Consider the following 72,089-nt stretch of genomic DNA (forward strand, 5'->3'; position numbering starts at 1 on the left):
CTGAGCCTGAAAAGCATTTCCAACCCCACTTACAAGTGAAACTTGCTAAAATGTGCCTAGCTGCTCTTCACTGAAAAGCTTGTTTCTGCATACATTTTTGGCATACGTTTGCTCCTGCTGGGTCAGCCGAGCAGCAAATTTCTACTTAACCACCTGCGATCATGAGAGAGATCAGGGCTGCATCTTTTGAGCCCAGTACTGAGCCTGAAAAGCATTTCCAACCCCACTTACAAGTGAAACTTGCCAAAATGTGCCTGGCCGCTCTTCACTGAAAAGCTTGTTTCTGCATACATTTTTGGCATACGTTTGCTCCTGCTGGGTCAGCCGAGCAGCGAATTTCTACTTAACCACCTGCTATCATGAGAGACATCAGGGCTGCATCTTTTGAGCCCAGTACTGGGCCTGAAAAGCATTTCCAACCCCACTTACAAGTGAAACTTGCTAAAATGTGCCTAGCTGCTCTTCACTGAAAAGCTTGTTTCTGCATACATTTTTGGCATACGTTTGCTCCTGCTGGGTCAGCCGAGCAGCGAATTTCTACTTAACCACCTGCATCATGAGAGACACCAGGGCTGCATCTTTTGAGCCTGAAAAGCATTTCCAACCCCACTTACAAGTGAAACTTGCTAAAATGTGCCTGGCTGCTCTTCACTGAAAAGCTTGTTTCTGCATACATTTTTGGCATACGTTTGCTCCTGCTGCATCAGCAGAGCAGCGAATTTCTACTTAACCACCTGCTATCATGAGAGACATCAGGGCTGCATCTTTTGAGCCCAGTACTGAGCCTGAAAAGCATTTCCAACCCCACTTACAAGTGAAACTTGCTAAAATGTGCCTCTCTGCTCTTCAGTGAAAAGCTTGGTTCTGCGTACATTTTTAGCATACGTTTGCTCCTGCTGGGTCAGCCGAGCAGCAAATTTCTACTTAACCACCTGCTATCATGAGAGACATTAGGGCTGCATCTTTTGAGCCCAGTACTGAGCCTGAAAAGCATTTCCAACCCCACTTACAAGTGAAACTTGCTAAAATATGCCTGGCTGCTCTTCACTGAAAAGCTTGGTTCTGCACACATTTTTAGCATACGTTTGCTCCTGTTGGGTCAGCCGAGCAGCAAATTTCTACTTAACCACCTGCTATCATGAGAGACATCAGGGCTGCATCTTTTGAGCCCAGTACTGAGCCTGAAAAGCATTTCTAACCCCACTTACAAGTGAAACTTGCTAAAATGTGCCTGGCTGCTCTTCACTGAAAAGCTTGGTTCTGCATACATTTTTAGCATACGTTTGCTCCTGCTGGGTCAACCGAGCAGCGAATTTCTACTTAACCACCTGCTATCATGAGAGACATCAGGGCTGCATCTTTTGATGCCAGTACTGAGCCTGAAAAGCATTTCCAACCCCACTTACAAGTGAAACTTGCTAAAATGTGCCTAGCTGCTCTTCACTGAAAAGCTTGTTTCTGCATACATTTTTGGCATACGTTTGCTCCTGCTGGGTCAGCCGAGCAGCAAATTTCTACTTAACCACCTGCGATCATGAGAGAGATCAGGGCTGCATCTTTTGAGCCCAGTACTGAGCCGGAAAAGCATTTCCAACCCCACTTACAAGTGAAACTTGCTAAAAATGTGCCTGGCTGCTCTTCACTGAAAAGCTTGTTTCTGCATACATTTTTGGCATACGTTTGCTCCTGCTGGGTCAGCCGAGCAGCGAATTTCTACTTAACCACCTGCTATCATGAGAGACATCAGGGCTGCATCTTTTGAGCCCAGTACTGGGCCTGAAAAGCATTTCCAACCCCACTTACAAGTGAAACTTGCTAAAATGTGCCTAGCTGCTCTTCACTGAAAAGCTTGTTTCTGCATAAATTTTTGGCATACGTTTGCTCCTGCTGGGTCAGCCGAGCAGCGAATTTCTACTTAACCACCTGCATCATGAGAGACACCAGGGCTGCATCTTTTGAGCCTGAAAAGCATTTCCAACCCCACTTACAAGTGAAACTTGCTAAAATGTGCCTGGCTGCTCTTCACTGAAAAGCTTGTTTCTGCTTACATTTTTGGCATACGTTTGCTCCTGCTGCATCAGCAGAGCAGCGAATTTCTACTTAACCACCTGCTATCATGAGAGACATCAGGGCTGCATCTTTTGAGCCCAGTACTGAGCCTGAAAAGCATTTCCAACCCCACTTACAAGTGAAACTTGCTAAAATGTGCCTCTCTGCTCTTCACTGAAAAGCTTGGTTCTGCGTACATTTTTAGCATACGTTTGCTCCTGCTGGGTCAGCCGAGCAGCAAATTTCTACTTAACCACCTGCTATCATGAGAGACATCAGGGCTGCATCTTTTGAGCCCAGTACTGAGCCTGAAAAGCATTTCCAACCCCACTTACAAGTGAAACTTGCTAAAATATGCCTGGCTGCTCTTCACTGAAAAGCTTGGTTCTGCACACATTTTTAGCATACGTTTGCTCCTGTTGGGTCAGCCGAGCAGCAAATTTCTACTTAACCACCTGCTATCATGAGAGACATCAGGGCTGCATCTTTTGAGCCCAGTACTGAGCCTGAAAAGCATTTCTAACCCCACTTACAAGTGAAACTTGCTAAAATGTGCCTGGCTGCTCTTCACTGAAAAGCTTGGTTCTGCATACATTTTTAGCATACGTTTGCTCCTGCTGGGTCAACCGAGCAGCGAATTTCTACTTAACCACCTGCTATCATGAGAGACATCAGGGCTGCATCTTTTGAGCCCAGTACTGAGCCTGAAAAGCATTTCCAACCCCACTTACAAGTGAAACTTGCTAAAATGTGCCTGGCTGCTCTTCACTGAAAAGCTTGTTTCTGCATACATTTTTGGCATACGTTTGGCTCCTGCTGCGTCAGCAGAGCAGCGAATTTCTACTTAACCACCTGCTATCATGAGAGACATCAGGGCTGCATCTTTTGAGCCCAGTACTGAGCCTGAAAAGCATTTCCAACCCCACTTACAAGTGAAACTTGCTAAAATATGCCTGGCTGCTCTTCCCTGAAAAGCTTGGTTCTGCATACATTTTTAGCATACGTTTGCTCCTGCTGGGTCTGCCGAGCAGCACATTTCTTCTTAACCACCTGCTATCATGAGAGACATCAGGGCTGCATCTTTTGAGCCCAGTACTGCGCCTGAAAAGCTTTTCCAACCCCACTTACAGTGAAACTTGCTAAAATGTGCCTGGCTGGTCTTCACTGAAAAGCTTGGTTCTGCATACATTTTTAGCATATGTTTGCTCCTGCTCGGCCAGCCGAGCAGCGAATTTCTACTTAACCACCTGCTATCATGAGAGACATCAGGGCTGCATCTTTTGAGCCCAGTACTGAGCCTGAAAAGCGTTTCCAACCCCACTTACAAGTGAAACTTGCTAAAATGTGCCTGGCTGCTCTTCACTGAAAAGCTTGGTTCTGCATACATTTTTAGCATAGTTTGCTCCTGCTGGGTCAGCCGAGCAGCACATTTCTACTCAACCACCTGCTATCATGAGAGACATCAGGGCTGCATCTTTTGAGCCCAGTACTGAGCCTGAAAAGCGTTTCCAACCCCACTTACAAGTGAAACTTGCTCAAATGTGCCTGGCTGATCTTCACTGAAAAGCTTGGTTATGCATACATTTTTAGCATACGTTTGCTCCTGCTGGGTCAGCCGAGCAGCAAATTTCTACTGAACCACCTGCTATCATGAGAGAGATCATCAGGCATGCATCTTTTGAGCCCAGTACTGAGCCTGAAAAGCCTTTCCAACCCCACTTACAAGTGAAACTTGCTAAAATGTGCCTGGCTGCTCTTCACTGAAAAGCTTGGTTCTGCACACATTTTTAGCATATGTTTGCTCCTGCTGGGTCAGCCGAGCAGCACATTTCTACTTAACCACCTGCTATCATGAGAGACATCAGGGCTGCATCTTCTGATGCCAGTACTGAGCCTGAAAAGGATTTCCAACCCCACTTACAAGTGAAACTTGCTAAAATGTGCCTAGCTGCTCTTCACTGAAAAGCTTGTTTCCGCATACATTTTTGGCATACGTTTGCTCCTGCTGGGTCAGCCGAGCAGCAAATTTCTACTTAACCACCTGCTATCATAAGAGACATCAGGGCTGCATCTTTTGATGCCAGTACTGAGCCTGAAAAGCATTTCCAACCCCACTTACAAGTGAAACTTGCTAGAATGTGCCTAGCTGCTCTTCACTGAAAAGCTTGTTTCTGCATACATTTTTGGCATACGTTTGCTCCTGCTGGGTCAGCCGAGCAGCAAATTTCTACTTAACCACCTGCGATCATGAGAGAGATCAGGGCTGCATCTTTTGAGCCCAGTACTGAGCCTGAAAAGCATTTCCAACCCCACTTACAAGTGAAACTTGCTAAAATGTGCCTGGCTGCTCTTCACTGAAAAGCTTGTTTCTGCATACATTTTTGGCATACGTTTGCTCCTGCTGGGTCAGCCGAGCAGCGAATTTCTTTAACCACCTACTATCATGAGAGACATCAGGGCTGCATCTTTTGAGCCCAGTACTGAGCCTGAAAAGCATTTCCAACCCCACTTACAAGTGAAACTTGCTAAAATGTGCCTAGCTGCTCTTCACTGAAAAGCTTGTTTCTGCATACATTTTTGGCATACGTTTGCTCCTGCTGGGTGAGCCGAGCAGCGAATTTCTACTTAACCACCTGCTATCATGAGAGACATCAGGGCTGCATCTTTTGAGCCCAGTACTGAGCCTGAAAAGCATTTCCAACCCCACTTACAAGTGAAACTTGCTAAAATGTGCCTCTCTGCTCTTCACTGAAAAGCTGGGTTCTGCGTACATTTTTAGCATACGTTTGCTCCTGCTGGGTCAGCCGAGCAGCAAATTTCTACTTAATCACCTGCTATCATGAGAGACATCAGGGCTGCATCTTTTGAGCCCAGTACTGAGCCTGAAAAGCATTTCCAACCCCACTTACAAGTGAAACTTGCTAAAATATGCCTGGCTGCTCTTCACTGAAAAGCTTGGTTCTGCACACATTATTAGCATACGTTTGCTCCTGCTGGGTCAGCCGAGCAGCAAATTTCTACAACCACCTGCTATCATGAGAGACATCAGGGCTGCATCTTTTGAGCCCAGTACTGAGCCTGAAAAGCATTTCTAACCCCACTTACAAGTGAAACTTGCTAAAATGTGCCTGGCTGCTCTTCACTGAAAAGCTTGGTTCTGCATACATTTTTAGCATACGTTTGCTCCTGCTGGGTCAGCGGAGCAGCGAATTTCTACTTAACCACCTGCTATCATGAGAGACATCAGGGCTGCATCTTTTGAGCCCAGTACTGAGCCTGAAAAGCATTTCCAACCCCATTTACAAGTGAAACTTGCTAAAATGTGCCTGGCTGCTCTTCACTGAAAAGCTTGGTTCTGCATACATTTTTAGCATACGTTTGCTCCTGCTGGGTCAGCCGAGCAGCGAATTTCTACTTAACCACCTGCTATCATGAGAGACATCAGGGCTGCATCTTTTGAGCCCAGTACTGAGCCTGAAAAGCATTTCCAACCCCACTTACAAGTGAAACTTGCTAAAATGTGCCTGGCTGCTCTTCACTGAAAAGCTTGTTTCTGCAAAAAGAATTTGGCATACGTTTGGCTCCTGCTGCGTCAGCAGAGCAGCGAATTTCTACTTAACCACCTGCTATCATGAGAGACATCAGGGCTGCATCTTTTGAGCCCAGTACTGAGCCTGAAAAGCATTTCCAAACCCACTTACAAGTGAAACTTGATAAAATATGCCTGGCTGCTCTTCACTGAAAAGTTTGGTTCTGCATACATTTTTAGCATACGTTTGCTCCTGCTGGGTCTGCCGAGCAGCACATTTCTTCTTAACCACCTGCTATCATGAGAGACATCAGGGCTGCATCTTTTGAGCCCAGTACTGCGCCTGAAAAGCTTTTCCAACCCCACTTACAGTGAAACTTGCTAAAATGTGCCTGGCTGCTCTTCACTGAAAAGCTTGGTTCTGCATACATTTTTAGCATATGTTTGCTCCTGCTGGGCCAGCCGAGCAGCGAATTTCTACTTAACCACCTGCTATCATGAGAGACATCAGGGCTGCATCTTTTGAGCCCAGTACTGAGCCTGAAAAGCGTTTCCAACCCCACTTACAAGTGAAACTTGCTAAAATGTGCCTGGCTGCTCTTCACTGAAAAGCTTGGTTCTGCATACATTTTTAGCATAGTTTGCTCCTGCTGGGTCAGCCGAGCAGCGAATTTCTTTAACCACCTACTATCATGAGAGACATCAGGGCTGCATCTTTTGAGCCCAGTACTGAGCCTGAAAAGCATTTCCAACCCCACTTACAAGTGAAACTTGCTAAAATGTGCCTAGCTGCTCTTCACTGAAAAGCTTGTTTCTGCATACATTTTTGGCATACGTTTGCTCCTGCTGGGTCAGCCGAGCAGCGAATTTCTACTTAACCACCTGCATCATGAGAGACATCAGGGCTGCATCTTTTGAGCCTGAAAAGCATTTCCAACCCCACTTACAAGTGAAACTTGCTAAAATGTGCCTGGCTGCTCTTCACTGAAAAGCTTGTTTCTGCATACATTTTTGGCATACGTTTGCTCCTGCTGCATCAGCAGAGCAGCGAATTTCTACTTAACCACCTGCTATCATGAGAGACATCAGGGCTGCATCTTTTGAGCACAGTACTGAGCCTGAAAAGCATTTCCAACCCCACTTACAAGTGAAACTTGCTAAAATGTGCCTCTCTGCTCTTCACTGAAAAGCTTGGTTCTGCGTACATTTTTAGCATACGTTTGCTCCTGCTGGGTCAGCCGAGCAGCAAATTTCTACTTAACCACCTGCTATCATGAGAGACATCAGGGCTGCATCTTTTGAGCCCAGTACTGAGCCTGAAAAGCATTTCCAACCCCACTTACAAGTGAAACTTGCTAAAATATGCCTGGCTGCTCTTCACTGAAAAGCTTGGTTCTGCACACATTTTTAGCATACGTTTGCTCCTGCTGGGTCAGCCGAGCAGCAAATTTCTACAACCACCTGCTATCATGAGAGACATCAGGGCTGCATCTTTTGAGCCCAGTACTGAGCCTGAAAAGCATTTCTAACCCCACTTACAAGTGAAACTTGCTAAAATGTGCCTGGCTGCTCTTCACTGAAAAGCTTGGTTCTGCATACATTTTTAGCATACGTTTGCTCCTGCTGGGTCAGCGGAGCAGCGAATTTCTACTTAACCACCTGCTATCATGAGAGACATCATGGCTGCATCTTTTGAGCCCAGTACTGAGCCTGAAAAGCATTTCCAACCCCATTTACAAGTGAAACTTGCTAAAATGTGCCTGGCTGCTCTTCACTGAAAAGCTTGGTTCTGCATACATTTTTAGCATACGTTTGCTCCTGCTGGGTCAGCCGAGCAGCGAATTTCTACTTAACCACCTGCTATCATGAGAGACATCAGGGCTGCATCTTTTGAGCCCAGTACTGAGCCTGAAAAGCATTTCCAACCCCACTTACAAGTGAAACTTGCTAAAATGTGCCTGGCTGCTCTTCACTGAAAAGCTTGTTTCTGCAAAAAAAAATTGGCATACGTTTGGCTCCTGCTGCGTCAGCAGAGCAGCGAATTTCTACTTAACCACCTGCTATCATGAGAGACATCAGGGCTGCATCTTTTGAGCCCAGTACTGCGCCTGAAAAGCTTTTCCAACCCCACTTACAGTGAAACTTGCTAAAATGTGCCTGGCTGCTCTTCACTGAAAAGCTTGGTTCTGCATACATTTTTAGCATATGTTTGCTCCTGCTGGGCCAGCCGAGCAGCGAATTTCTACTTAACCACCTGCTATCATGAGAGACATCAGGGCTGCATCTTTTGAGCCCAGTACTGAGCCTGAAAAGCGTTTCCAACCCCACTTACAAGTGAAACTTGCTAAAATGTGCCTGGCTGCTCTTCACTGAAAAGCTTGGTTCTGCATACATTTATAGCATAGTTTGCTCCTGCTGGGTCAGCCGAGCAGCACATTTCTACTTAACCACCTGCTATCATGAGAGACATCAGGGCTGCATCTTTTGAGCCCAGTACTGAGCCTGAAAAGCGTTTCCAACCCCACTTACAAGTGAAACTTGCTCAAATGTGCCTGGCTGCTCTTCACTAAAAAGCTTGGTTCTGCATACATTTTTAGCATACGTTTGCTCCTGCTGGGTCAGCCGAGCAGCAAATTTCTACTTAACCACCTGCTATCATGAGAGAGATCATCAGGGCTGCATCGTTTGAGCCCAGTACTGAGCCTGAAAAGCCTTTCCAACCCCACTTACAAGTAAAACTTGCTAAAATGTGCCTGGCTGCTCTTAACTGAAAAGCTTGGTTTTGCACACATTTTTAGCATACGTTTGCTCCTGCTGGGTCAGCCGAGCAGCACATTTCTACTTAACCACCTGCTATCATGAGAGACATCAGGGCTGCATCTTCTGATGCCAGTACTGAGCCTGAAAAGGATTTCCAACCCGACTTACAAGTGAAACTTGCTAAAATGTGCCTAGCTGCTCTTCACTGAAAAGCTTGTTTCCGCATACATTTTTGGCATACGTTTGCTCCTGCTGGGTCAGCCGAGAAGCAAATTTCTACTTAACCACCTGCGATCATGAGAGAGATCAGGGCTGCATCTTTTGAGCCCAGTACTGAGCCTGAAAAGCATTTCCAACCCCACTTACAAGTGAAACTTGCTAAAATGTGCCTGGCTGCTCTTCACTGAAAAGCTTGTTTCTGTATACATTTTTGGCATACGTTTGCTCCTGCTGGGTCAGCCGAGCAGCGAATTTCTTTAACCACCTACTATCATGAGAGACATCAGGGCTGCATCTTTTGAGCCCAGTACTGAGCCTGAAAAGCATTTCCAACCCCACTTACAAGTGAAACTTGCTAAAATGTGCCTAGCTGCTCTTCACTGAAAAGCTTGTTTCTGCATACATTTTTGGCATACGTTTGCTCCTGCTGGGTCAGCCGAGCAGCGAATTTCTACTTAACCACCTGCATCATGAGAGACATCAGGGCTGCATCTTTTGAGCCTGAAAAGCATTTCCAACCCCACTTACAAGTGAAACTTGCTAAAATGTGCCTGGCTGCTCTTCACTGAAAAGCTTGTTTCTGCATACATTTTTGGCATACGTTTGCTCCTGCTGCATCAGCAGAGCAGCAAATTTCTACTTAACCACCTGCTATCATGAGACATCAGGGCTGCATCTTTTGAGCCCAGTACTGAGCCTGAAAAGCGTTTCCAACCCCACTTACAAGTGAAACTTGCTAAAATGTGCCTGGCTGCTCTTCACTGAAAAGCTTGGTTCTGCACACATTTTTAGCATACGTTTGCTCCTGCTGGGTCAGCCGAGCAGCAAATTTCTACTTAACCACCTGCTATCATGAGAGACATCAGGGCTGCATCTTTTGAGCCCAGTACTGAGCCTGAAAAGCGTTTCCAACCCCACTTACAAGTGAAACTTGCTAAAATGTGCCTGGCTGCTCTTCACTGAAAAGTTTGGTTCTGCATACATTTTTAGCATACGTTTGCTCCTGCTGGGTCTGCCGAGCAGCACATTTCTTCTTAACCACCTGCTATCATGAGAGACATCAGGGCTGCATCTTTTGAGCCCAGTACTGCACCTGAAAAGCTTTTCCAACCCCACTTACAGTGAAACTTGCTAAAATGTGCCTGGCTGCCCTTCACTGAAAAGCTTGGTTCTGCATACATTTTTAGCATATGTTTGCTCCTGCTGGGCCAGCCGAGCAGCGAATTTCTACTTAACCACCTGCTATCATGAGAGACATCAGGGCTGCATCTTTTGAGCCCAGTACTGAGCCTGAAAAGCGTTTCCAACCCCACTTACAAGTGAAACTTGCTAAAATGTGCCTGGCTGCTCTTCACTGAAAAGCTTGGTTCTGCATACATTTTTAGCATAGTTTGCTCCTGCTGGGTCAGCCGAGCAGCGAATTTCTTTAACCACCTACTATCATGAGAGACATCAGGGCTGCATCTTTTGAGCCCAGTACTGAGCCTGAAAAGCATTTCCAACCCCACTTACAAGTGAAACTTGCTAAAATGTGCCTAGCTGCTCTTCACTGAAAAGCTTGTTTCTGCATACATTTTTGGCATACGTTTGCTCCTGCTGGGTCAGCCGAGCAGCGAATTTCTACTTAACCACCTGCATCATGAGAGACATCAGGGCTGCATCTTTTGAGCCTGAAAAGCATTTCCAACCCCACTTACAAGTGAAACTTGCTAAAATGTGCCTGGCTGCTCTTCACTGAAAAGCTTGTTTCTGCATACATTTTTGGCATACGTTTGCTCCTGCTGCATCAGCAGAGCAGCGAATTTCTACTTAACCACCTGCTATCATGAGAGACATCAGGGCTGCATCTTTTGAGCCCAGTACTGAGCCTGAAAAGCATTTCCAACCCCACTTACAAGTGAAAGTTGCTAAAATGTGCCTCTCTGCTCTTCACTGAAAAGCTTGGTTCTGCGTACATTTTTAGCATACGTTTGCTCCTGCTGGGTCAGCCGAGCAGCAAATTTCTACTTAACCACCTGCTATCATGAGAGACATCAGGGCTGCATCTTTTGAGCCCAGTACTGAGCCTGAAAAGCATTTCCAACCCCACTTACAAGTGAAACTTGCTAAAATATGCCTGGCTGCTCTTCACTGAAAAGCTTGGTTCTGCACACATTTTTAGCATACGTTTGCTCCTGCTGGGTCAGCCGAGCAGCACATTTCTACAACCACCTGCTATCATGAGAGACATCAGGGCTGCATCTTTTGAGCCCAGTACTGAGCCTGAAAAGCATTTCTAACCCCACTTACAAGTGAAACTTGCTAAAATGTGCCTGGCTGCTCTTCACTGAAAAGCTTGGTTCTGCATACATTTTTAGCATACGTTTGCTCCTGCTGGGTCAGCGGAGCAGCGAATTTCTACTTAACCACCTGCTATCATGAGAGACATCATGGCTGCATCTTTTGAGCCCAGTACTGAGCCTGAAAAGCATTTCCAACCCCATTTACAAGTGAAACTTGCTAAAATGTGCCTGGCTGCTCTTCACTGAAAAGCTTGGTTCTGCATACATTTTTAGCATACGTTTGCTCCTGCTGGGTCAGCCGAGCAGCTAATTTCTACTTAACCACCTGCTATCATGAGAGACATCAGGGCTGCATCTTTTGAGCCCAGTACTGAGCCTGAAAAGCATTTCCAACCCCACTTACAAGTGAAACTTGCTAAAATGTGCCTGGCTGCTCTTCACTGAAAAGCTTGTTTCTGCAAAAAAAAATTGGCATACGTTTGGCTCCTGCTGCGTCAGCAGAGCAGCGAATTTCTACTTAACCACCTGCTATCATGAGAGACATCAGGGCTGCATCGTTTGAGCCCAGTACTGAGCCTGAAAAGCATTTCCAACCCCACTTACAAGTGAAACTTGATAAAATATGCCTGGCTGCTCTTCACTGAAAAGTTTGGTTCTGCATACATTTTTAGCATACGTTTGCTCCTGCTGGGTCTGCCGAGCAGCACATTTCTTCTTAACCACCTGCTATCATGAGAGACATCAGGGCTGCATCTTTTGAGCCCAGTACTGCGCCTGAAAAGCTTTTCCAACCCCACTTACAGTGAAACTTGCTAAAATGTGCCTGGCTGCTCTTCACTGAAAAGCTTGGTTCTGCATACATTTTTAGCATATGTTTGCTCCTGCTGGGCCAGCCGAGCAGCGAATTTCTACTTAACCACCTGCTATCATGAGAGACATCAGGGCTGCATCTTTTGAGCCCAGTACTGAGCCTGAAAAGCGTTTCCAACCCCACTTACAAGTGAAACTTGCTAAAATGTGCCTGGCTGCTCTTAACTGAAAAGCTTGGTTTTGCACACATTTTTAGCATACGTTTGCTTCTGCTGGGTCAGCCGAGCAGCACATTTCTACTTAACCACCTGCTATCATGAGAGACATCAGGGCTGCATCTTCTGATGCCAGTACTGAGCCTGAAAAGGATTTCCAACCCCACTTACAAGTGAAACTTGCTAAAATGTGCCTAGCTGCTCTTCACTGAAAAGCTTGTTTTCGCATACATTTTTGGCATACGTTTGCTCCTGCTGGGTCAGCCGAGCAGCAAATTTCTACTTAACCACCTGCGATCATGAGAGAGATCAGGGCTGCATCTTTTGAGCCCAGTACTGAGCCTGAAAAGCATTTCCAACCCCACTTACAAGTGAAACTTGCTAAAATGTGCCTGGCTGCTCTTCACTGAAAAGCTTGGTTCTGCACACATTTTTAGCATACGTTTGCTCCTGCTGGGTCAGCCGAGCAGCACATTTCTACAACCACCTGCTATCATGAGAGACATCAGGGCTGCATCTTTTGAGCCCAGTACTGAGCCTGAAAAGCATTTCTAACCCCACTTACAAGTGAAACTTGCTAAAATGTGCCTGGCTGCTCTTCACTGAAAAGCTTGGTTCTGCATACATTTTTAGCATACGTTTGCTCCTGCTGGGTCAGCGGAGCAGCGAATTTCTACTTAACCACCTGCTATCATGAGAGACATCATGGCTGCATCTTTTGAGCCCAGTACTGAGCCTGAAAAGCATTTCCAACCCCATTTACAAGTGAAACTTGCTAAAATGTGCCTGGCTGCTCTTCACTGAAAAGCTTGGTTCTGCATACATTTTTAGCATACGTTTGCTCCTGCTGGGTCAGCCGAGCAGCGAATTTCTACTTAACCACCTGCTATCATGAGAGACATCAGGGCTGCATCTTTTGAGCCCAGTACTGAGCCTGAAAAGCATTTACAACCCCACTTACAAGTGAAACTTGCTAAAATGTGCCTGGCTGCTCTTCACTGAAAAGCTTGTTTCTGCAAAAAAAAATTGGCATACGTTTGGCTCCTGCTGCGTCAGCAGAGCAGCGAATTTCTACTTAACCACCTGCTATCATGAGAGACATCAGGGCTGCATCTTTTGAGCCCAGTACTGAGCCTGAAAAGCATTTCCAACCCCACTTACAAGTGAAACTTGATAAAATATGCCTGGCTGCTCTTCACTGAAAAGTTTGGTTCTGCATACATTTTTAGCATACGTTTGCTCCTGCTGGGTCTGCCGAGCAGCACATTTCTTCTTAACCACCTGCTATCATGAGAGACATCAGGGCTGCATCTTTTGAGCCCAGTACTGCGCCTGAAAAGCTTTTCCAACCCCACTTACAGTGAAACTTGCTAAAATGTGCCTGGCTGCTCTTCACTGAAAAGCTTGGTTCTGCATACATTTTTAGCATATGTTTGCTCCTGCTGGGCCAGCCGAGCAGCGAATTTCTACTTAACCACCTGCTATCATGAGAGACATCAGGGCTGCATCTTTTGAGCCCAGTACTGAGCCTGAAAAGCGTTTCCAACCCCACTTACAAGTGAAACTTGCTAAAATGTGCCTGGCTGCTCTTAACTGAAAAGCTTGGTTTTGCACACATTTTTAGCAAACGTTTGCTCCTGCTGGGTCAGCCGAGCAGCACATTTCTACTTAACCACCTGCTATCATGAGAGACATCAGGGCTGCATCTTCTGATGCCAGTACTGAGCCTGAAAAGCATTTCCAACCCCACTTACAAGTGAAACTTGCTAAAATGTGCCTGGCTGCTCTTCACTGAAAAGCTTGTTTCTGTATACATTTTTGGCATACGTTTGCTCCTGCTGGGTCAGCCGAGCAGCGAATTTCTTTAACCACCTACTATCATGAGAGACATCAGGGCTGCATCTTTTGAGCCCAGTACTGAGCCTGAAAAGCATTTCCAACCCCACTTACAAGTGAAACTTGCTAAAATGTGCCTAGCTGCTCTTCACTGAAAAGCTTGTTTCTGCATACATTTTTGGCATACGTTTGCTCCTGCTGGGTCAGCCGAGCAACGAATTTCTACTTAACCACCTGCATCATGAGAGACATCAGGGCTGCATCTTTTGAGCCTGAAAAGCATTTCCAACCCCACTTACAAGTGAAACTTGCTAAAATGTGCCTGGCTGCTCTTCACTGAAAAGCTTGTTTCTGCATACATTTTTGGCATACGTTTGCTCCTGCTGCATCAGCAGAGCAGCAAATTTCTACTTAACCACCTGCTATCATGAGACATCAGGGCTGCATCTTTTGAGCCCAGTACTGAGCCTGAAAAGCGTTTCCAACCCCACTTACAAGTGAAACTTGCTAAAATGTGCCTGGCTGCTCTTCACTGAAAAGCTTGGTTCTGCACACATTTTTAGCATACGTTTGCTCCTGCTGGGTCAGCTGAGCAGCAAATTTCTACTTAACCACCTGCTATCATGAGAGACATCAGGGCTGCATCTTTTGAGCCCAGTACTGAGCCTGAAAAGCGTTTCCAACCCCACTTACAAGTGAAACTTGCTAAAATGTGCCTGGCTGCTCTTCACTGAAAAGTTTGGTTCTGCATACATTTTTAGCATACGTTTGCTCCTGCTGGGTCTGCCGAGCAGCACATTTCTTCTTAACCACCTGCTATCATGAGAGACATCAGGGCTGCATCTTTTGAGCCCAGTACTGCACCTGAAAAGCTTTTCCAACCTCACTTACAGTGAAACTTGCTAAAATGTGCCTGGCTGCTCTTCACTGAAAAGCTTGGTTCTGCATACATTTTTAGCATATGTTTGCTCCTGCTGGGCCAGCCGAGCAGCGAATTTCTACTTAACCACCTGCTATCATGAGAGACATCAGGGCTGCATCTTTTGAGCCCAGTACTGAGCCTGAAAAGCGTTTCCAACCCCACTTACAAGTGAAACTTGCTAAAATGTGCCTGGCTGCTCTTCACTGAAAAGCTTGGTTCTGCATACATTTTTAGCATAGTTTGCTCCTGCTGGGTCAGCCGAGCAGCGAATTTCTTTAACCACCTACTATCATGAGAGACATCAGGGCTGCATCTTTTGAGCCCAGTACTGAGCCTGAAAAGCATTTCCAACCCCACTTACAAGTGAAACTTGCTAAAATGTGCCTAGCTGCTCTTCACTGAAAAGCTTGTTTCTGCATACATTTTTGGCATACGTTTGCTCCTGCTGGGTCAGCCGAGCAGCAAATTTCTACTTAACCACCTGCATCATGAGAGACATCAGGGCTGCATCTTTTGAGCCTGAAAAGCATTTCCAACCCCACTTACAAGTGAAACTTGCTAAAATGTGCCTGGCTGCTCTTCACTGAAAAGCTTGTTTCTGCATACATTTTTGGCATACGTTTGCTCCTGCTGCATCAGCAGAGCAGCGAATTTCTACTTAACCACCTGCTATCATGAGAGACATCAGGGCTGCATCTTTTGAGCCCAGTACTGAGCCTGAAAAGCATTTCCAACCCCACTTACAAGTGAAACTTGCTAAAATGTGCCTCTCTGCTCTTCACTGAAAAGCTTGGTTCTGCGTACATTTTTAGCATACGTTTGCTCCTGCTGGGTCAGCCGAGCAGCAAATTTCTACTTAACCACCTGCTATCATGAGAGACATCAGGGCTGCATCTTTTGAGCCCAGTACTGAGCCTGAAAAGCATTTCCAACCCCACTTACAAGTGAAACTTGCTAAAATATGCCTGGCTGCTCTTCACTGAAAAGCTTGGTTCTGCACACATTTTTAGCATACGTCTGCTCCTGCTGGGTCAGCCGAGCAGCACATTTCTACAACCACCTGCTATCATGAGAGACATCAGGGCTGCATCTTTTGAGCCCAGTACTGAGCCTGAAAAGCATTTCTAACCCCACTTACAAGTGAAACTTGCTAAAATGTGCCTGGCTGCTCTTCACTGAAAAGCTTGGTTCTGCATACATTTTTAGCATACGTTTGCTCCTGCTGGGTCAGCGGAGCAGCGAATTTCTACTTAACCACCTGCTATCATGAGAGACATCATGGCTGCATCTTTTGAGCCCAGTACTGAGCCTGAAAAGCATTTCCAACCCCATTTACAAGTGAAACTTGCTAAAATGTGCCTGGCTGCTCTTCACTGAAAAGCTTGGTTCTGCATACATTTTTAGCATACGTTTGCTCCTGCTGGGTCAGCCGAGCAGCGAATTTCTACTTAACCACCTGCTATCATGAGAGACATCAGGGCTGCATCTTTTGAGCCCAGTACTGAGCCTGAAAAGCATTTCCAACCCCACTTACAAGTGAAACTTGCTAAAATGTGCCTGGCTGCTCTTCACTGAAAAGCTTGTTTCTGCAAAAAAAACATTGGCATACGTTTGGCTCCTGCTGCGTCAGCAGAGCAGCGAATTTCTACTTAACCACCTGCTATCATGAGAGACATCAGGGCTGCATCTTTTGAGCCCAGTACTGAGCCTGAAAAGCATTTCCAACCCCACTTACAAGTGAAACTTGATAAAATATGCCTGGCTGCTCTTCACTGAAAAGTTTGGTTCTGCATACATTTTTAGCATACGTTTGCTCCTGCTGGGTCTGCCGAGCAGCACATTTCTTCTTAACCACCTGCTATCATGAGAGACATCAGGGCTGCATCTTTTGAGCCCAGTACTGCGCCTGAAAAGCTTTTCCAACCCCACTTACAGTGAAACTTGCTAAAATGTGCCTGGCTGCTCTTCACTGAAAAGCTTGGTTCTGCATACATTTTTAGCATATGTTTGCTCCTGCTGGGCCAGCCGAGCAGCGAATTTCTACTTAACCACCTGCTATCATGAGAGACATCAGGGCTGCATCTTTTGAGCCCAGTACTGAGCCTGAAAAGCGTTTCCAACCCCACTTACAAGTGAAACTTGCTAAAATGTGCCTGGCTGCTCTTCACTGAAAAGCTTGGTTCTGCATACATTTTTAGCATAGTTTGCTCCTGCTGGGTCAGCCGAGCAGCACATTTCTACTTAACCACCTGCTATCATGAGAGACATCAGGGCTGCATCTTTTGAGCCCAGTACTGAGCCTGAAAAGCGTTTCCAACCCCACTTACAAGTGAAACTTGCTCAAATGTGCCTGGCTGCTCTTCACTAAAAAGCTTGGTTCTGCATACATTTTTAGCATACGTTTGCTCCTGCTGGGTCAGCCGAGCAGCAAATTTCTACTTAACCACCTGCTATCATGAGAGAGATCATCAGGGCTGCATCGTTTGAGCCCAGTACTGAGCCTGAAAAGCCTTTCCAACCCCACTTACAAGTAAAACTTGCTAAAATGTGCCTGGCTGCTCTTCACTGAAAAGCTTGGTTTTGCACACATTTTTAGCATACGTTTGCTCCTGCTGGGTCGGCCGAGCAGCACATTTCTACTTAACCACCTGCTATCATGAGAGACATCAGGGCTGCATCTTCTGATGCCAGTACTGAGCCTGAAAAGGATTTCCAACCCCACTTACAAGTGAAACTTGCTAAAATGTGCCTAGCTGCTCTTCACTGAAAAGCTTGTTTCCGCATACATTTTTGGCATACGTTTGCTCCTGCTGGGTCAGCCGAGCAGCAAATTTCTACTTAACCACCTGCGATCATGAGAGAGATCAGGGCTGCATCTTTTGAGCCCAGTACTGAGCCTGAAAAGCATTTCCAACCCCACTTACAAGTGAAACTTGCTAAAATGTGCCTGGCTGCTCTTCACTGAAAAGCTTGTTTCTGTATACATTTTTGGCATACGTTTGCTCCTGCTGGGTCAGCCGAGCAGCGAATTTCTTTAACCACCTACTATCATGAGAGACATCAGGGCTGCATCTTTTGAGCCCAGTACTGAGCCTGAAAAGCATTTCCAACCCCACTTACAAGTGAAACTTGCTAAAATGTGCCTAGCTGCTCTTCACTGAAAAGCTTGTTTCTGCATACATTTTTGGCATACGTTTGCTCCTGCTGGGTCAGCCGAGCAACGAATTTCTACTTAACCACCTGCATCATGAGAGACATCAGGGCTGCATCTTTTGAGCCTGAAAAGCATTTCCAACCCCACTTACAAGTGAAACTTGCTAAATTGTGCCTGGCTGCTCTTCACTGAAAAGCTTGTTTCTGCATACATTTTTGGCATATGTTTGCTCCTGCTGCATCAGCAGAGCAGCAAATTTCTACTTAACCACCTGCTATCATGAGACATCAGGGCTGCATCTTTTGAGCCCAGTACTGAGCCTGAAAAGCGTTTCCAACCCCACTTACAAGTGAAACTTGCTAAAATGTGCCTGGCTGCTCTTCACTGAAAAGCTTGGTTCTGCACACATTTTTAGCATACGTTTGCTCCTGCTGGGTCAGCCGAGCAGCAAATTTCTACTTAACCACCTGCTATCATGAGAGACATCAGGGCAGCATGTTTTGAGCCCAGTACTGAGCCTGAAAAGCATTTCCAACCCCACTTACAAGTGAAACTTGCTAAAATGTGCCTGGCTGCTCTTCACTGAAAAGCTTGTTTCTGCATACATTTTTGGCATACGTTTGCTCCTGCTGCGTCAGCAGAGCAGCGAATTTCTACTTAACCACCTGCTATCATGAGACATCAGGGCTGCATCTTTTGAGCCCAGTACTGAGCCTGAAAAGCGTTTCCAACCCCACTTACAAGTGAAACTTGCTAAAATGTGCCTCTCTGCTCTTCACTGAAAAGCTTGGTTCTGCATACATTTTTAGCATACGTTTGCTCCTGCTGGGTCAGCCGAGCAGCAAATTTCTACTTAACCGCCTGCTATCATGAGAGACATCAGGGCTGCATCTTTTGAGCCCAGTACTGAGCCTGAAAAGCGTTTCCAACCCCACTTACAAGTGAAACTTGCTAAAATGTGCCTCTCTGCTCTTCACTGAAAAGCTTGGTTCTGCGTACATTTTTAGCATACGTTTGCTCCTGCTGGGTCAGCCGAGCAGCAAATTTCTACTTAACCACCTGCTATCATGAGAGACATCAGGGCTGCATCTTTTGAGCCCAGTACTGAGCCTGAAAAGCATTTCCAACCCCACTTACAAGTGAAACTTGCTAAAATATGCCTGGCTGCTCTTCACTGAAAAGCTTGGTTCTGCACACATTTTTAGCATACGTCTGCTCCTGCTGGGTCAGCCGAGCAGCACATTTCTACAACCACCTGCTATCATGAGAGACATCAGGGCTGCATCTTTTGAGCCCAGTACTGAGCCTGAAAAGCATTTCTAACCCCACTTACAAGTGAAACTTGCTAAAATGTGCCTGGCTGCTCTTCACTGAAAAGCTTGGTTCTGCATACATTTTTAGCATACGTTTGCTCCTGCTGGGTCAGCGGAGCAGCGAATTTCTACTTAACCACCTGCTATCATGAGAGACATCATGGCTGCATCTTTTGAGCCCAGTACTGAGCCTGAAAAGCATTTCCAACCCCATTTACAAGTGAAACTTGCTAAAATGTGCCTGGCTGCTCTTCACTGAAAAGCTTGGTTCTGCATACATTTTTAGCATACGTTTGCTCCTGCTGGGTCAGCCGAGCAGCGAATTTCTACTTAACCACCTGCTATCATGAGAGACATCAGGGCTGCATCTTTTGAGCCCAGTACTGAGCCTGAAAAGCATTTCCAACCCCACTTACAAGTGAAACTTGCTAAAATGTGCCTGGCTGCTCTTCACTGAAAAGCTTGTTTCTGCAAAAAAAAATTGGCATACGTTTGGCTCCTGCTGCGTCAGCAGAGCAGCGAATTTCTACTTAACCACCTGCTATCATGAGAGACATCAGGGCTGCATCTTTTGAGCCCAGTACTGAGCCTGAAAAGCATTTCCAACCCCACTTACAAGTGAAACTTGATAAAATATGCCTGGCTGCTCTTCACTGAAAAGTTTGGTTCTGCATACATTTTTAGCATACGTTTGCTCCTGCTGGGTCTGCCGAGCAGCACATTTCTTCTTAACCACCTGCTATCATGAGAGACATCAGGGCTGCATCTTTTGAGCCCAGTACTGCGCCTGAAAAGCTTTTCCAACCCCACTTACAGTGAAACTTGCTAAAATGTGCCTGGCTGCTCTTCACTGAAAAGCTTGGTTCTGCATACATTTTTAGCATATGTTTGCTCCTGCTGGGCCAGCCGAGCAGCGAATTTCTACTTAACCACCTGCTATCATGAGAGACATCAGGGCTGCATCTTTTGAGCCCAGTACTGAGCCTGAAAAGCGTTTCCAACCCCACTTACAAGTGAAACTTGCTAAAATGTGCCTGGCTGCTCTTCACTGAAAAGCTTGGTTCTGCATACATTTTTAGCATAGTTTGCTCCTGCTGGGTCAGCCGAGCAGCACATTTCTACTTAACCACCTGCTATCATGAGAGACATCAGGGCTGCATCTTTTGAGCCCAGTACTGAGCCTGAAAAGCGTTTCCAACCCCACTTACAAGTGAAACTTGCTCAAATGTGCCTGGCTGCTCTTCACTAAAAAGCTTGGTTCTGCATACATTTTTAGCATACGTTTGCTCCTGCTGGGTCAGCCGAGCAGCAAATTTCTACTTAACCACCTGCTATCATGAGAGAGATCATCAGGGCTGCATCGTTTGAGCCCAGTACTGAGCCTGAAAAGCCTTTCCAACCCCACTTACAAGTAAAACTTGCTAAAATGTGCCTGGCTGCTCTTCACTGAAAAGCTTGGTTTTGCACACATTTTTAGCATACGTTTGCTCCTGCTGGGTCGGCCGAGCAGCACATTTCTACTTAACCACCTGCTATCATGAGAGACATCAGGGCTGCATCTTCTGATGCCAGTACTGAGCCTGAAAAGGATTTCCAACCCCACTTACAAGTGAAACTTGCTAAAATGTGCCTAGCTGCTCTTCACTGAAAAGCTTGTTTCCGCATACATTTTTGGCATACGTTTGCTCCTGCTGGGTCAGCCGAGCAGCAAATTTCTACTTAACCACCTGCGATCATGAGAGAGATCAGGGCTGCATCTTTTGAGCCCAGTACTGAGCCTGAAAAGCATTTCCAACCCCACTTACAAGTGAAACTTGCTAAAATGTGCCTGGCTGCTCTTCACTGAAAAGCTTGTTTCTGCATACATTTTTGGCATACGTTTGCTCCTGCTGGGTCAGCCGAGCAGCGAATTTCTTTAACCACCTACTATCATGAGAGACATCAGGGCTGCATCTTTTGAGCCCAGTACTGAGCCTGAAAAGCATTTCCAACCCCACTTACAAGTGAAACTTGCTAAAATGTGCCTAGCTGCTCTTCACTGAAAAGCTTGTTTCTGCATACATTTTTGGCATACGTTTGCTCCTGCTGGGTCAGCCGAGCAGCGAATTTCTACTTAACCACCTGCATCATGAGAGACATCAGGGCTGCATCTTTTGAGCCTGAAAAGCATTTCCAACCCCACTTACAAGTGAAACTTGCTAAATTGTGCCTGGCTGCTCTTCACTGAAAAGCTTGTTTCTGCATACATTTTTGGCATATGTTTGCTCCTGCTGCATCAGCAGAGCAGCAAATTTCTACTTAACCACCTGCTATCATGAGACATCAGGGCTGCATCTTTTGAGCCCAGTACTGAGCCTGAAAAGCGTTTCCAACCCCACTTACAAGTGAAACTTGCTAAAATGTGCCTGGCTGCTCTTCACTGAAAAGCTTGGTTCTGCACACATTTTTAGCATACGTTTGCTCCTGCTGGGTCAGCCGAGCAGCAAATTTCTACTTAACCACCTGCTATCATGAGAGACATCAGGGCAGCATGTTTTGAGCCCAGTACTGAGCCTGAAAAGCATTTCCAACCCCACTTACAAGTGAAACTTGCTAAAATGTGCCTGGCTGCTCTTCACTGAAAAGCTTGGTTCTGCATACATTTTTAGCATACGTTTGCTCCTGCTGGGTCAGCCGAGCAGCAAATTTCTACTTAACCACCTGCTATCATGGGAGACATCAGGGCTGCATCTTTTGAGGCCAGTACTAAGCCTGAAAAGCATTTCCAACCCCACTTACAAGTGAAACTTGCTAAAATGTGCCTAGCTGCTCTTCACTGAAAAGCTTGTTTCTGCATACATTTTTGGCATACGTTTGCTCCTGCTGGGTCAGCCGAGCAGCAAATTTCTACTTAACCACCTGCTATCATGAGAGACATCAGGGCTGCATCTTTTGAGCCCAGTACTGAGCCTGAAAAGCATTTCCAACCCCACTTACAAGTGAAACTTGATAAAATGTGCCTCTCTGCTCTTCACTGAAAAGCTTGGTTCTGCATAAATTTTTAGCATACGTTTGCTCCTGCTGGGTCAGCCGAGCAGCAAATTTCTACTTATTCACCTGCTATCATGAGAGACATCAGGGCTGCATCTTTTGAGCCCAGTACTGAGCCCGAAAAGCATTTCCAACCCCACTTAGAAGTGAAACTTGCTAAAATATGCCTGGCTGCTCTTCACTGAAAAGCTTGGTTCTGCATACATTTTTAGCATACGTTTGCTCCTGCTGGGTCAGCCGAGCAGCAAATTTCTACTTAACCACCTGCTATCATGAGAGACATCAGGGCTGCATCTTTTGAGGCCAGTACTAAGCCTGAAAAGCATTTCCAACCCCACTTACAAGTGAAACTTGCTAAAATGTGCCTAGCTGCTCTTCACTGAAAAGCTTGTTTCTGCATACATTTTTGGCATACGTTTGCTCCTGCTGGGTCAGCTGAGCAGCGGATTTCTACTTAACCACCTGCTATCATGAGAGACAGCAGGGCTGCATCTTTTGAGCCCAGTACTGAGCCTGAAATGCGTTTCCAACCCCACTTACAAGTGAAACTTGCTAAAATGTGCCTGGCTGTTCTTCACTGAAAAGCTTGGTTCTGCATACATTTTTAGCATACGTTTGCTCCTGCTGGGTCAGCCGAGCAGCGAATTTCTACTTAACCACCTGCATCATGAGAGACATCAGGGCTGCATCTTTTGAGCCCAGTACTGAGCCTGAAAAGAATTTCCAACCCCACTTACAAGTGAAACTTGCTAAAATGTGCCTGGCTGCTCTTCACTGAAAAGCTTGTTTCTGCATACATTTTTGGCATACGTTTGCTCCTGCTGCGTCAGCAGAGCAGCGAATTTCTACTTAACCACCTGCTATCATGAGAGACATCAGGGCTGCATCTTTTGAGCCCAGTACTGAGCCTGAAAAGCATTTCCAACCCCACTTACAAGTGAAACTTGCCAAAATGTGCCTCTCTGCTCTTCACTGAAAAGCTGATTCTGCGTACATTTTTGGCATAGGTTTGCTCCTGCTGGGTCAGCTGAGCAGCAAATTTCGACTTAACCACCTGCTATCATGAGATACAGCAGGGCTGCATCTTTTGAGGCCAGTACTGAACCTGAAAAGCGTTTCCAACCCCACTTACAAGTGAAACTTGCTAAAATGTGCCTGGCTGCTCTTCACTGAAAAGCTTGGTTCTGCACACATTTTTAGCATACGTTTGCTCCTGCTGGGTCAGCCGAGCAGCGAATTTCTACTTAACCACCTGCTATCATGAGAGACATCAGGGCTGCATCTTTTGAGCCCAGTACTGAGCCTGAAAAGCGTTTCCAACCCCACTTACAAGTGAAACTTGCTAAAATGTGCCTGGCTGCTCTTCACTGAAAAGCTTGGTTCTGCATACATTTTTAGCATACGTTTGCTCCTGCTGGGTCAGCCGAGCAGCACATTTCTACTTAACCACCTGCTATCATGAGAGACATCAGGGCTGCATCTTTTGAGCCCAGTACTGAGCCTGAAAAGCGTTTCCAACCCCACTTACAAGTGAAACTTGCTAAACTGTGCCTCTCTGCTCTTCACTGAAAAGCTTGGTTCTGCATACATTTTTAGCATACGTTTGTTCCTGCTGGGTCAGCCGAGCAGCACATTTCTACTTAACCACCTGCTATCATGAGAGACATCAGGGCTGCATCTTTTGAGCCTAGTAGTGAGCCTGAAAAGCATTTCCAACCCCACTTACAAGTGAAACTTGCTAAAATGTGCCTGGCTGCTCTTCACTGAAAAGTTTGTTTCTGCATAAATTTTTAGCATACGTTTGCTCCTGCTGGGTCAGCCGAGCAGCAAATTTCTACTTAACCACCTGCTATCATGAGAGACATCAGGGCTGCATCTTTTGAGCCCAGTACTGAGCCTGAAAAGCGTTTCCAACCCCACTTACAAGTGAAACTTGCTAAAATGTGCCTCTCTGCTCTTCACTGAAAAGCTCATTCTGCGTACATTTTTGGCATGGGTTTGCTCCTGCTGGGTCAGCCGAGCAGCACATTTCTACTTAACCACCTGCTATCATGAGAGACATCAGGGCTGCATGTTTTGAGCCCAGTACTGAGCCTGAAAAGCATTTCCAACCCCACTTACAAGTAAAACTTGCTAAAATGTGCCTGGCTGCTCTTCACTGAAAAGCTTGTTTCTGCATTCATTTTTGGCATACGTTTGCTCCTGCTGCGTCAGCAGAGCAGCGAATTTCTACTTAACCACCTGCTATCATGAGACATCAGGGCTGCATCTTTTGAGCCCAGTACTGAGCCTGAAAAGCGTTTCCAACCCCACTTACAAGTGAAACTTGCTAAAATGTGCCTCTCTGCTCTTCACTGAAAAGCTCATTCTGCGTACATTTTTGGCATGGGTTTGCTCCTGCTGGGTCAGCCGAGCAGCAAATTTCTACTTAACCACCTGCTATCATGAGAGACATCAGGGCTGCATGTTTTGAGCCCAGTACTGAGCCTGAAAAGCATTTCCAACCCCACTTACAAGTGAAACTTGCTAAAATGTGCCTGGCTGCTCTTCACTGAAAAGCTTGTTTCTGCATACATTTTTGGCATACGTTTGCTCCTGCTGCGTCAGCAGAGCAGCAAATTTCTACTTAACCACCTGCTATCATGAGAGACATCAGGGCTGCATCTTTTGAGCCCAGTACTGAGCCTGAAAAGCGTTTCCAACCCCACTTACAAGTGAAACTTGCCAAAATGTGCCTCTCTGCTCTTCACTGAAAAGCTGATTCTGCGTACATTTTTGGCATAGGTTTGCTCCTGCTGGGTCAGCTGAGCAGCAAATTTTGACTTAACCACCTGCTATCATGAGATACAGCAGGGCTGCATCTTTTGAGGCCAGTACTGAACCTGAAAAGCGTTTCCAACCCCACTTACAAGTGAAACTTGCTAAAATGTGCCTGGCTGCTCTTCACTGAAAAGCTTGGTTCTGCACACATTTTTAGCATACGTTTGCTCCTGCTGGGTCAGCCGAGCAGCGAATTTCTACTTAACCACCTGCTATCATGAGAGACATCAGGGCTGCATCTTTTGAGCCTGAAAAGCGTTTCCAACCCCACTTACAAGTGAAACTTGCTAAAATGTGCCTCTCTGCTCTTCACTGAAAAGCTCATTCTGCGTACATTTTTGGCATGGGTTTGCTCCTGCTGGGTCAGCCGAGCAGCAAATTTCTACTTAACCACCTGCTATCATGAGAGACATCAGGGCTGCATGTTTTGAGCCCAGTACTGAGCCTGAAAAGCATTTCCAACCCCACTTACAAGTGAAACTTGCTAAAATGTGCCTGGCTGCTCTTCACTGAAAAGCTTGTTTCTGCATACATTTTTGGCATACGTTTGCTCCTGCTGCGTCAGCAGAGCAGCGAATTTCTACTTAACCACCTGCTATCATGAGACATCAGGGCTGCATCTTTTGAGCCCAGTACTGAGCCTGAAAAGCGTTTCCAACCCCACTTACAAGTGAAACTTGCTAAAATGTGCCTGGCTGCTCTTCACTGAAAAGCTTGGTTCTGCACACATTTTTAGCATACGTTTGCTCCAGCTGGGTCAGCCGAGCTGCGAATTTCTACTTAACCACCTGCTATCATGAGAGACATCAGGGCTGCATCTTTTGAGCCCAGTACTGAGCCTGAAAAGCGTTTCCAACCCCACTTACAAGTGAAACTTGCTAAAATGTGCCTGGCTGCTCTTCACTGAAAAGCTTGGTTCTGCATACATTTTTAGCATACGTTTGCTCCTGCTGGGTCAGCCGAGCAGCGAATTTCTACTTAACCACCTGCTATCATGAGAGACATCAGGGCTGCATCTTTTGAGCCCAGTACTGAGCCTGAAAAGCGTTTCCAACCCCACTTACAAGTGAAACTTGCTAAAATGTGCCTCTCTGCTCTTCACTGAAAAGCTAATTCTGTGTACATTTTTGGCATGGGTTTGCTCCTGCTGGGTCAGCCGAGCAGCAAATTTCTACTTAACCAACTGCTATCATGAGAGACATCAGGGCTGCATCTTTTGAGCCCAGTACTGAGCCTGAAAAGCGTTTCCAACCCCACTTACAAGTGAAACTTGCTAAAATGTGCCTCTCTGCTCTTCACTGAAAAGCTCATTCTGCGTACATTTTTGGCATGGGTTTGCTCCTGCTGGGTCAGCCGAGCAGCAAATTTCTACTTAACCACCTGCTATCATGAGAGACATCAGGGCTGCATCTTTTGAGCCCAGCACTGAGCCTGAAAAGCATTTCCAACCCCACTTACAAGTGAAACTTGCTAAAATGTGCCTAGCTGCTCTTCACTGAAAAGCTTGTTTCTGCATACATTTTTGGCATACGTTTGCTCCTGCTGGGTCAGCCGAGCAGCGAATTTCTACTTAACCACCTGCATCATGAGAGACATCAGGGCTGCATCTTTTGAGCCTGAAAAGCATTTCCAACCCCACTTACAAGTGAAACTTGCTAAAATATGCCTGGCTGCTCTTCACTGAAAAGCTTGTTTCTGCATACATTTTTGGCATACGTTTGCTCCTGCTGCATCAGCAGAGCAGCGAATTTCTACTTAACCACCTGCTATCATGAGAGACATCAGGGCTGCATCTTTTGAGCCCAGTACTGAGCCTGAAAAGCATTTCCAACCCCACTTACAAGTGAAACTTGCTAAAATATGCCTGGCTGCTCTTCACTGAAAAGCTTGGTTCTGCACACATTTTTAGCATACGTTTGCTCCTGCTGGGTCAGCCGAGCAGCACATTTCTACAACCACCTGCTATCATGAGAGACATCAGGGCTGCATCTTTTGAGCCCAGTACTGAGCCTGAAAAGCATTTCTAACCCCACTTACAAGTGAAACTTGCTAAAATGTGCCTGGCTGCTCTTCACTGAAAAGCTTGGTTCTGCATACATTTTTAGCATACGTTTGCTCCTGCTGGGTCAGCGGAGCAGCGAATTTCTACTTAACCACCTGCTGTCATGAGAGACATCATGGCTGCATCTTTTGAGCCCAGTACTGAGCCTGAAAAGCATTTCCAACCCCATTTACAAGTGAAACTTGCTAAAATGTGCCTGGCTGCTCTTCACTGAAAAGCTTGGTTCTGCATACATTTTTAGCATACGTTTGCTCCTGCTGGGTCAGCCGAGCAGCGAATTTCTACTTAACCACCTGCTATCATGAGAGACATCAGGGCTGCATCTTTTGAGCCCAGTACTGAGCCTGAAAAGCGTTTCCAACCCCACTTACAAGTGAAACTTGCCAAAATGTGCCTCTCTGCTCTTCACTGAAAAGCTGATTCTGCGTACATTTTTGGCATAGGTTTGCTCCTGCTGGGTCAGCTGAGCAGCACATTTTGACTTAACCACCTGCTATCATGAGATACAGCAGGGCTGCATCTTTTGAGGCCAGTACTGAACCTGAAAAGCGTTTCCAACCCCACTTACAAGTGAAACTTGCTAAAATGTGCCTGGCTGCTCTTCACTGAAAAGCTTGGTTCTGCACACATTTTTAGCATACGTTTGCTCCTGCTGGGTCAGCCGAGCAGCGAATTTCTACTTAACCACCTGCTATCATGAGAGACATCAGGGCTGCATCTTTTGAGCCCAGTACTGAGCCTGAAAAGCGTTTCCAACCCCACTTACAAGTGAAACTTGCTAAAATGTGCCTGGCTGCTCTTCACTGAAAAGCTTGGTTCTGCATACATTTTTAGCATACGTTTGCTCCTGCTGGGTCAGCCGAGCAGCGAATTTCTACTTAACCACCTGCTATCATGAGAGACATCAGGGCTGCATCTTTTGAGCCTGAAAAGCGTTTCCAACCCCACTTACAAGTGAAACTTGCTAAAATGTGCCTCTCTGCTCTTCACTGAAAAGCTCATTCTGCGTACATTTTTGGCATGGGTTTGCTCCTGCTGGGTCAGCCGAGCAGCAAATTTCTACTTAACCACCTGCTATCATGAGAGACATCAGGGCTGCATGTTTTGAGCCCAGTACTGAGCCTGAAAAGCATTTCCAACCCCACTTACAAGTGAAACTTGCTAAAATGTGCCTGGCTGCTCTTCACTGAAAAGCTTGTTTCTGCATACATTTTTGGCATACGTTTGCTCCTGCTGCGTCAGCAGAGCAGCGAATTTCTACTTAACCACCTGCTATCATGAGACATCAGGGCTGCATCTTTTGAGCCCAGTACTGAGCCTGAAAAGCGTTTCCAACCCCACTTACAAGTGAAACTTGCTAAAATGTGCCTGGCTGCTCTTCACTGAAAAGCTTGGTTCTGCACACATTTTTAGCATACGTTTGCTCCAGCTGGGTCAGCCGAGCTGCGAATTTCTACTTAACCACCTGCTATCATGAGAGACATCAGGGCTGCATCTTTTGAGCCCAGTACTGAGCCTGAAAAGCGTTTCCAACCCCACTTACAAGTGAAACTTGCTAAAATGTGCCTGGCTGCTCTTCACTGAAAAGCTTGGTTCTGCATACATTTTTAGCATACGTTTGCTCCTGCTGGGTCAGCCGAGCAGCGAATTTCTACTTAACCACCTGCTATCATGAGAGACATCAGGGCTGCATCTTTTGAGCCCAGTACTGAGCCTGAAAAGCGTTTCCAACCCCACTTACAAGTGAAACTTGCTAAAATGTGCCTCTCTGCTCTTCACTGAAAAGCTAATTCTGTGTACATTTTTGGCATGGGTTTGCTCCTGCTGGGTCAGCCGAGCAGCAAATTTCTACTTAACCAACTGCTATCATGAGAGACATCAGGGCTGCATCTTTTGAGCCCAGTACTGAGCCTGAAAAGCGTTTCCAACCCCACTTACAAGTGAAACTTGCTAAAATGTGCCTCTCTGCTCTTCACTGAAAAGCTCATTCTGCGTACATTTTTGGCATGGGTTTGCTCCTGCTGGGTCAGCCGAGCAGCAAATTTCTACTTAACCACCTGCTATCATGAGAGACATCAGGGCTGCATCTTTTGAGCCCAGCACTGAGCCTGAAAAGCATTTCCAACCCCACTTACAAGTGAAACTTGCTAAAATGTGCCTAGCTGCTCTTCACTGAAAAGCTTGTTTCTGCATACATTTTTGGCATACGTTTGCTCCTGCTGGGTCAGCCGAGCAGCGAATTTCTACTTAACCACCTGCATCATGAGAGACATCAGGGCTGCATCTTTTGAGCCTGAAAAGCATTTCCAACCCCACTTACAACTGAAACTTGCTAAAATATGCCTGGCTGCTCTTCACTGAAAAGCTTGTTTCTGCATACATTTTTGGCATACGTTTGCTCCTGCTGCATCAGCAGAGCAGCGAATTTCTACTTAACCACCTGCTATCATGAGAGACATCAGGGCTGCATCTTTTGAGCCCAGTACTGAGCCTGAAAAGCATTTCCAACCCCACTTACAAGTGAAACTTGCTAAAATATGCCTGGCTGCTCTTCACTGAAAAGCTTGGTTCTGCACACATTTTTAGCATACGTTTGCTCCTGCTGGGTCAGCCGAGCAGCACATTTCTACAACCACCTGCTATCATGAGAGACATCAGGGCTGCATCTTTTGAGCCCAGTACTGAGCCTGAAAAGCATTTCTAACCCCACTTACAAGTGAAACTTGCTAAAATGTGCCTGGCTGCTCTTCACTGAAAAGCTTGGTTCTGCATACATTTTTAGCATACGTTTGCTCCTGCTGGGTCAGCGGAGCAGCGAATTTCTACTTAACCACCTGCTGTCATGAGAGACATCATGGCTGCATCTTTTGAGCCCAGTACTGAGCCTGAAAAGCATTTCCAACCCCATTTACAAGTGAAACTTGCTAAAATGTGCCTGGCTGCTCTTCACTGAAAAGCTTGGTTCTGCATACATTTTTAGCATACGTTTGCTCCTGCTGGGTCAGCCGAGCAGCGAATTTCTACTTAACCACCTGCTATCATGAGAGACATCAGGGCTGCATCTTTTGAGCCCAGTACTGAGCCTGAAAAGCATTTCCAACCCCACTTACAAGTGAAACTTGCTAAAATGTGCCTGGCTGCTCTTCACTGAAAAGCTTGTTTCTGCAAAAAAAATTGGCATACGTTTGGCTCCTGCTGCGTCAGCAGAGCAGCGAATTTCTACTTAACCACCTGCTATCATGAGAGACATCAGGGCTGCATCTTTTGAGCCCAGTACTGAGCCTGAAAAGCATTTCCAACCCCACTTACAAGTGAAACTTGATAAAATATGCCTGGCTGCTCTTCACTGAAAAGTTTGGTTCTGCATACATTTTTAGCATACGTTTGCTCCTGCTGGGTCTGCCGAGCAGCACATTTCTTCTTAACCACCTGCTATCATGAGAGACATCAGGGCTGCATCTTTTGAGCCCAGTACTGCGCCTGAAAAGCTTTTCCAACCCCACTTACAGTGAAACTTGCTAAAATGTGCCTGGCTGCTCTTCACTGAAAAGCTTGGTTCTGCATACATTTTTAGCATATGTTTGCTCCTGCTGGGCCAGCCGAGCAGCGAATTTCTACTTAACCACCTGCTATCATGAGAGACATCAGGGCTGCATCTTTTGAGCCCAGTACTGAGCCTGAAAAGCGTTTCCAACCCCACTTACAAGTGAAACTTGCTAAAATGTGCCTGGCTGCTCTTCACTGAAAAGCTTGGTTCTGCATACATGTTTAGCATAGTTTGCTCCTGCTGGGTCAGCCGAGCAGCACATTTCTACTTAACCACCTGCTATCATGAGAGACATCAGGGCTGCATCTTTTGAGCCCAGTACTGAGCCTGAAAAGCGTTTCCAACCCCACTTACAAGTGAAACTTGCTCAAATGTGCCTGGCTGCTCTTCACTAAAAAGCTTGGTTCTGCATACATTTTTAGCATACGTTTGCTCCTGCTGGGTCAGCCGAGCAGCAAATTTCTACTTAACCACCTGCTATCATGAGAGAGATCATCAGGGCTGCATCGTTTGAGCCCAGTACTGAGCCTGAAAAGCCTTTCCAACCCCACTTACAAGTAAAACTTGCTAAAATGTGCCTGGCTGCTCTTCACTGAAAAGCTTGGTTTTGCACACATTTTTAGCATACGTTTGCTCCTGCTGGGTCAGCCGAGCAGCACATTTCTACTTAACCACCTGCTATCATGAGAGACATCAGGGCTGCATCTTCTGATGCCAGTACTGAGCCTGAAAAGGATTTCCAACCCCACTTACAAGTGAAACTTGCTAAAATGTGCCTAGCTGCTCTTCACTGAAAAGCTTGTTTCCGCATACATTTTTGGCATACGTTTGCTCCTGCTGGGTCAGCCGAGCAGCAAATTTCTACTTAACCACCTGCGATCATGAGAGAGATCAGGGCTGCATCTTTTGAGCCCAGTACTGAGCCTGAAAAGCATTTCCAACCCCACTTACAAGTGAAACTTGCTAAAATGTGCCTGGCTGCTCTTCACTGAAAAGCTTGTTTCTGTATACATTTTTGGCATACGTTTGCTCCTGCTGGGTCAGCCGAGCAGCGAATTTCTTTAACCACCTACTATCATGAGAGACATCAGGGCTGCATCTTTTGAGCCCAGTACTGAGCCTGAAAAGCATTTCCAACCCCACTTACAAGTGAAACTTGCTAAAATGTGCCTAGCTGCTCTTCACTGAAAAGCTTGTTTCTGCATACATTTTTGGCATACGTTTGCTCCTGCTGGGTCAGCCGAGCAGCGAATTTCTACTTAACCACCTGCATCATGAGAGACATCAGGGCTGCATCTTTTGAGCCTGAAAAGCATTTCCAACCCCACTTACAAGTGAAACTTGCTAAAATGTGCCTGGCTGCTCTTCACTGAAAAGCTTGTTTCTGCATACATTTTTGGCATACGTTTGCTCCTGCTGCATCAGCAGAGCAGCAAATTTCTACTTAACCACCTGCTATCATGAGACATCAGGGCTGCATCTTTTGAGCCCAGTACTGAGCCTGAAAAGCGTTTCCAACCCCACTTACAAGTGAAACTTGCTAAAATGTGCCTGGCTGCTCTTCACTGAAAAGCTTGGTTCTGCACACATTTTTAGCATACGTTTGCTCCTGCTGGGTCAGCCGAGCAGCAAATTTCTACTTAACCACCTGCTATCATGAGAGACATCAGGGCTGCATCTTTTGAGCCCAGTACTGAGCCTGAAAAGCGTTTCCAACCCCACTTACAAGTGAAACTTGCTAAAATGTGCCTGGCTGCTCTTCACTGAAAAGCTTGGTTCTGCATACATTTTTAGCATACGTTTGCTCCTGCTGGGTCAGCCGAGCAGCGAATTTCTACTTAACCACCTGCTATCATGAGAGACATCAGGGCTGCATCTTTTGAGCCCAGTACTGAGCCTGAAAAGCGTTTCCAACCCCACTTACAAGTGAAACTTGCTAAAATGTGCCTCTCTGCTCTTCACTGAAAAGCTAATTCTGCGTAGATTTTTGGCATGGGTTTGCTCCTGCTGGGTCAGCCGAGCAGCAAATTTCTACTTAACCACCTGCTATCATGAGAGACATCAGGGCAGCATGTTTTGAGCCCAGTACTGAGCCTGAAAAGCATTTCCAACCCCACTTACAAGTGAAACTTGCTAAAATGTGCCTAGCTGCTCTTCACTGAAAAGCTTGTTTCCGCATACATTTTTGGCATACGTTTGCTCCTGCTGGGTCAGCCGAGCAGCAAATTTCTACTTAACCACCTGCGATCATGAGAGAGATCAGGGCTGCATCTTTTGAGCCCAGTACTGAGCCTGAAAAGCATTTCCAACCCCACTTACAAGTGAAACTTGCTAAAATGTGCCTGGCTGCTCTTCACTGAAAAGCTTGTTTCTGTATACATTTTTGGCATACGTTTGCTCCTGCTGGGTCAGCCGAGCAGCGAATTTCTTTAACCACCTACTATCATGAGAGACATCAGGGCTGCATCTTTTGAGCCCAGTACTGAGCCTGAAAAGCATTTCCAACCCCACTTACAAGTGAAACTTGCTAAAATGTGCCTAGCTGCTCTTCACTGAAAAGCTTGTTTCTGCATACATTTTTGGCATACGTTTGCTCCTGCTGGGCCAGCCGAGCAGCGAATTTCTACTTAACCACCTGCATCATGAGAGACATCAGGGCTGCATCTTTTGAGCCTGAAAAGCATTTCCAACCCCACTTACAAGTGAAACTTGCTAAAATGTGCCTGGCTGCTCTTCACTGAAAAGCTTGTTTCTGCATACATTTTTGGCATACGTTTGCTCCTGCTGCATCAGCAGAGCAGCAAATTTCTACTTAACCACCTGCTATCATGAGACATCAGGGCTGCATCTTTTGAGCCCAGTACTGAGCCTGAAAAGCGTTTCCAACCCCACTTACAAGTGAAACTTGCTAAAATGTGCCTGGCTGCTCTTCACTGAAAAGCTTGGTTCTGCACACATTTTTAGCATATGTTTGCTCCTGCTGGGTCAGCCGAGCAGCAAATTTCTACTTAACCACCTGCTATCATGAGAGACATCAGGGCTGCATCTTTTGAGCCCAGTACTGAGCCTGAAAAGCGTTTCCAACCTCACTTACAAGTGAAACTTGCTAAAATGTGCCTGGCTGCTCTTCACTGAAAAGCTTGGTTCTGCATACATTTTTAGCATACGTTTGCTCCTGCTGGGTCAGCCGAGCAGCGAATTTCTACTTAACCACCTGCTATCATGAGAGACATCAGGGCTGCATCTTTTGAGCCCAGTACTGAGCCTGAAAAGCGTTTCCAACCCCACTTACAAGTGAAACTTGCTAAAATGTGCCTCTCTGCTCTTCACTGAAAAGCTAATTCTGCGTACATTTTTGGCATGGGTTTGCTCCTGCTGGGTCAGCCGAGCAGCAAATTTCTACTTAACCACCTGCTATCATGAGAGACATCAGGGCAGCATGTTTTGAGCCCAGTACTGAGCCTGAAAAGCATTTCCAACCCCACTTACAAGTGAAACTTGCTAAAATGTGCCTGGCTGCTCTTCACTGAAAAGCTTGTTTCTGCATACATTTTTGGCATACGTTTGCTCCTGCTGCGTCAGCAGAGCAGCGAATTTCTACTTAACCACCTGCTATCATGAGACATCAGGGCTGCATCTTTTGAGCCCAGTACTGAGCCTGAAAAGCGTTTCCAACCCCACTTACAAGTGAAACTTGCTAAAATGTGCCTCTCTGCTCTTCACTGAAAAGCTTGGTTCTGCATACATTTTTAGCATACGTTTGCTCCTGCTGGGTCAGCCGAGCAGCAAATTTCTACTTAACCGCCTGCTATCATGAGAGACATCAGGGCTGCATCTTTTGAGCCCAGTACTGAGCCTGAAAAGCATTTCCAACCACACTTACAAGTGAAACTTGCTAAAATGTGCCTAGCTGCTCTTCACTGAAAAGCTTGTTTCTGCATACATTTTTGGCATACGTTTGCTCCTGCTGGGTCAGCCGAGCAGCAAATTTCTACTTAACCACCTGCTATCATGAGAGACATCAGGGCTGCATCTTTTGAGCCCAGTACTGAGCCTGAAAAGCATTTCCAACCCCACTTACAAGTGAAACTTGATAAAATGTGCCTAGCTGCTCTTCACTGAAAAGCTTGTTTCTGCATACATTTTTGGCATACGTTTGCTCCTGCTGGGTCAGCCGAGCAGCAAATTTCTACTTAACCACCTGCTATCATAAGAGACATCAGGGCTGCATCTTTTGAGCCCAGTACTGAGCCTGAAAAGCATTTCCAACCCCACTTACAAGTGAAACTTGATAAAATGTGCCTCTCTGCTCTTCACTGAAAAGCTTGGTTCTGCATACATTTTTAGCATACGTTTGCTCCTGCTGGGTCAGCCGAGCAGCAAATTTCTACTTATTCACCTGCTATCATGAGAGACATCAGGGCTGCATCTTTTGAGCCCAGTACTGAGCCCGAAAAGCATTTCCAACCCCACTTAGAAGTGAAACTTGCTAAAATATGCCTGGCTGCTCTTCACTGAAAAGCTTGGTTCTGCATACATTTTTAGCATACGTTTGCTCCTGCTGGGTCAGCCGAGCAGCAAATTTCTACTTAACCACCTGCTATCATGAGAGACATCAGGGCTGCATCTTTTGAGGCCAGTACTAAGCCTGAAAAGCATTTCCAACCCCACTTACAAGTGAAACTTGCTAAAATGTGCCTAGCTGCTCTTCACTGAAAAGCTTGTTTCTGCATACATTTTTGGCATACGTTTGCTCCTGCTGGGTCAGCTGAGCAGCGAATTTCTACTTAACCACCTGCTATCATGAGAGACAGCAGGGCTGCATCTTTTGAGCCCAGTACTGAGCCTGAAATGCGTTTCCAACCCCACTTACAAGTGAAACTTGCTAAAATGTGCCTGGCTGTTCTTCACTGAAAAGCTTGGTTCTGCATACATTTTTAGCATACGTTTGCTCCTGCTGGGTCAGCCGAGCAGCGAATTTCTACTTAACCACCTGCATCATGAGAGACATCAGGGCTGCATCTTTTGAGCCCAGTACTGAGCCTGAAAAGAATTTCCAACCCCACTTACAAGTGAAACTTGCTAAAATGTGCCTGGCTGCTCTTCACTGAAAAGCTTGTTTCTGCATACATTTTTGGCATACGTTTGCTCCTGCTGCGTCAGCAGAGCAGCGAATTTCTACTTAACCACCTGCTATCATGAGAGACATCAGGGCTGCATCTTTTGAGCCCAGTACTGAGCCTGAAAAGCGTTTCCAACCCCACTTACAAGTGAAACTTGCCAAAATGTGCCTCTCTGCTCTTCACTGAAAAGCTGATTCTGCGTACATTTTTGGCATAGGTTTGCTCCTGCTGGGTCAGCTGAGCAGCAAATTTCGACTTAACCACCTGCTATCATGAGATACAGCAGGGCTGCATCTTTTGAGGCCAGTACTGAACCTGAAAAGCGTTTCCAACCCCACTTACAAGTGAAACTTGCTAAAATGTGCCTGGCTGCTCTTCACTGAAAAGCTTGGTTCTGCACACATTTTTAGCATACGTTTGCTCCTGCTGGGTCAGCCGAGCAGCGAATTTCTACTTAACCACCTGCTATCATGAGAGACATCAGGGCTGCATCTTTTGAGCCCAGTACTGAGCCTGAAAAGCGTTTCCAACCCCACTTACAAGTGAAACTTGCTAAAATGTGCCTGGCTGCTCTTCACTGAAAAGCTTGGTTCTGCATACATTTTTAGCATACGTTTGCTCCTGCTGGGTCAGCCGAGCAGCACATTTCTACTTAACCACCTGCTATCATGAGAGACATCAGGGCTGCATCTTTTGAGCCCAGTACTGAGCCTGAAAAGCATTTCCAACCCCACTTACAAGTGAAACTTGCTAAAATGTGCCTCTCTGCTCTTCACTGAAAAGCTTGGTTCTGCGTACATTTTTAGCATACGTTTGCTCCTGCTGGGTCAGCCGAGCAGCGAATTTCTACTTAACCACCTGCATCATGAGAGACATCAGGGCTGCATCTTTTGAGCCTGAAAAGCATTTCCAACCCCACTTACAAGTGAAACTTGCTAAAATGTGCCTGGCTGCTCTTCACTGAAAAGCTTGTTTCTGCATACATTTTTGGCATACGTTTGCTCCTGCTGCATCAGCAGAGCAGCAAATTTCTACTTAACCACCTGCTATCATGAGACATCAGGGCTGCATCTTTTGAGCCCAGTACTGAGCCTGAAAAGCGTTTCCAATCCCACTTACAAGTGAAACTTGCTAAAATGTGCCTGGCTGCTCTTCACTGAAAAGCTTGGTTCTGCACACATTTTTAGCATACGTTTGCTCCTGCTGGGTCAGCCGAGCAGCAAATTTCTACTTAACCACCTGCTATCATGAGAGACATCAGGGCTGCATCTTTTGAGCCCAGTACTGAGCCTGAAAAGCGTTTCCAACCTCACTTACAAGTGAAACTTGCTAAAATGTGCCTGGCTGCTCTTCACTGAAAAGCTTGGTTCTGCATACATTTTTAGCATACGTTTGCTCCTGCTGGGTCAGCCGAGCAGCGAATTTCTACTTAACCACCTGCTATCATGAGAGACATCAGGGCTGCATCTTTTGAGCCCAGTACTGAGCCTGAAAAGCGTTTCCAACCCCACTTACAAGTGAAACTTGCTAAAATGTGCCTCTCTGCTCTTCACTGAAAAGCTAATTCTGCGTACATTTTTGGCATGGGTTTGCTCCTGCTGGGTCAGCCGAGCAGCAAATTTCTACTTAACCACCTGCTATCATGAGAGACATCAGGGCAGCATGTTTTGAGCCCAGTACTGAGCCTGAAAAGCATTTCCAACCCCACTTACAAGTGAAACTTGCTAAAATGTGCCTGGCTGCTCTTCACTGAAAAGCTTGTTTCTGCATACATTTTTGGCATACTTTTGCTCCTGCTGCGTCAGCAGAGCAGCGAATTTCTACTTAACCACCTGCTATCATGAGACATCAGGGCTGCATCTTTTGAGCCCAGTACTGAGCCTGAAAAGCGTTTCCAACCCCACTTACAAGTGAAACTTGCTAAAATGTGCCTCTCTGCTCTTCACTGAAAAGCTTGGTTCTGCATACATTTTTAGCATACGTTTGCTCCTGCTGGGTCAGCCGAGCAGCAAATTTCTACTTAACCGCCTGCTATCATGAGAGACATCAGGGCTGCATCTTTTGAGCCCAGTACTGAGCCTGAAAAGCATTTCCAACCACACTTACAAGTGAAACTTGCTAAAATATGCCTGGCTGCTCTTCACTGAAAAGCTTGGTTCTGCATACATTTTTAGCATACGTTTGCTCCTGCTGGGTCAGCCGAGCAGCAAATTTCTACTTAACCACCTGCTATCATGAGAGACATCAGGGCTGCATCTTTTGAGGCCAGTACTAAGCCTGAAAAGCATTTCCAACCCCACTTACAAGTGAAACTTGCTAAAATGTGCCTAGCTGCTCTTCACTGAAAAGCTTGTTTCTGCATACATTTTTGGCATACGTTTGCTCCTGCTGGGTCAGCCGAGCAGCAAATTTCTACTTAACCACCTGCTATCATGAGAGACATCAGGGCTGCATCTTTTGAGCCCAGTACTGAGCCTGAAAAGCATTTCCAACCCCACTTACAAGTGAAACTTGATAAAATGTGCCTCTCTGCTCTTCACTGAAAAGCTTGGTTCTGCATACATTTTTAGCATACGTTTGCTCCTGCTGGGTCAGCCGAGCAGCAAATTTCTACTTATTCACCTGCTATCATGAGAGACATCAGGGCTGCATCTTTTGAGCCCAGTACTGAGCCCGAAAAGCATTTCCAACCCCACTTAGAAGTGAAACTTGCTAAAATATGCCTGGCTGCTCTTCACTGAAAAGCTTGGTTCTGCATACATTTTTAGCATACGTTTGCTCCTGCTGGGTCAGCCGAGCAGCAAATTTCTACTTAACCACCTGCTATCATGAGAGACATCAGGGCTGCATCTTTTGAGGCCAGTACTAAGCCTGAAAAGCATTTCCAACCCCACTTACAAGTGAAACTTGCTAAAATGTGCCTAGCTGCTCTTCACTGAAAAGCTTGTTTCTGCATACATTTTTGGCATACGTTTGCTCCTGCTGGGTCAGCTGAGCAGCGAATTTCTACTTAACCACCTGCTATCATGAGAGACAGCAGGGCTGCATCTTTTGAGCCCAGTACTGAGCCTGAAATGCGTTTCCAACCCCACTTACAAGTGAAACTTGCTAAAATGTGCCTGGCTGTTCTTCACTGAAAAGCTTGGTTCTGCATACATTTTTAGCATACGTTTGCTCCTGCTGGGTCAGCCGAGCAGCGAATTTCTACTTAACCACCTGCATCATGAGAGACATCAGGGCTGCATCTTTTGAGCCCAGTACTGAGCCTGAAAAGAATTTCCAACCCCACTTACAAGTGAAACTTGCTAAAATGTGCCTGGCTGCTCTTCACTGAAAAGCTTGTTTCTGCATACATTTTTGGCATACGTTTGCTCCTGCTGCGTCAGCAGAGCAGCGAATTTCTACTTAACCACCTGCTATCATGAGAGACATCAGGGCTGCATCTTTTGAGCCCAGTACTGAGCCTGAAAAGCGTTTCCAACCCCACTTACAAGTGAAACTTGCCAAAATGTGCCTCTCTGCTCTTCACTGAAAAGCTGATTCTGCGTACATTTTTGGCATAGGTTTGCTCCTGCTGGGTCAGCTGAGCAGCAAATTTCGACTTAACCACCTGCTATCATGAGATACAGCAGGGCTGCATCTTTTGAGGCCAGTACTGAACCTGAAAAGCGTTTCCAACCCCACTTACAAGTGAAACTTGCTAAAATGTGCCTGGCTGCTCTTCACTGAAAAGCTTGGTTCTGCACACATTTTTAGCATACGTTTGCTCCTGCTGGGTCAGCCGAGCAGCGAATTTCTACTTAACCACCTGCTATCATGAGAGACATCAGGGCTGCATCTTTTGAGCCCAGTACTGAGCCTGAAAAGCGTTTCCAACCCCACTTACAAGTGAAACTTGCTAAAATGTGCCTGGCTGCTCTTCACTGAAAAGCTTGGTTCTGCATACATTTTTAGCATACGTTTGCTCCTGCTGGGTCAGCCGAGCAGCACATTTCTTCTTAACCACCTGCTATCATGAGAGACATCAGGGCTGCATCTTTTGAGCCCAGTACTGAGCCTGAAAAGCGTTTCCAACCCCACTTACAAGTGAAACTTGCTAAACTGTGCCTCTCTGCTCTTCACTGAAAAGCTTGGTTCTGCATACATTTTTAGCATACGTTTGTTCCTGCTGGGTCAGCCGAGCAGCACATTTCTACTTAACCACCTGGTATCATGAGAGACATCAGGGCTGCATCTTTTGAGCCTAGTACTGAGCCTGAAAAGCATTTCCAACCCCACTTACAAGTGAAACTTGCTAAAATGTGCCTGGCTGCTCTTCACTGAAAAGTTTGTTTCTGCATAAATTTTTAGCATACGTTTGCTCCTGCTGGGTCAGCCGAGCAGCAAATTTCTACTTAACCACCTGCTATCATGAGAGACATCAGGGCTGCATCTTTTGAGCCCAGTACTGAGCCTGAAAAGCGTTTCCAACCCCACTTACAAGTGAAACTTGCTAAAATGTGCCTCTCTGCTTTTCACTGAAAAGCTCATTCTGCGTACATTTTTGGCATGGGTTTGCTCCTGCTGGGTCAGCCGAGCAGCAAATTCCTACTTAACCACCTGCTATCATGAGAGACATCAGGGCTGCATGTTTTGAGCCCAGTACTGAGCCTGAAAAGCATTTCCAACCCCACTTACAAGTGAAACTTGCTAAAATGTGCCTGGCTGCTCTTCACTGAAAAGCTTGTTTCTGCATTCATTTTTGGCATACGTTTGCTCCTGCTGTGTCAGCAGAGCAGCGAATTTCTACTTAACCACCTGCTATCATGAGAGACATCAGGGCTGCATCTTTTGAGCCCAGTACGGAGCCTGAAAAGCGTTTCCAACCCCACTTACAAGTGAAACTTGCCAAAATGTGCCTCTCTGCTCTTCACTGAAAAGCTGATTCTGCGTACAATTTTGGCATAGGTTTGCTCCTGCTGGGTCAGCTGAGCAGCAAATTTCGACTTAACCACCTGCTATCATGAGATACAGCAGGGCTGCATCTTTTGAGGCCAGTACTGAACCTGAAAAGCGTTTTCAACCCCACTTACAAGTGAAACTTGCTAAAATGTGCCTGGCTGCTCTTCACTGAAAAGCTTGGTTCTGCACACATTTTTAGCATACGTTTGCTCCTGCTGGGTCAGCCGAGCAGCGAATTTCTACTTAACCACCTGCTATCATGAGAGACATCAGGGCTGCATCTTTTGAGCCCAGTACTGAGCCTGAAAAGCGTTTCCAACCCCACTTACAAGTGAAACTTGCTAAAATGTGCCTGGCTGCTCTTCACTGAAAAGCTTGGTTCTGCATACATTTTTAGCATACGTTTGCTCCTGCTGGGTCAGCCGAGCAGCGAATTTCTACTTAACCACCTGCTATCATGAGAGACATCAGGGCTGCATCTTTTCAGCCCAGTACTGAGCCTGAAAAGCGTTTCCAACCCCACATACAAGTGAAACTTGCTAAACTGTGCCTCTCTGCTCTTCACTGAAAAGCTTGGTTCTGCATACATTTTTAGCATACGTTTGTTCCTGCTGGGTCAGCCGAGCAGCACATTTCTACTTAACCACCTGCTATCATGAGAGACATCAGGGCTGCATCTTTTGAGCCTAGTAGTGAGCCTGAAAAGCATTTCCAACCCCACTTACAAGTGAAACTTGCTAAAATGTGCCTGGCTGCTCTTCACTGAAAAGTTTGTTTCTGCATACATTTTTAGCATACGTTTGCTCCTGCTGGGTCAGCCGAGCAGCAAATTTCTACTTAACCACCTGCTATCATGAGAGACATCAGGGCTGCATCTTTTGAGCCCAGTACTGAGCCTGAAAAGCGTTTCCAACCCCACTTACAAGTGAAACTTGCTAAAATGTGCCTCTCTGCTCTTCACTGAAAAGCTCATTCTGCGTACATTTTTGGCATGGGTTTGCTCCTGCTGGGTCAGCCAAGCAGCAAATTTCTACTTAACCACCTGCTATCATGAGAGACATCAGGGCTGCATGTTTTGAGCCCAGTACTGAGCCTGAAAAGCATTTCCAACCCCACTTACAAGTGAAACTTGCTAAAATGTGCCTGGCTGCTCTTCACTGAAAAGCTTGTTTCTGCATACATTTTTGGCATACGTTTGCTCCTGCTGCGTCAGCAGAGCAGCGAATTTCTACTTAACCACCTGCTATCATGAGACAGCAGGGCTGCATCTTTTGAGCCCAGTACTGAGCCTGAAAAGCGTTTCCAACCCCACTTACAAGTGAAACTTGCTAAAATGTGCCTGGCTGCTCTTCACTGAAAAGCTTGGTTCTGCACACATTTTTAGCATACGTTTGCTCCAGCTGGGTCAGCCGAGCTGCGAATTTCTACTTAACCACCTGCTATCATGAGAGACATCAGGGCTGCATCTTTTGAGCCCAGTACTGAGCCTGAAAAGCGTTTCCAACCCCACTTACAAGTGAAACTTGCTAAAATGTGCCTGGCTGCTCTTCACTGAAAAGCTTGGTTCTGCATACATTTTTAGCATACGTTTGCTCCTGCTGGGTCAGCCGAGCAGCGAATTTCTACTTAACCACCTGCTATCATTAGAGACATCAGGGCTGCATCTTTTGAGCCCAGTACTGAGCCTGAAAAGCGTTTCCAACCCCACTTACAAGTGAAACTTGCTAAAATGTGCCTCTCTGCTCTTCACTGAAAAGCTAATTCTGTGTACATTTTTGGCATGGGTTTGCTCCTGCTGGGTCAGCCGAGCAGCAAATTTCTACTTAACCAACTGCTATCATGAGAGACATCAGGGCTGCATCTTTTGAGCCCAGTACTGAGCCTGAAAAGCGTTTCCAACCCCACTTACAAGTGAAACTTGCTAAAATGTGCCTCTCTGCTCTTCACTGAAAAGCTCATTCTGCGTACATTTTTGGCATGGGTTTGCTCCTGCTGGGTCAGCCGAGCAGCAAATTTCTACTTAACCACCTGCTATCATGAGAGACATCAGGGCTGCATGTTTTGAGCCCAGTACTGAGCCTGAAAAGCATTTCCAACCCCACTTACAAGTGAAACTTGCTAAAATGTGCCTGGCTGCTCTTCACTGAAAAGCTTGTTTCTGCATACATTTTTGGCATACGTTTGCTCCTGCTGCGTCAGCAGAGCAGCGAATTTCTACTTAACCACCTGCTATCATGAGACATCAGGGCTGCATCTTTTGAGCCCAGTACTGAGCCTGAAAAGCGTTTCCAACCCCACTTACAAGTGAAACTTGCTAAAATGTGCCTGGCTGCTCTTCACTGAAAAGCTTGGTTCTGCACACATTTTTAGCATACGTTTGCTCCTGCTGGGTCAGCCGAGCAGCGAATTTCTACTTAACCACCTGCTATCATGAGAGACATCAGGGCTGCATCTTTTGAGCCCAGTACTGAGCCTGAAAAGCGTTTCCAACCCCACTTACAAGTGAAACTTGCTAAAATGTGCCTGGCTGCTCTTCACTGAAAAGCTTGGTTCTGCATACATTTTTAGCATACGTTTGCTCCTGCTGGGTCAGCCGAGCAGCGAATTTCTACTTAACCACCTGCTATCATGAGAGACATCAGGGCTGCATCTTTTGAGCCCAGTACTGAGCCTGAAAAGCGTTTCCAACCCCACTTACAAGTGAAACTTGCTAAAATGTGCCTCTCTGCTCTTCACTGAAAAGCTAATTCTGCGTACATTTTTGGCATGGGTTTGCTCCTGCTGGGTCAGCCGAGCAGCAAATTTCTACTTAACCACCTGCTATCATGAGAGACATCAGGGCTGCATCTTTTGAGCCCAGTACTGAGCCTGAAAAGCATTTCCAACCCCACTTACAAGTGAAACTTGCTAAAATGTGCCTAGCTGCTCTTCACTGAAAAGCTTGTTTCTGCATACATTTTTGGCATACGTTTGCTCCTGCTGGGTCAGCCGAGCAGCAAATTTCTACTTAACCACCTGCTATCATGAGAGACATCAGGGCTGCATCTTTTGAGCCCAGTACTGAGCCTGAAAAGCATTTCCAACCCCACTTACAAGTGAAACTTGATAAAATGTGCCTCTCTGCTCTTCACTGAAAAGCTTGGTTCTGCATACATTTTTAGCATACGTTTGCTCCTGCTGGGTCAGCCGAGCAGCAAATTTCTACTTATTCACCTGCTATCATGAGAGACATCAGGGCTGCATCTTTTGAGCCCAGTACTGAGCCCGAAAAGCATTTCCAACCCCACTTAAAAGTGAAACTTGCTAAAATGTGCCTAGCTGCTCTTCACTGAAAAGCTTGTTTCTGCATACATTTTTGGCATACGTTTGCTCCTGCTGGGTCAGCTGAGCAGCAAATTTCTACTTAACCACCTGCTATCATGAGAGACATCAGGGCTGCATCTTTTGAGCCCAGTACTGAGCCTGAAAAGCGTTTCCAACCCCACTTACAAGTGAAACTTGCTAAAATGTGCCTGGCTACTATTCACTGAAAAGCTTGGTTCTGCACACATTTTTAGCATACGTTTGCTCCTGCTGGGTCAGCCGAGCATCAAATTAATACTTAACCACCTGCTATCATGAGAGACATCAGGGCTGCATCTTTTGAGCCCAGTACTGAGCCTGAGAAGCGTTTCCAACCCCACTTACAAGTGAAACTTGCTAAAATGTGCCTGGCTGCTCTTCACTGAAAAGCTGGTTTCTGCATACATTTTTGGCATACGTTTGCTCCTGCTGGGTCAGCCGAGCAGCACATTTCTACTTAACCACCTGCTATCATGAGACATCAGGGCTGCATCTTTTGAGCCCAGTACTGAGCCTGGAAAGCGTTTCCAACCCCACTTACAAGTGAAACTTGCTAAAATGTGCCTGGCTGCTCTTCACTGAAAAGCTTGGTTCTGCATAAATTTTTAGCATATGTTTGCTCCTGCTGGGCCAGCCGAGCAGCGAATTTCTACTTAACCACCTGCTATCATGAGAGACATCAGGGCTGCATCTTTTGAGCCCAGTACTGAGCCTGAAAAGCGTTTCCAACCCCACTTACAAGTGAAACTTGCTAAAATGTGCCTCTCTGCTCTTCACTGAAAAGCTGATTCAGCGTACATTTTTGGCATAGGTTTGCTCCTGCTGGGTCAGCCGAGCAGCAAATTTCTACTTAACCACCTGCTATCATGAGAGACATCAGGGCTGCATCTTTTGAGGCCAGTACTGAGCCTGAAAAGCATTTCCAACCCCACTTACAAGTGAAACTTGCTAAAATGTGCCTAGCTGCTCTTCACTGAAAAGCTTGTTTCTGCATACATTTTTGGCATATGTTTGCTCCTGCTGGGTCAGCCGAGCAGCAAATTTCTACTTAACCACCTGCTATCATGAGAGACATCAGGGCTGCATCTTTTGAGCCCAGTACTGAGCCTGAAAAGCGTTTCCAACCCCACTTACAAGTGAAACTTGCTAAAATGTGCCTGGCTGCTCTTCACTGAAAAGCTTGGTTCTGCATAAATTTTTAGCATACGTTTGCTCCTGCTGGGTCAGCCGAGCAGCGAATTTCTACTTAACCACCTGCTATCATGAGAGACATCAGGGCTGCATCTTTTGAGCCCAGTACTGAGCCTGAAAAGCATTTCCAACCCCACTTACAAGTGAAACTTGCTAAAATATGCCTGGCTGCTCTTCACTGAAAAGCTTGGTTCTACATACATTTTTAGCATACGTTTGCTCTTGCTGGGTCTGCCGAGCAGCACATTTCTACTTAACCACCTGCTATCATGAGAGACATCAGGGCTGCATCTTTGGAGCCCAGTACTGCGCCTGAAAAGCGTTTCCAACCCCACTTACAAGTGAAACTTGCTAAAATGTGCCTGGCTGCTCTTCACTGAAAAGCTTGGTTCTGCATACATTTTTAGCATACGTTTGCTCCTGCTGGGTCAGCCGAGCAGCGAATTTCTACTTAACCACCTGCTATCATGAGAGACATCAGGGCTGCATCTTTTGAGCCCAGTACTGAGCCTGAAAAGCGTTTCCAACCCCACTTACAAGTGAAACTTGCTAAAATGTGCCTAGCTGCTCTTCACTGAAAAGCTTGTTTCTGCATACATTTTTGGCATACGTTTGCTCCTGCTGGGTCAGCCGAGCAGCGAATTTCTACTTAACCACCTGCATCATAAGAGACATCAGGGCTGCATCTTTTGAGCCCAGTACTGAGCCTGAAAAGCATTTCCAACCCCACTTACAAGTGAAACTTGCTAAAATGTGCCTGGCTGCTCTTCACTGAAAAGCTTGGTTCTGCATACATTTTTAGCATACGTTTGCTCCTGCTGGGTCAGCCGAGCAGCACATTTCTACTTAACCACCTGCTATCATGAGAGACATCAGGGCTGCATCTTTTGAGCCCAGTACTGAGCCCGAAAAGCATTTCCAACCCCACTTAAAAGTGAAACTTGCTAAAATATGCCTGGCTGCTCTTCACTGAAAAGATTGGTTCTGCATACATTTTTAGCATACGTTTGCTCCTGCTGGGTCAGCCGAGCAGCACATTTCTACTTAACCACCTGCTATCATGAGAGACATCAGGGCTGCATATTTTGAGCCTAGTAGTGAGCCTGAAAAGCATTTCCAACCCCACTTACAAGTGAAACTTGCTAAAATGTGCCTATCTGCTCTTCACTGAAAAGTTTGTTTCTGCATAAATTTTTAGCATACGTTTGCTCCTGCTGGGTCAGCCGAGCAGCAAATTTCTACTTAACCACCTGCTATCATGAGAGACATCAGGGCTGCATCTTTTGAGCCCAGTACTGAGCCTGAAAAGCGTTTCCAACCCCACTTACAAGTGAAACTTGCTAAAATGTGCCTCTCTGCTCTTCACTGAAAAGCTTGTTTCTGCATACATTTTTGGCATACGTTTGCTCCTGCTGCGTCAGCAGAGCAGCGAATTTCTACTTAACCACCTGCTATCATGAGACATCAGGGCTGCATCTTTTGAGCCCAGTACTGAGCCTGAAAAGCATTTCCAACCCCACTTACAAGTGAAACTTGCTAAAATATGCCTGGCTGCTCTTCACTGAAAAGCTTGGTTCTGCATACATTTTTAGCATACGTTTGCTCCTGCTGGGTCTGCCGAGCAGCACATTTCTACTTAACCACCTGCTATCATGAGAGACATCAGGGCTGCATCTTTGGAGCCCAGTACTGCGCCTGAAAAGCGTTTCCAACCCCACTTACAGTGAAACTTGCTAAAATGTGCCTGGCTGCTCTTCACTGAAAAGCTTGGTTCTGCATACATTTTTAGCATACGTTTGCTCCTGCTGGGTCAGCCGAGCAGCGAATTTCTACTTAACCACCTGCTATCATGAGAGACATCAGGGCTGCATCTTTTGAGCCCAGTACTGAGCCTGAAAAGCGTTTCCAACCCCACTTACAAGTGAAACTTGCTAAAATGTGCCTAGCTGCTCTTCACTGAAAAGCTTGTTTCTGCATACATTTTTGGCATACGTTTGCTCCTGCTGGGTCAGCCGAGCAGCGAATTTCTACTTAACCACCTGCATCATAAGAGACATCAGAGCTGCATCTTTTGAGCCCAGTACTGAGCCTGAAAAGCATTTCCAACCCCACTTACAAGTGAAACTTGCTAAAATGTGCCTGGCTGCTCTTCACTGAAAAGCTTGGTTCTGCATACATTTTTAGCATACGTTTGCTCCTGCTGGGTCAGCCGAGCAGCACATTTCTACTTAACCACCTGCTATCATGAGAGACATCAGGGCTGCATCTTTTGAGCCCAGTACTGAGCCCGAAAAGCATTTCCAACCCCACTTAAAAGTGAAACTTGCTAAAATATGCCTGGCTGCTCTTCACTGAAAAGATTGGTTCTGCATACATTTTTAGCATACATTTGCTCCTGCTGGGTCAGCCGAGCAGCACATTTCTACTTAACCACCTGCTATCATGAGAGACATCAGGGCTGCGTCTTTTGAGCCCAGTACTGAGCCTGAAAAGCGTTTCCAACCCCACTTACAAGTGAAACTTGCTAAAATGTGCCTCTCTGCTCTTCACTGAAAAGCTCATTCTGCGTACATTTTTGGCATGGGTTTGCTCCTGCTGGGTCAGCCGAGCAGCAAATTTCTACTTAACCACCTGCTATCATGAGAGACATCAGGGCTGCATGTTTTGAGCCCAGTACTGAGCCTGAAAAGCATTTCCAACCCCACTTACAAGTGAAACTTGCTAAAATGTGCCTGGCTGCTCTTCACTGAAAAGCTTGTTTCTGCATACATTTTTGGCATACGTTTGCTCCTGCTGCGTCAGCAGAGCAGCGAATTTCTACTTAACCACCTGCTATCATGAGACATCAGGGCTGCATCTTTTGAGCCCAGTACTGAGCCTGAAAAGCGTTTCCAACCCCACTTACAAGTGAAACTTGCTAAAATGTGCCTGGCTGCTCTTCACTGAAAAGCTTGGTTCTGCACACATTTTTAGCATACGTTTGCTCCAGCTGGGTCAGCCGAGCTGCGAATTTCTACTTAACCACCTGCTATCATGAGAGACATCAGGGCTGCATCTTTTGAGCCCAGTACTGAGCCTGAAAAGAATTTCCAACCCCACTTACAAGTGAAACTTGCTAAAATGTGCCTGGCTGCTCTTCACTGAAAAGCTTGTTTCTGCATACATTTTTGGCATACGTTTGCTCCTGCTGCGTCAGCAGAGCAGCGAATTTCTACTTAACCACCTGCTATCATGAGAGACATCAGGGCTGCATCTTTTGAGCCCAGTACTGAGCCTGAAAAGCGTTTCCAACCCCACTTTCAAGTGAAACTTGCCAAAATGTGCCTCTCTGCTCTTCACTGAAAAGCTGATTCTGCGTACATTTTTGGCATAGGTTTGCTCCTGCTGGGTCAGCTGAGCAGCAAATTTCGACTTAACCACCTGCTATCATGAGATACAGCAGGGCTGCATCTTTTGAGGCCAGTACTGAACCTGAAAAGCGTTTCCAACCCCACTTACAAGTGAAACTTGCTAAAATGTGCCTGGCTGCTCTTCACTGAAAAGCTTGGTTCTGCACACATTTTTAGCATACGTTTGCTCCTGCTGGGTCAGCCGAGCAGCGAATTTCTACTTAACCACCTGCTATCATGAGAGACATCAGGGCTGCATCTTTTGAGCCCAGTACTGAGCCTGAAAAGCGTTTCCAACCCCACTTACAAGTGAAACTTGCTAAAATGTGCCTGGCTGCTCTTCACTGAAAAGCTTGGTTCTGCATACATTTTTAGCATACGTTTGCTCCTGCTGGGTCAGCCGAGCAGCACATTTCTACTTAACCACCTGCTATCATGAGAGACATCAGGGCTGCATCTTTTGAGCCCAGTACTGAGCCTGAAAAGCGTTTCCAACCCCACTTACAAGTGAAACTTGCTAAACTGTGCCTCTCTGCTCTTCACTGAAAAGCTTGGTTCTGCATACATTTTTAGCATACGTTTGTTCCTGCTGGGTCAGCCGAGCAGCACATTTCTACTTAACCACCTGCTATCATGAGAGACATCAGGGCTGCATCTTTTGAGCCTAGTAGTGAGCCTGAAAAGCATTTCCAACCCCACTTACAAGTGAAACTTGCTAAAATGTGCCTGGCTGCTCTACACTGAAAAGTTTGTTTCTGCATAAATTTTTAGCATACGTTTGCTCCTGCTGGGTCAGCCGAGCAGCAAATTTCTACTTAACCACCTGCTATCATGAGAGACATCAGGGCTGCATCTTTTGAGCCCAGTACTGAGCCTGAAAAGCGTTTCCAACCCCACTTACAAGTGAAACTTGCTAAAATGTGCCTCTCTGCTCTTCACTGAAAAGCTCATTCTGCGTACATTTTTGGCATGGGTTTGCTCCTGCTGGGTCAGCCGAGCAGCAAATTTCTACTTAACCACCTGCTATCATGAGAGACATCAGGGCTGCATGTTTTGAGCCCAGTACTGAGCCTAAAAAGCATTTCCAACCCCACTTACAAGTGAAACTTGCTAAAATGTGCCTGGCTGCTCTTCACTGAAAAGCTTGTTTCTGCATTCATTTTTGGCATACGTTTGCTCCTGCTGCGTCAGCAGAGCAGCGAATTTCTACTTAACCACCTGCTATCATGAGACATCAGGGCTGCATCTTTTGAGCCCAGTACTGAGCCTGAAAAGCGTTTCCAACCCCACTTACAAGTGAAACTTGCTAAAATGTGCCTCTCTGCTCTTCACTGAAAAGCTCATTCTGCGTACATTTTTGGCATGGGTTTGCTCCTGCTGGGTCAGCCGAGCAGCAAATTTCTACTTAACCACCTGCTATCATGAGAGACATCAGGGCTGCATGTTTTGAGCCCAGTACTGAGCCTGAAAAGCATTTCCAACCCCACTTACAAGTGAAACTTGCTAAAATGTGCCTGGCTGCTCTTCACTGAAAAGCTTGTTTCTGCATATATTTTTGGCATACGTTTGCTCCTGCTGTGTCAGCAGAGCAGCGAATTTCTACTTAACCACCTGCTATCATGAGAGACATCAGGGCTGCATCTTTTGAGCCCAGTACGGAGCCTGAAAAGCGTTTCCAACCCCACTTACAAGTGAAACTTGCCAAAATGTGCCTCTCTGCTCTTCACTGAAAAGCTGATTCTGCGTACATTTTTGGCATAGGTTTGCTCCTGCTGGGTCAGCTGAGCAGCAAATTTCGACTTAACCACCTGCTATCATGAGATACAGCAGGGCTGCATCTTTTGAGGCCAGTACTGAACCTGAAAAGCGTTTCCAACCCCACTTACAAGTGAAACTTGCTAAAATGTGCCTGGCTGCTCTTCACTGAAAAGCTTGGTTCTGCACACATTTTTAGCATACGTTTGCTCCTGCTGGGTCAGCCGAGCAGCGAATTTCTACTTAACCACCTGCTATCATGAGAGACATCAGGGCTGCATCTTTTGAGCCCAGTACTGAGCCTGAAAAGCGTTTCCAACCCCACTTACAAGTGAAACTTGCTAAAATGTGCCTGGCTGCTCTTCACTGAAAAGCTTGGTTCTGCATACATTTTTAGCATACGTTTGCTCCTGCTGGGTCAGCCGAGCAGCGAATTTCTACTTAACCACCTGCTATCATGAGAGACATCAGGGCTGCATCTTTTGAGCCCAGTACTGAGCCTGAAAAGCGTTTCCAACCCCACATACAAGTGAAACTTGCTAAACTGTGCCTCTCTGCTCTTCACTGAAAAGCTTGGTTCTGCATACATTTTTAGCATACGTTTGTTCCTGCTGGGTCAGCCGAGCAGCACATTTCTACTTAACCACCTGCTATCATGAGAGACATCAGGGCTGCATCTTTTGAGCCTAGTAGTGAGCCTGAAAAGCATTTCCAACCCCACTTACAAGTGAAACTTGCTAAAATGTGCCTGGCTGCTCTTCACTGAAAAGTTTGTTTCTGCATACATTTTTAGCATACATTTGCTCCTGCTGGGTCAGCCGAGCAGCAAATTTCTACTTAACCACCTGCTATCATGAGAGACATCAGGGCTGCATCTTTTGAGCCCAGTACTGAGCCTGAAAAGCGTTTCCAACCCCACTTACAAGTGAAACTTGCTAAAATGTGCCTCTCTGCTCTTCACTGAAAAGCTCATTCTGCGTACATTTTTGGCATGGGTTTGCTCCTGCTGGGTCAGCCGAGCAGCAAATTTCTACTTAACCACCTGCTATCATGAGAGACATCAGGGCTGCATGTTTTGAGCCCAGTACTGAGCCTGAAAAGCATTTCCAACCCCACTTACAAGTGAAACTTGCTAAAATGTGCCTGGCTGCTCTTCACTGAAAAGCTTGTTTCTGCATACATTTTTGGCATACGTTTGCTCCTGCTGCGTCAGCAGAGCAGCGAATTTCTACTTAACCACCTGCTATCATGAGACATCAGGGCTGCATCTTTTAAGCCCAGTACTGAGCCTGAAAAGCGTTTCCAACCCCACTTACAAGTGAAACTTGCTAAAATGTGCCTGGCTGCTCTTCACTGAAAAGCTTGGTTCTGCACACATTTTTAGCATACGTTTGCTCCAGCTGGGTCAGCCGAGCTGCGAATTTCTACTTAACCACCTGCTATCATGAGAGACATCAGGGCTGCATCTTTTGAGCCCAGTACTGAGCCTGAAAAGCGTTTCCAACCCCACTTACAAGTGAAACTTGCTAAAATGTGCCTGGCTGCTCTTCACTGAAAAGCTTGGTTCTGCATACATTTTTAGCATACGTTTGCTCCTGCTGGGTCAGCCGAGCAGCGAATTTCTACTTAACCACCTGCTATCATGAGAGACATCAGGGCTGCATCTTTTGAGCCCAGTACTGAGCCTGAAAAGCGTTTCCAACCCCACTTACAAGTGAAACTTGCTAAAATGTGCCTCTCTGCTCTTCACTGAAAAGCTAATTCTGTGTACATTTTTGGCATGGGTTTGCTCCTGCTGGGTCAGCCGAGCAGCAAATTTCTACTTAACCAACTGCTATCATGAGAGACATCAGGGCTGCATCTTTTGAGCCCAGTACTGAGCCTGAAAAGCGTTTCCAACCCCACTTACAAGTGAAACTTGCTAAAATGTGCCTCTCTGCTCTTCACTGAAAAGCTCATTCTGCGTACATTTTTGGCATGGGTTTGCTCCTGCTGGGTCAGCCGAGCAGCAAATTTCTACTTAACCACCTGCTATCATGAGAGACATCAGGGCTGCATGTTTTGAGCCCAGTACTGAGCCTGAAAAGCATTTCCAACCCCACTTACAAGTGAAACTTGCTAAAATGTGCCTGGCTGCTCTTCACTGAAAAGCTTGTTTCTGCATACATTTTTGGCATACGTTTGCTCCTGCTGCGTCAGAAGAGCAGCGAATTTCTACTTAACCACCTGCTATCATGAGACATCAGGGCTGCATCTTTTGAGCCCAGTACTGAGCCTGAAAAGCGTTTCCAACCCCACTTACAAGTGAAACTTGCTAAAATGTGCCTGGCTGCTCTTCACTGAAAAGCTTGGTTCTGCACACATTTTTAGCATACGTTTGCTCCTGCTGGGTCAGCCGAGCAGCGAATTTCTACTTAACCACCTGCTATCATGAGAGACATCAGGGCTGCATCTTTTGAGCCCAGTACTGAGCCTGAAAAGCGTTTCCAACCCCACTTACAAGTGAAACTTGCTAAAATGTGCCTGGCTGCTCTTCACTGAAAAGCTTGGTTCTGCATACATTTTTAGCATACGTTTGCTCCTGCTGGGTCAGCCGAGCAGCGAATTTCTACTTAACCACCTGCTATCATGAGAGACATCAGGGCTGCATCTTTTGAGCCCAGTACTGAGCCTGAAAAGCGTTTCCAACCCCACTTACAAGTGAAACTTGCTAAAATGTGCCTCTCTGCTCTTCACTGAAAAGCTAATTCTGCGTACATTTTTGGCATGGGTTTGCTCCTGCTGGGTCAGCCGAGCAGCAAATTTCTACTTAACCACCTGCTATCATGAGAGACATCAGGGCTGCATCTTTTGAGCCCAGTACTGAGCCTGAAAAGCATTTCCAACCCCACTTACAAGTGAAACTTGCTAAAATGTGCCTAGCTGCTCTTCACTGAAAAGCTTGTTTCTGCATACATTTTTGGCATACGTTTGCTCCTGCTGGGTCAGCCGAGCAGCAAATTTCTACTTAACCACCTGCTATCATGAGAGACATCAGGGCTGCATCTTTTGAGCCCAGTACTGAGCCTGAAAAGCATTTCCAACCCCACTTACAAGTGAAACTTGATAAAATGTGCCTCTCTGCTCTTCACTGAAAAGCTTGGTTCTGCATACATTTTTAGCATACGTTTGCTCCTGCTGGGTCAGCCGAGCAGCAAATTTCTACTTATTCACCTGCTATCATGAGAGACATCAGGGCTGCATCTTTTGAGCCCAGTACTGAGCCCGAAAAGCATTTCCAACCCCACTTAAAAGTGAAACTTGCTAAAATATGCCTGGCTGCTCTTCACTGAAAAGCTTGGTTCTGCATACATTTTTAGCATACGTTTGCTCCTGCTGGGTCAGCCGAGCAGCACATTTCTACTTAACCACCTGCTATCATGAGAGACATCAGGGCTGCATCTTTTGAGGCCAGTACTAAGCCTGAAAAGCATTTCCAACCCCACTTACAAGTGAAACTTGCTAAAATGTGCCTAGCTGCTCTTCACTGAAAAGCTTGTTTCTGCATACATTTTTGGCATACGTTTGCTCCTGCTGGGTCAGCTGAGCAGCAAATTTCTACTTAACCACCTGCTATCATGAGAGACATCAGGGCTGCATCTTTTGAGCCCAGTACTGAGCCTGAAAAGCGTTTCCAACCCCACTTACAAGTGAAACTTGCTAAAATGTGCCTGGCTACTATTCACTGAAAAGCTTGGTTCTGCACACATTTTTAGCATACGTTTGCTCCTGCTGGGTCAGCCGAGCAGCAAATTAATACTTAACCACCTGCTATCATGAGAGACATCAGGGCTGCATCTTTTGAGCCCAGTACTGAGCCTGAAAAGCGTTTCCAACCCCACTTACAAGTGAAACTTGCTAAAATGTGCCTGGCTGCTCTTCACTGAAAAGCTGGTTTCTGCATACATTTTTGGCATACGTTTGCTCCTGCTGGGTCAGCCGAGCAGCACATTTCTACTTAACCACCTGCTATCATGAGACATCAGGGCTGCATCTTTTGAGCCCAGTACTGAGCCTGGAAAGCGTTTCCAACCCCACTTACAAGTGAAACTTGCTAAAATGTGCCTGGCTGCTCTTCACTGAAAAGCTTGGTTCTGCATAAATTTTTAGCATATGTTTGCTCCTGCTGGGCCAGCCGAGCAGCGAATTTCTACTTAACCACCTGCTATCATGAGAGACATCAGGGCTGCATCTTTTGAGCCCAGTACTGAGCCTGAAAAGCGTTTCCAACCCCACTTACAAGTGAAACTTGCTAAAATGTGCCTCTCTGCTCTTCACTGAAAAGCTGATTCAGCGTACATTTTTGGCATAGGTTTGCTCCTGCTGGGTCAGCCGAGCAGCAAATTTCTACTTAACCACCTGCTATCATGAGAGACATCAGGGCTGCATCTTTTGAGGCCAGTACTGAGCCTGAAAAGCATTTCCAACCCCACTTACAAGTGAAACTTGCTAAAATGTGCCTAGCTGCTCTTCACTGAAAAGCTTGTTTCTGCATACATTTTTGGCATATGTTTGCTCCTGCTGGGTCAGCCGAGCAGCAAATTTCTACTTAACCACCTGCTATCATGAGAGACATCAGGGCTGCATCTTTTGAGCCCAGTACTGAGCCTGAAAAGCGTTTCCAACCCCACTTACAAGTGAAACTTGCTAAAATGTGCCTGGCTGCTCTTCACTGAAAAGCTTGGTTCTGCATACATTTTTAGCATACGTTTGCTCCTGCTGGGTCAGCCGAGCAGCGAATTTCTACTTAACCACCTGCTATCATGAGAGACATCAGGGCTGCATCTTTTGAGCCCAGTACTGAGCCTGAAAAGCATTTCCAACCCCACTTACAAGTGAAACTTGCTAAAATATGCCTGGCTGCTCTTCACTGAAAAGCTTGGTTCTACATACATTTTTAGCATACGTTTGCTCCTGCTGGGTCTGCCGAGCAGCACATTTCTACTTAACCACCTGCTATCATGAGAGACATCAGGGCTGCATCTTTGGAGCCCAGTACTGCGCCTGAAAAGCGTTTCCAACCCCACTTACAGTGAAACTTGCTAAAATGTGCCTGGCTGCTCTTCACTGAAAAGCTTGGTTCTGCATACATTTTTAGCATACGTTTGCTCCTGCTGGGTCAGCCGAGCAGCGAATTTCTACTTAACCACCTGCTATCATGAGAGACATCAGGGCTGCATCTTTTGAGCCCAGTACTGAGCCTGAAAAGCGTTTCCAACCCCACTTACAAGTGAAACTTGCTAAAATGTGCCTAGCTGCTCTTCACTGAAAAGCTTGTTTCTGCATACATTTTTGGCATACGTTTGCTCCTGCTGGGTCAGCCGAGCAGCGAATTTCTACTTAACCACCTGCATCATAAGAGACATCAGGGCTGCATCTTTTGAGCCCAGTACTGAGCCTGAAAAGCATTTCCAACCCCACTTACAAGTGAAACTTGCTAAAATGTGCCTGGCTGCTCTTCACTGAAAAGCTTGGTTCTGCATACATTTTTAGCATACGTTTGCTCCTGCTGGGTCAGCCGAGCAGCACATTTCTACTTAACCACCTGCTATCATGAGAGACATCAGGGCTGCATCTTTTGAGCCCAGTACTGAGCCCGAAAAGCATTTCCAACCCCACTTAAAAGTGAAACTTGCTAAAATATGCCTGGCTGCTCTTCACTGAAAAGATTGGTTCTGCATACATTTTTAGCATACGTTTGCTCCTGCTGGGTCAGCCGAGCAGCACATTTCTACTTAACCACCTGCTATCATGAGAGACATCAGGGCTGCATCTTTTGAGCCTAGTAGTGAGCCTGAAAAGCATTTCCAACCCCACTTACAAGTGAAACTTGCTAAAATGTGCCTGGCTGCTCTTCACTGAAAAGTTTGTTTCTGCATAAATTTTTAGCATATGTTTGCTCTTGCTGGGTCAGCCGAGCAGCAAATTTCTACTTAACCACCTGCTATCATGAGAGACATCAGGGCTGCATCTTTTGAGCCCAGTACTGAGCCTGAAAAGCGTTTCCAACCCCACTTACAAGTGAAACTTGCTAAAATGTGCCTCTCTGCTCTTCACTGAAAAGCTCATTCTGCGTACATTTTTGGCATGGGTTTGCTCCTGCTGGGTCAGCCGAGCAGCAAATTTCTACTTAACCACCTGCTATCATGAGAGACATCAGGGCTGCATGTTTTGAGCCCAGTACTGAGCCTGAAAAGCATTTCCAACCCCACTTACAAGTGAAACTTGCTAAAATGTGCCTGGCTGCTCTTCACTGAAAAGCTTGTTTCTGCATACATTTTTGGCATACGTTTGCTCCTGCTGCGTCAGCAGAGCAGCGAATTTCTACTTAACCACCTGCTATCATGAGACATCAGGGCTGCATCTTTTGAGCCCAGTACTGAGCCTGAAAAGCATTTCCAACCCCACTTACAAGTGAAACTTGCTAAAATATGCCTGGCTGCTCTTCACTGAAAAGCTTGGTTCTGCATACATTTTTAGCATACGTTTGCTCCTGCTGGGTCTGCCGAGCAGCACATTTCTACTTAACCACCTGCTATCATGAGAGACATCAGGGCTGCATCTTTGGAGCCCAGTACTGCGCCTGAAAAGCGTTTCCAACCCCACTTACAGTGAAACTTGCTAAAATGTGCCTGGCTGCTCTTCACTGAAAAGCTTGGTTCTGCATACATTTTTAGCATACGTTTGCTCCTGCTGGGTCAGCCGAGCAGCGAATTTCTACTTAACCACCTGCATCATAAGAGACATCAGAGCTGCATCTTTTGAGCCCAGTACTGAGCCTGAAAAGCATTTCCAATCCCACTTACAAGTGAAACTTGCTAAAATGTGCCTGGCTGCTCTTCACTGAAAAGCTTGGTTCTGCATACATTTTTAGCATACGTTTGCTCCTGCTGGGTCAGCCGAGCAGCACATTTCTACTTAACCACCTGCTATCATGAGAGACATCAGGGCTGCATCTTTTGAGCCCAGTACTGAGCCCGAAAAGCATTTCCAACCCCACTTAAAAGTGAAACTTGCTAAAATATGCCTGGCTGCTCTTCACTGAAAAGATTGGTTCTGCATAAATTTTTAGCATACATTTGCTCCTGCTGGGTCAGCCGAGCAGCACATTTCTACTTAACCGTCTGCTATCATGAGAGACATCAGGGCTGCATCTTTTGAGCCTAGTAGTGAGCCTGAAAAGCATTTCCAACCCCACTTACAAGTGAAACTTGCTAAAATGTGCCTGGCTGCTCTTCACTGAAAAGTTTGTTTCTGCATAAATTTTTAGCATACGTTTGCTCCTGCTGGGTCAGCCGAGCAGCAAATTTCTACTTAACCACCTGCTATCATGAGAGACATCAGGGCTGCATCTTTTGAGCCCAGTACTGAGCCTGAAAAGCGTTTCCAACCCCACTTACAAGTGAAACTTGCTAAAATGTGCCTCTCTGCTCTTCACTGAAAAGCTCATTCTGCGTACATTTTTGGCATGGGTTTGCTCCTGCTGGGTCAGCCGAGCAGCAAATTTCTACTTAACCACCTGCTATCATGAGAGACATCAGGGCTGCATGTTTTGAGCCCAGTACTGAGCCTGAAAAGCATTTCCAACCCCACTTACAAGTGAAACTTGCTAAAATGTGCCTGGCTGCTCTTCACTGAAAAGCTTGTTTCTGCATACATTTTTGGCATACGTTTGCTCCTGCTGCGTCAGCAGAGCAGCGAATTTCTACTTAACCACCTGCTATCATGAGACATCAGGGCTGCATCTTTTGAGCCCAGTACTGAGCCTGAAAAGCGTTTCCAACCCCACTTACAAGTGAAACTTGCTAAAATGTGCCTGGCTGCTCTTCACTGAAAAGCTTGGTTCTGCACACATTTTTAGCATACGTTTGCTCCAGCTGGGTCAGCCGAGCTGCGAATTTCTACTTAACCACCTGCTATCATGAGAGACATCAGGGCTGCATCTTTTGAGCCCAGTACTGAGCCTGAAAAGCGTTTCCAACCCCACTTACAAGTGAAACTTGCTAAAATGTGCCTGGCTGCTCTTCACTGAAAAGCTTGGTTCTGCATACATTTTTAGCATACGTTTGCTCCTGCTGGGTCAGCCGAGCAGCGAATTTCTACTTAACCACCTGCTATCATGAGAGACATCAGGGCTGCATCTTTTGAGCCCAGTACTGAGCCTGAAAAGCGTTTCCAACCCCACTTACAAGTGAAACTTGCTAAAATGTGCCTCTCTGCTCTTCACTGAAAAGCTAATTCTGCGTACATTTTTGGCATGGGTTTGCTCCTGCTGGGTCAGCCGAGCAGCAATTTTCTACTTAACTACCTGCTATCATGATAGACATCAGGGCTGCATCTTTTGAGCCCAGTACTGAGCCTGAAAAGCGTTTCCAACCCCACTTACAAGTGAAACTTGCTAAAATGTGCCTAGCTGCTCTTCACTGAAAAGCTTGGTTCTGCACACATTTTTAGCATACGTTTGCTCCTGCTGGGTCAGCCGAGCAGCGAATTTCTACTTAACCACCTGCTATCATTAGAGACATCAGGGCTGCATCTTTTGAGCCCAGTACTGAGCCTGAAAAGCGTTTCCAACCCCACTTACAAGTGAAACTTGCTAAAATGTGCCCGGCTGCTCTTCACTGAAAAGCTTGGTTCTGCACACATTTTTAGCATACGTTTGCTCCTGCTGGGTCAGCCGAGCACCGAATTTCTACTTAACCACCTGCTATCATGAGAGACATCAGGGCTGCATCTTTTGAGCCCAGTACTGAGCCTGAAAAGCGTTTCCAACCCCACTTACAAGTGAAACTTGCTAAAATGTGCCTGGCTGCTCTTCACTGAAAAGCTTGGTTCTGCACACATTTTTAGCATACGTTTGCTCCAGCTGGGTCAGCCGAGCTGCGAATTTCTACTTAACCACCTGCTATCATGAGAGACATCAGGGCTGCATCTTTTGAGCCCAGTACTGAGCCTGAAAAGCGTTTCCAACCCCACTTACAAGTGAAACTTGCTAAAATGTGCCTGGCTGCTCTTCACTGAAAAGCTTGGTTCTGCATACATTTTTAGCATACGTTTGCTCCTGCTGGGTCAGCCGAGCAGCGAATTTCTACTTAACCACCTGCTATCATGAGAGACATCAGGGCTGCATCTTTTGAGCCCAGTACTGAGCCTGAAAAGCATTTCCAACCCCACTTACAAGTGAAACTTGCTAAAATATGCCTGGCTGCTCTTCACTGAAAAGCTTGGTTCTACATACATTTTTAGCATACGTTTGCTCCTGCTGGGTCTGCCGAGCAGCACATTTCTACTTAACCACCTGCTATCATGAGAGACATCAGGGCTGCATCTTTGGAGCCCAGTACTGCGCCTGAAAAGCGTTTCCAACCCCACTTACAGTGAAACTTGCTAAAATGTGCCTGGCTGCTCTTCACTGAAAAGCTTGGTTCTGCATACATTTTTAGCATACGTTTGCTCCTGCTGGGTCAGCCGAGCAGCGAATTTCTACTTAACCACCTGCTATCATGAGAGACATCAGGGCTGCATCTTTTGAGCCCAGTACTGAGCCTGAAAAGCGTTTCCAACCCCACTTACAAGTGAAACTTGCTAAAATGTGCCTAGCTGCTCTTCACTGAAAAGCTTGTTTCTGCATACATTTTTGGCATACGTTTGCTCCTGCTGGGTCAGCCGAGCAGCGAATTTCTACTTAACCACCTGCATCATAAGAGACATCAGGGCTGCATCTTTTGAGCCCAGTACTGAGCCTGAAAAGCATTTCCAACCCCACTTACAAGTGAAACTTGCTAAAATGTGCCTGGCTGCTCTTCACTGAAAAGCTTGGTTCTGCATACATTTTTAGCATACGTTTGCTCCTGCTGGGTCAGCCGAGCAGCGAATTTCTACTTAACCACCTGCATCATAAGAGACATCAGGGCTGCATCTTTTGAGCCCAGTACTGAGCCTGAAAAGCATTTCCAACCCCACTTACAAGTGAAACTTGCTAAAATGTGCCTAGCTGCTCTTCACTGAAAAGCTTGTTTCTGCATACATTTTTGGCATATGTTTGCTCCTGCTGGGTCAGCCGAGCAGCAAATTTCTACTTAACCACCTGCTATCATGAGAGACATCAGGGCTGCATCTTTTGAGCCCAGTACTGAGCCTGAAAAGCGTTTCCAACCCCACTTACAAGTGAAACTTGCTAAAATGTGCCTGGCTGCTCTTCACTGAAAAGCTTGGTTCTGCATACATTTTTAGCATACGTTTGCTCCTGCTGGGTCAGCCGAGCAGCGAATTTCTACTTAACCACCTGCTATCATGAGAGACATCAGGGCTGCATCTTTTGAGCCCAGTACTGAGCCTGAAAAGCATTTCCAACCCCACTTACAAGTGAAACTTGCTAAAATATGCCTGGCTGCTCTTCACTGAAAAGCTTGGTTCTACATACATTTTTAGCATACGTTTGCTCCTGCTGGGTCTGCCGAGCAGCACATTTCTACTTAACCACCTGCTATCATGAGAGACATCAGGGCTGCATCTTTGGAGCCCAGTACTGCGCCTGAAAAGCGTTTCCAACCCCACTTACAGTGAAACTTGCTAAAATGTGCCTGGCTGCTCTTCACTGAAAAGCTTGGTTCTGCATACATTTTTAGCATACGTTTGCTCCTGCTGGGTCAGCCGAGCAGCGAATTTCTACTTAACCACCTGCTATCATGAGAGACATCAGGGCTGCATCTTTTGAGCCCAGTACTGAGCCTGAAAAGCGTTTCCAACCCCACTTACAAGTGAAACTTGCTAAAATGTGCCTAGCTGCTCTTCACTGAAAAGCTTGTTTCTGCATACATTTTTGGCATACGTTTGCTCCTGCTGGGTCAGCCGAGCAGCGAATTTCTACTTAACCACCTGCATCATAAGAGACATCAGGGCTGCATCTTTTGAGCCCAGTACTGAGCCTGAAAAGCATTTCCAACCCCACTTACAAGTGAAACTTGCTAAAATGTGCCTGGCTGCTCTTCACTGAAAAGCTTGGTTCTGCATACATTTTTAGCATACGTTTGCTCCTGCTGGGTCAGCCGAGCAGCACATTTCTACTTAACCACCTGCTATCATGAGAGACATCAGGGCTGCATCTTTTGAGCCCAGTACTGAGCCCGAAAAGCATTTCCAACCCCACTTAAAAGTGAAACTTGCTAAAATATGCCTGGCTGCTCTTCACTGAAAAGATTGGTTCTGCATACATTTTTAGCATACGTTTGCTCCTGCTGGGTCAGCCGAGCAGCACATTTCTACTTAACCACCTGCTATCATGAGAGACATCAGGGCTGCATCTTTTGAGCCTAGTAGTGAGCCTGAAAAGCATTTCCAACCCCACTTACAAGTGAAACTTGCTAAAATGTGCCTGGCTGCTCTTCACTGAAAAGTTTGTTTCTGCATAAATTTTTAGCATATGTTTGCTCTTGCTGGGTCAGCCGAGCAGCAAATTTCTACTTAACCACCTGCTATCATGAGAGACATCAGGGCTGCATCTTTTGAGCCCAGTACTGAGCCTGAAAAGCGTTTCCAACCCCACTTACAAGTGAAACTTGCTAAAATGTGCCTCTCTGCTCTTCACTGAAAAGCTCATTCTGCGTACATTTTTGGCATGGGTTTGCTCCTGCTGGGTCAGCCGAGCAGCAAATTTCTACTTAACCACCTGCTATCATGAGAGACATCAGGGCTGCATGTTTTGAGCCCAGTACTGAGCCTGAAAAGCATTTCCAACCCCACTTACAAGTGAAACTTGCTAAAATGTGCCTGGCTGCTCTTCACTGAAAAGCTTGTTTCTGCATACATTTTTGGCATACGTTTGCTCCTGCTGCGTCAGCAGAGCAGCGAATTTCTACTTAACCACCTGCTATCATGAGACATCAGGGCTGCATCTTTTGAGCCCAGTACTGAGCCTGAAAAGCATTTCCAACCCCACTTACAAGTGAAACTTGCTAAAATATGCCTGGCTGCTCTTCACTGAAAAGCTTGGTTCTGCATACATTTTTAGCATACGTTTGCTCCTGCTGGGTCTGCCGAGCAGCACATTTCTACTTAACCACCTGCTATCATGAGAGACATCAGGGCTGCATCTTTGGAGCCCAGTACTGCGCCTGAAAAGCGTTTCCAACCCCACTTACAGTGAAACTTGCTAAAATGTGCCTGGCTGCTCTTCACTGAAAAGCTTGGTTCTGCATACATTTTTAGCATACGTTTGCTCCTGCTGGGTCAGCCGAGCAGCGAATTTCTACTTAACCACCTGCATCATAAGAGACATCAGAGCTGCATCTTTTGAGCCCAGTACTGAGCCTGAAAAGCATTTCCAATCCCACTTACAAGTGAAACTTGCTAAAATGTGCCTGGCTGCTCTTCACTGAAAAGCTTGGTTCTGCATACATTTTTAGCATACGTTTGCTCCTGCTGGGTCAGCCGAGCAGCAAATTTCTACTTAACCACCTGCTATCATGAGAGACATCAGGGCTGCATCTTTTGAGCCCAGTACTGAGCCTGAAAAGCGTTTCCAACCCCACTTACAAGTGAAACTTGCTAAAATGTGCCTCTCTGCTCTTCACTGAAAAGCTCATTCTGCGTACATTTTTGGCATGGGTTTGCTCCTGCTGGGTCAGCCGAGCAGCAAATTTCTACTTAACCACCTGCTATCATGAGAGACATCAGGGCTGCATGTTTTGAGCCCAGTACTGAGCCTGAAAAGCATTTCCAACCCCACTTACAAGTGAAACTTGCTAAAATGTGCCTGGCTGCTCTTCACTGAAAAGCTTGTTTCTGCATACATTTTTGGCATACGTTTGCTCCTGCTGCGTCAGCAGAGCAGCGAATTTCTACTTAACCACCTGCTATCATGAGACATCAGGGCTGCATCTTTTGAGCCCAGTACTGAGCCTGAAAAGCATTTCCAACCCCACTTACAAGTGAAACTTGCTAAAATATGCCTGGCTGCTCTTCACTGAAAAGCTTGGTTCTGCATACATTTTTAGCATACGTTTGCTCCTGCTGGGTCTGCCGAGCAGCACATTTCTACTTAACCACCTGCTATCATGAGAGACATCAGGGCTGCATCTTTGGAGCCCAGTACTGCGCCTGAAAAGCGTTTCCAACCCCACTTACAGTGAAACTTGCTAAAATGTGCCTGGCTGCTCTTCACTGAAAAGCTTGGTTCTGCATACATTTTTAGCATACGTTTGCTCCTGCTGGGTCAGCCGAGCAGCGAATTTCTACTTAACCACCTGCATCATAAGAGACATCAGAGCTGCATCTTTTGAGCCCAGTACTGAGCCTGAAAAGCATTTCCAATCCCACTTACAAGTGAAACTTGCTAAAATGTGCCTGGCTGCTCTTCACTGAAAAGCTTGGTTCTGCATACATTTTTAGCATACGTTTGCTCCTGCTGGGTCAGCCGAGCAGCACATTTCTACTTAACCACCTGCTATCATGAGAGACATCAGGGCTGCATCTTTTGAGCCCAGTACTGAGCCCGAAAAGCATTTCCAACCCCACTTAAAAGTGAAACTTGCTAAAATATGCCTGGCTGCTCTTCACTGAAAAGATTGGTTCTGCATAAATTTTTAGCATACATTTGCTCCTGCTGGGTCAGCCGAGCAGCACATTTCTACTTAACCGTCTGCTATCATGAGAGACATCAGGGCTGCATCTTTTGAGCCTAGTAGTGAGCCTGAAAAGCATTTCCAACCCCACTTACAAGTGAAACTTGCTAAAATGTGCCTGGCTGCTCTTCACTGAAAAGTTTGTTTCTGCATAAATTTTTAGCATACGTTTGCTCCTGCTGGGTCAGCCGAGCAGCAAATTTCTACTTAACCACCTGCTATCATGAGAGACATCAGGGCTGCATCTTTTGAGCCCAGTACTGAGCCTGAAAAGCGTTTCCAACCCCACTTACAAGTGAAACTTGCTAAAATGTGCCTCTCTGCTCTTCACTGAAAAGCTCATTCTGCGTACATTTTTGGCATGGGTTTGCTCCTGCTGGGTCAGCCGAGCAGCAAATTTCTACTTAACCACCTGCTATCATGAGAGACATCAGGGCTGCATGTTTTGAGCCCAGTACTGAGCCTGAAAAGCATTTCCAACCCCACTTACAAGTGAAACTTGCTAAAATGTGCCTGGCTGCTCTTCACTGAAAAGCTTGTTTCTGCATACATTTTTGGCATACGTTTGCTCCTGCTGCGTCAGCAGAGCAGCGAATTTCTACTTAACCACCTGCTATCATGAGACATCAGGGCTGCATCTTTTGAGCCCAGTACTGAGCCTGAAAAGCGTTTCCAACCCCACTTACAAGTGAAACTTGCTAAAATGTGCCTGGCTGCTCTTCACTGAAAAGCTTGGTTCTGCACACATTTTTAGCATACGTTTGCTCCAGCTGGGTCAGCCGAGCTGCGAATTTCTACTTAACCACCTGCTATCATGAGAGACATCAGGGCTGCATCTTTTGAGCCCAGTACTGAGCCTGAAAAGCGTTTCCAACCCCACTTACAAGTGAAACTTGCTAAAATGTGCCTGGCTGCTCTTCACTGAAAAGCTTGGTTCTGCATACATTTTTAGCATACGTTTGCTCCTGCTGGGTCAGCCGAGCAGCGAATTTCTACTTAACCACCTGCTATCATGAGAGACATCAGGGCTGCATCTTTTGAGCCCAGTACTGAGCCTGAAAAGCGTTTCCAACCCCACTTACAAGTGAAACTTGCTAAAATGTGCCTCTCTGCTCTTCACTGAAAAGCTAATTCTGCGTACATTTTTGGCATGGGTTTGCTCCTGCTGGGTCAGCCGAGCAGCAATTTTCTACTTAACTACCTGCTATCATGATAGACATCAGGGCTGCATCTTTTGAGCCCAGTACTGAGCCTGAAAAGCGTTTCCAACCCCACTTACAAGTGAAACTTGCTAAAATGTGCCTAGCTGCTCTTCACTGAAAAGCTTGGTTCTGCACACATTTTTAGCATACGTTTGCTCCTGCTGGGTCAGCCGAGCAGCGAATTTCTACTTAACCACCTGCTATCATTAGAGACATCAGGGCTGCATCTTTTGAGCCCAGTACTGAGCCTGAAAAGCGTTTCCAACCCCACTTACAAGTGAAACTTGCTAAAATGTGCCCGGCTGCTCTTCACTGAAAAGCTTGGTTCTGCACACATTTTTAGCATACGTTTGCTCCTGCTGGGTCAGCCGAGCACCGAATTTCTACTTAACCACCTGCTATCATGAGAGACATCAGGGCTGCATCTTTTGAGCCCAGTACTGAGCCTGAAAAGCGTTTCCAACCCCACTTACAAGTGAAACTTGCTAAAATGTGCCTGGCTGCTCTTCACTGAAAAGCTTGGTTCTGCACACATTTTTAGCATACGTTTGCTCCAGCTGGGTCAGCCGAGCTGCGAATTTCTACTTAACCACCTGCTATCATGAGAGACATCAGGGCTGCATCTTTTGAGCCCAGTACTGAGCCTGAAAAGCGTTTCCAACCCCACTTACAAGTGAAACTTGCTAAAATGTGCCTGGCTGCTCTTCACTGAAAAGCTTGGTTCTGCATACATTTTTAGCATACGTTTGCTCCTGCTGGGTCAGCCGAGCAGCGAATTTCTACTTAACCACCTGCTATCATGAGAGACATCAGGGCTGCATCTTTTGAGCCCAGTACTGAGCCTGAAAAGCATTTCCAACCCCACTTACAAGTGAAACTTGCTAAAATATGCCTGGCTGCTCTTCACTGAAAAGCTTGGTTCTACATACATTTTTAGCATACGTTTGCTCCTGCTGGGTCTGCCGAGCAGCACATTTCTACTTAACCACCTGCTATCATGAGAGACATCAGGGCTGCATCTTTGGAGCCCAGTACTGCGCCTGAAAAGCGTTTCCAACCCCACTTACAGTGAAACTTGCTAAAATGTGCCTGGCTGCTCTTCACTGAAAAGCTTGGTTCTGCATACATTTTTAGCATACGTTTGCTCCTGCTGGGTCAGCCGAGCAGCGAATTTCTACTTAACCACCTGCTATCATGAGAGACATCAGGGCTGCATCTTTTGAGCCCAGTACTGAGCCTGAAAAGCATTTCCAACCCCACTTACAAGTGAAACTTGCTAAAATGTGCCTAGCTGCTCTTCACTGAAAAGCTTGTTTCTGCATACATTTTTGGCATACGTTTGCTCCTGCTGGGTCAGCCGAGCAGCGAATTTCTACTTAACCACCTGCATCATAAGAGACATCAGGGCTGCATCTTTTGAGCCCAGTACTGAGCCTGAAAAGCATTTCCAACCCCACTTACAAGTGAAACTTGCTAAAATGTGCCTGGCTGCTCTTCACTGAAAAGCTTGGTTCTGCATACATTTTTAGCATACGTTTGCTCCTGCTGGGTCAGCCGAGCAGCACATTTCTACTTAACCACCTGCTATCATGAGAGACATCAGGGCTGCATCTTTTGAGCCCAGTACTGAGCCCGAAAAGCATTTCCAACCCCACTTAAAAGTGAAACTTGCTAAAATATGCCTGGCTGCTCTTCACTGAAAAGATTGGTTCTGCATACATTTTTAGCATACGTTTGCTCCTGCTGGGTCAGCCGAGCAGCACATTTCTACTTAACCACCTGCTATCATGAGAGACATCAGGGCTGCATCTTTTGAGCCTAGTAGTGAGCCTGAAAAGCATTCCCAACCCCACTTACAAGTGAAACTTGCTAAAATGTGCCTGGCTGCTCTTCACTGAAAAGTTTGTTTCTGCATAAATTTTTAGCATACGTTTGCTCCTGCTGGGTCAGCCGAGCAGCAAATTTCTACTTAACCACCTGCTATCATGAGAGACATCAGGGCTGCATCTTTTGAGCCCAGTACTGAGCCTGAAAAGCGTTTCCAACCCCACTTACAAGTGAAACTTGCTAAAATGTGCCTCTCTGCTCTTCACTGAAAAGCTCATTCTGCGTACATTTTTGGCATGGGTTTGCTCCTGCTGGGTCAGCCGAGCAGCAAATTTCTACTTAACCACCTGCTATCATGAGAGACATCAGGGCTGCATGTTTTGAGCCCAGTACTGAGCCTGAAAAGCATTTCCAACCCCACTTACAGTGAAACTTGCTAAAATGTGCCTGGCTGCTCTTCACTGAAAAGCTTGGTTCTGCATACATTTTTAGCATACGTTTGCTCCTGCTGGGTCAGCCGAGCAGCGAATTTCTACTTAACCACCTGCTATCATGAGAGACATCAGGGCTGCATCTTTTGAGCCCAGTACTGAGCCTGAAAAGCGTTTCCAACCCCACTTACAAGTGAAACTTGCTAAAATGTGCCTAGCTGCTCTTCACTGAAAAGCTTGTTTCTGCATACATTTTTGGCATACGTTTGCTCCTGCTGGGTCAGCCGAGCAGCGAATTTCTACTTAACCACCTGCATCATAAGAGACATCAGGGCTGCATCTTTTGAGCCCAGTACTGAGCCTGAAAAGCATTTCCAACCCCACTTACAAGTGAAACTTGCTAAAATGTGCCTGGCTGCTCTTCACTGAAAAGCTTGGTTCTGCATACATTTTTAGCATACGTTTGCTCCTGCTGGGTCAGCCGAGCAGCACATTTCTACTTAACCACCTGCTATCATGAGAGACATCAGGGCTGCATCTTTTGAGCCCAGTACTGAGCCCGAAAAGCATTTCCAACCCCACTTAAAAGTGAAACTTGCTAAAATATGCCTGGCTGCTCTTCACTGAAAAGATTGGTTCTGCATACATTTTTAGCATACGTTTGCTCCTGCTGGGTCAGCCGAGCAGCACATTTCTACTTAACCACCTGCTATCATGAGAGACATCAGGGCTGCATCTTTTGAGCCTAGTAGTGAGCCTGAAAAGCATTCCCAACCCCACTTACAAGTGAAACTTGCTAAAATGTGCCTGGCTGCTCTTCACTGAAAAGTTTGTTTCTGCATAAATTTTTAGCATACGTTTGCTCCTGCTGGGTCAGCCGAGCAGCAAATTTCTACTTAACCACCTGCTATCATGAGAGACATCAGGGCTGCATCTTTTGAGCCCAGTACTGAGCCTGAAAAGCGTTTCCAACCCCACTTACAAGTGAAACTTGCTAAAATGTGCCTCTCTGCTCTTCACTGAAAAGCTCATTCTGCGTACATTTTTGGCATGGGTTTGCTCCTGCTGGGTCAGCCCAGCAGCAAATTTCTACTTAACCACCTGCTATCATGAGAGACATCAGGGCTGCATGTTTTGAGCCCAGTACTGAGCCTGAAAAGCATTTCCAACCCCACTTACAAGTGAAACTTGCTAAAATGTGCCTGGCTGCTCTTCACTGAAAAGCTTGTTTCTGCATACATTTTTGGCATACGTTTGCTCCTGCTGCGTCAGCAGAGCAGCGAATTTCTACTTAACCACCTGCTATCATGAGACATCAGGGCTGCATCTTTGGAGCCCAGTACTGCGCCTGAAAAGCGTTTCCAACCCCACTTACAGTGAAACTTGCTAAAATGTGCCTGGCTGCTCTTCACTGAAAAGCTTGGTTCTGCATACATTTTTAGCATACGTTTGCTCCTGCTGGGTCAGCCGAGCAGCGAATTTCTACTTAACCACCTGCATCATAAGAGACATCAGAGCTGCATCTTTTGAGCCCAGTACTGAGCCTGAAAAGCATTTCCAATCCCACTTACAAGTGAAACTTGCTAAAATGTGCCTGGCTGCTCTTCACTGAAAAGCTTGGTTCTGCATACATTTTTAGCATACGTTTGCTCCTGCTGGGTCAGCCGAGCAGCACATTTCTACTTAACCACCTGCTATCATGAGAGACATCAGGGCTGCATCTTTTGAGCCCAGTACTGAGCCCAAAAAGCATTTCCAACCCCACTTAAAAGTGAAACTTGCTAAAATATGCCTGGCTGCTCTTCACTGAAAAGATTGGTTCTGCATAAATTTTTAGCATACATTTGCTCCTGCTGGGTCAGCCGAGCAGCACATTTCTACTTAACCGTCTGCTATCATGAGAGACATCAGGGCTGCATATTTTGAGCCTAGTAGTGAGCCTGAAAAGCATTTCCAACCCCACTTACAAGTGAAACTTGCTAAAATGTGCCTGGCTGCTCTTCACTGAAAAGTTTGTTTCTGCATAAATTTTTAGCATACGTTTGCTCCTGCTGGGTCAGCCGAGCAGCAAATTTCTACTTAACCACCTGCTATCATGAGAGACATCAGGGCTGCATCTTTTGAGCCCAGTACTGAGCCTGAAAAGCGTTTCCAACCCCACTTACAAGTGAAACTTGCTAAAATGTGCCTCTCTGCTCTTCACTGAAAAGCTCATTCTGCGTACATTTTTGGCATGGGTTTGCTCCTGCTGGGTCAGCCGAGCAGCAAATTTCTACTTAACCACCTGCTATCATGAGAGACATCAGGGCTGCATGTTTTGAGCCCAGTACTGAGCCTGAAAAGCATTTCCAACCCCACTTACAAGTGAAGCTTGCTAAAATGTGCCTGGCTGCTCTTCACTGAAAAGCTTGTTTCTGCATACATTTTTGGCATACGTTTGCTCCTGCTGCGTCAGCAGAGCAGCGAATTTCTACTTAACCACCTGCTATCATGAGACATCAGGGCTGCATCTTTTGAGCCCAGTACTGAGCCTGAAAAGCGTTTCCAACCCCACTTACAAGTGAACCTTGCTAAAATGTGCCTGGCTGCTCTTCACTGAAAAGCTTGGTTCTGCACACATTTTTAGCATACGTTTGCTCCAGCTGGGTCAGCCGAGCTGCGAATTTCTACTTAACCACCTGCTATCATGAGAGACATCAGGGCTGCATCTTTTGAGCCCAGTACTGAGCCTGAAAAGCGTTTCCAACCCCACTTACAAGTGAAACTTGCTAAAATGTGCCTGGCTGCTCTTCACTGAAAAGCTTGGTTCTGCATACATTTTTAGCATACGTTTGCTCCTGCTGGGTCAGCCGAGCAGCGAATTTCTACTTAACCACCTGCTATCATGAGAGACATCAGGGCTGCATCTTTTGAGCCCAGTACTGAGCCTGAAAAGCGTTTCCAACCCCACTTACAAGTGAAACTTGCTAAAATGTGCCTCTCTGCTCTTCACTGAAAAGCTAATTCTGCGTACATTTTTGGCATGGGTTTGCTCCTGCTGGGTCAGCCGAGCAGCAATTTTCTACTTAACCACCTGCTATCATGATAGACATCAGGGCTGCATCTTTTGAGCCCAGTACTGAGCCTGAAAAGCGTTTCCAACCCCACTTACAAGTGAAACTTGCTAAAATGTGCCTAGCTGCTCTTCACTGAAAAGCTTGGTTCTGCACACATTTTTAGCATACGTTTGCTCCTGCTGGGTCAGCCGAGCAGCGAATTTCTACTTAACCACCTGCTATCATGAGAGACATCAGGGCTGCATCTTTTGAGCCCAGTACTGAGCCTGAAAAGCGTTTCCAACCCCACTTACAAGTGAAACTTGCTAAAATGTGCCTGGCTGCTCTTCACTGAAAAGCTTGGTTCTGCACACATTTTTAGCATACGTTTGCTCCTGCTGGGTCAGCCGAGCACCGAATTTCTACTTAACCACCTGCTATCATGAGAGACATCAGGGCTGCATCTTTTGAGCCCAGTACTGAGCCTGAAAAGCGTTTCCAACCCCACTTACAAGTGAAACTTGCTAAAATGTGCCTGGCTGCTCTTCACTGAAAAGCTTGGTTCTGCATACATTTTTAGCATACGTTTGCTCCTGCTGGGTCAGCCGAGCAGCGAATTTCTACTTAACCACCTGCTATCATGAGAGACATCAGGGCTGCATCTTTTGAGCCCAGTACTGAGCCTGAAAAGCGTTTCCAACCCCACTTACAAGTGAAACTTGCTAAAATGTGCCTCTCTGCTCTTCACTGAAAAGCTAATTCTGCGTACATTTTTGGCATGGGTTTGCTCCTGCTGGGTCAGCCGAGCAGCAAATTTCTACTTAACCACCTGCTATCATGAGAGACATCAGGGCTGCATCTTTTGAGCCCAGTACTGAGCCTGAAAAGCATTTCCAACCACACTTACAAGTGAAACTTGCTAAAATATGCCTGGCTGCTCTTCACTGAAAAGCTTGGTTCTGCATACATTTTTAGCATACGTTTGCTCCTGCTGGGTCAGCCGAGCAGCAAATTTCTACTTAACCACCTGCTATCATGAGAGACATCAGGGCTGCATCTTTTGAGGCCAGTACTAAGCCTGAAAAGCATTTCCAACCCCACTTACAAGTGAAACTTGCTAAAATGTGCCTAGCTGCTCTTCACTGAAAAGCTTGTTTCTGCATACATTTTTGGCATACGTTTGCTCCTGCTGGGTCAGCCGAGCAGAAAATTTCTACTTAACCACCTGCTATCATGAGAGACATCGGGCTGCATCTTTTGAGCCCAGTACTGAGCCTGAAAAGCATTTCCAACCCCACTTACAAGTGAAACTTGATAAAATGTGCCTCTCTGCTCTTCACTGAAAAGCTTGGTTCTGCATACATTTTTAGCATACGTTTGCTCCTGCTGGGTCAGCCGAGCAGCAAATTTCTACTTATTCACCTGCTATCATGAGAGACATCATGGCTGCATCTTTTGAGCCCAGTACTGAGCCCGAAAAGCATTTCCAACCCCACTTAAAAGTGAAACTTGCTAAAATATGCCTGGCTGCTCTTCACTGAAAAGCTTGGTTCTGCATACATTTTTAGCATACGTTTGCTCCTGCTGGGTCAGCCGAGCAGCACATTTCTACTTAACCACCTGCTATCATGAGAGACATCAGGG

The sequence above is a fragment of the Lissotriton helveticus genome, chromosome 5_1 (assembly GCF_964261635.1).
Source record: "Lissotriton helveticus chromosome 5_1, aLisHel1.1, whole genome shotgun sequence".
Taxonomy (NCBI): domain Eukaryota; kingdom Metazoa; phylum Chordata; class Amphibia; order Caudata; family Salamandridae; genus Lissotriton; species Lissotriton helveticus.